Genomic DNA, 72089 nt, shown 5'->3' with positions numbered 1-72089 from the left:
CTGCCCTCTTGAGCATCCCTGATTATAATCGCTCAAATATTGGTGGCCGTGCCTTCAGCTGCCTGGGTCCTAAGCTCTGGAACTCCCTGCCTAAACCTCTCCGCCTCTCTCGCTCTCCTTCCTCCTTTAAGACGCACCTGAAAACCTACCTCTTTGACCAAGCTTTTGGCCATCTACCATAGTTTTTTCTTATGTGGCTCGGTGTCAAATATTTGTCTTATTGTCTTGGGAGGTTTTACTACGTTAAAGGCGCTATATAAATACAAGTTGGTGTTGTTGCATGGTGTGATTCTATAAAAGAAGACAGATAGAGTTAAGGAATCTCTAAGGTCCAAGCAATTAATTAATTACTTTTTCCTGAAAGATTACGACTATTTTCTTCTTGATTTCTTAGTAATCCAACCATCCAATGCACTTTTTTCCCCCTCGGCCAATTCCATTCAAATTTATTCTTTCTCTTGCCACAGTCGTTTTGAACTATTTTCTGGCATGCTTATGGATCTTCTCCCTTCCCAGTACCCGCACTACCATCAAGTGTCACTTAATGTCACTCAATAGACACTAAAGGACGCCCTCAGAGCCTCCTTGAAAATATGTAACATCCTCACCGACTCTTTGGGAATTCCTGGCTCAAGACTGCCCACAGTGGAGGAGAAGCATTCGGGAAGGCGCCGAACACTTTGAGTCGGGAGCACGCAGAAGTCAAGCATAAACAGCGGAAGGAGCGTACGGCAAACCAAGCACCCAACGCCCCCCCGTCCCTTCAACCACCACCTGCCCCACCTGTGACAAAGTCTGTAGATCCCACATTGGACTCTTCAGTCACCTTAGAATTCATGTTAGTGTGGAAGCAAGTCATCCTCGACTCTGAGGGACTGCCTTAGAAGAAGAAGAATGGGTGGGTGAGAACTGCCCAGATGGAGTCTGTAACCCAATGTTCCTCTTCTTTGTCCACGCCAATATGGTGGCGCACTTGCAGCCAGAAATTGATTCCTGAACTCCATGTTATGGGCTTAAAAAGCTGGCTAGCACCCGAAAAAAAATTCAGAATAAGGGTTCGCCATTTTAAAACAGAAATGAGGAGGAATTTCTTCTCCCGGAGGGTTGTAAATCTATGGAATTCTCTGCTTACCAGAGAGCTGTGGAGGCTGGGTCATTGAATATATTTAAGGTGGCGACAGACAGATTTTTGAACGAGAAGGGAGTAAAGGGTGACGGGGAGCGGGCAGGGAAGTGGAGCTGAGTCCGTGATCAGATCAGCCACGATCTTATTGAATGGCGGGGCAGGCTCGAGGGGCCAAATGGCTTGATCTTAAAACCGATGCAGCGCAGCTAAATTTATCGGCCATCAGGTCTTGCACATTTGAATTCTGTAACTTATCCCTGATCGGACTAGAATGGAGCTGTATTTTCCTCTGCCATTGGTTTAAGTGATAGAAAAGAAGGCAAAGGATATTGTGGAGAAATCTAGGTGACAAGGCCCATGCCCGTAGGACAAGGAATTGCCAGGGGGAATTGACCCCAAATCAACCAATTTCCTGGAAAGTCTTCACCCCTGCCTCAGCTTCTGAAATCCTCATCCATGCCTTTTTCACCATCTCAACTATTTCAATACATCAGCCAACTTGTGCAAAGCAATGTCCCACAAACAGCAAAGTAATAAATGACCAGTGTTTGAGTGATGTTGGTTGAGGGATAAATACTGGCCAGGACACCGGGGAGAACTCCCCTGCTCTTCATCAGACAGTGCCAACTGAAAGGACAGATGAGATCTTGGTTTTAAGCCTATGAGACACATAGAAAATAGATGCAGGAGTAGGCCATTCGGCCCTTTGAGCCTGCACCACCATTCAATAAGATCATGGCTGATCATTCAACCTCAGTATCCCTTTCCTGCTTTCTCTCCATATCCCTTGATCCCTTCAGACATAAGTGCCATATCTAACTCCCTCTTGAATATATTCAATGAACTGGCATCAGAAATTCTCTGCGGCAGGGAATTCCACAGGTTAACAACTCTCTGAGTGAAGAAGTTTCTCCTCATCACGGTCCTAAATGGCTTACCCCTTATCCTTAGACCGTGTCCCCTGGTTCTGGACTTCCCCAACATCGAGAACATTCTTCCTGCATCTAACCTGTCCAGTCCTGTCAGAATTTTATATGTTTCTATGAGATCCTCTCTCATCCTTCTAAACTCCAGTGAATAAAGGTCCAGTCGATCCAGTCTCTCCTCATACATCAGTCCAGCCATCCCGGGAATCAGACTGGTGAACCTTCGCTGCACTCCGTCAATAGCAAGAACGGCCTTCCTCAGATTAGAAGACCAAAATTGAACACAATATTCCAGGTGAGGCCTCACTAAGGCCCTGTACAACTGTACTAAGACCTCCCTGCTCCTATACTCAAATCCCCTAGCTATGAAGGCCAACATACCATTTGCCTTCTTCACCGCCTGCTGTACCTGCATGCCAACTTTCAATGACTGATGTACCATGACACCCAGGTCTCGTTGCACCTCCCCTTTTCCTAATCTGCCACCATTCAGATAATATTCTGCCTTAGTGTTTTTGCCCTCCAAGTGGATCAACTCACATTTACCCACATTATACTGCATCTGCCATGCATTTGCCCACTCACCTAACCTGTCCAAATCATTCTGCAGCCTCTCAGCATCCACCTCGCAGCTCACACTGCCACCCAGCTTAGTGTCATCTACAAACTTGGAGATATTACACTCAATTCCTTCATACAAATCATTAATATATATTGTAAAGAGCTGGGGTCCCAGCACTGAGCCCTGCGGCACCCCATTAGTCACTGCCTGCCATTCTGAAAAGCACCCGTTTATCCCGACTCTCTGCTTCCTGTCTGCCAACCAGTTCTTTATCCACGTCAGTACATTACCCCCAATACCATGTGTTTAATTTTGCACACCAATCTCTTGTGTGGAATCTTGTCAAAAGCCTTTTGAAAGTCCAAGTACACCACATCCACTGGTTCTCCCTTGTCCACTCGACTAGTTACATCCTCAAAAAATTCCAGAAGATTTGTTAAGCATGATTTCCCTTTCATAAATCCACGCTGACTTGGACCGATCCTGTCACTGTTTTCCAAATGTGCTGTTATTTCATCTTTAAAAATTGATTTCAACATTTTCCCCACTACTGATGTCAGGCTAACCAGTCTATAATTACCCGTTTGCTCTCTCCTTCCTTTCTTAAAAACTGGTATTACATTAGCTACCCTCCAGTCCATAGGAACTGATCCAGAGTCGATAGACTGTTGGAAAATGATCAACAATGCATCCACTATTTCTAGGGCCACTTCCCTAAGTACTCTGGGATGCAGACTATCAGGCCCCGGGGATTTATCGGCCTTCAATCTCATTAATTTCCCGAACACAATTTCCCGCCTAATAAGGATATCCTTCAGTTCCTCCTTCTCACTAGACCCTCGGTCCCCTACTACTTCCGGAAGCTTATTTGTGCCTGCCTTCGTGAAGACAGAACCAAAGTATTTGTTCAACTGGTCTGCCATTTCTTTGTTCCCCATTTTAAATTCACCTGAATCTGACTGCAAGGGACCTACATTTGTCTTCACTAATCTTTTTCTCTTCACATATCTATAGAAGCTTTTGCAGTCAGTTTTTATGTTCCCGGCAAGCTTCCTCTCATACTGTATTTCCCCCTCCTAATTAAACCCTTTGTCCTCCTCTGCTCAATTCTAAATTTCTCCCAGTCCTCAGGTTTGCTGCTTTTTCTGGCCAATTTATATGCCTCTTTCTTGGATTTAACACTATCTTTAATTTCCCTTATCAGCCACTATTGAGCCACGATTCCCCATTCTATTTTTATTCCAGATAGGAATGTACAATTGTTGAAGTTCATCCATGTGATCTATAAATGTTTGCCAGTGCCTATCCACCGCCAACCCTTTAAGTATCATTTGCCAGTCTATTCTAGCCAATTCACGTCTCATACCATCGAAGTTACCATTCCTTAAGTTCAGGACCCTAGTCTCTGAATTAACTGTGTCACTCTCCATCTTAATAAACAATTCTACCATGTTATGGTCACTCTTCCCCAAGGGGCCTTGCACAACAAACATAGAAACATAGAAACATAGAAAATAGGTGCAGGAGTAGGCCATTCGGCCCTTCGAGCCTGCACCGCCATTCAATGAGTTCATGGCTGAACATGCAACTTCAGTACCCCATTCCTGCTTTCTCGCCATACCCCTTGATGCCCCTAGTAGTAAGGACTACATCTAACTCCTTTTTGAATATATTTAGTGAATTGGCCTCAACAACTTTCTGTGGTAGAAAATTCCACAGGTTCACCACTCTCTGGGTGAAGACGTTTCTCCACATCTCGGTCCTAAATGGCTTACCCCTTATCCTTAGACTGTGACCCCTGGTTCTGGACTTCCCCAACATTGGGAACATTCTTCCTGCATCTAACCTGTCCAGTCCCGTCAGAATTTTAAACGTTTCTATGAGGTCCCCTCTCATTCTTCTGAACTCCAGTGAATACAAGCCCAGTTGATCCAGTCTTTCTTGATATGTCAGTCCCGCCATCCCGGGAATCAGTCAGGTGAACCTTCGCTGCACTCCCTCAATGGCAAGAATGTCCTTTCTCTGTACTGACAGGGGCATTGACAGTCATTTTCCATTTTCCAACATTCCATTGACTCTGGATCAGTTCCTATCGAGTGGAGGGTAGCCAATATTACCCCACTTTTTAAGAGAGAAAACAGGGAATTATAGACCGGTCAGCCTGACATCGGTAGTGGGTAAAATGATGGAATCAATTATTAAGGATGTCATAGCAGTGCATTTGGAAAGAGGTGACATGATAGGTCCAAGTCAGCATGGATTTGTGAAAGGGAAATCATGCTTGACAAATCTTCTGGAATTTTTTGAGGATGTTTCCAGTAGAGTGGACGAGGGAGAACCAGTTGATGTGGTATATTTGGACTTTCAGAAGGCTTTCGACAAGGTCCCACACAAGAGATTAATGTGCAAAGTTAAAGCACATGGGATTGGAGGTAGTGTGCTGACATGGATTGAGAACTGGTTGTCAGACATGAAGCAAAGAGTAGGAGTAAATGGGGACTTTTCAGAATGGCAGGCAGTGACTAGTGGGGTACCGCAAGATTCTGTGCTGGGGCCCCAGCTGTTTACACTGTACCTGAATGATTTAGACGAGGGGATTAAATGTAGTATCTCCAAATTTGCGGATGGCACTAAGTTGGGTGGCAGTGTGAGCTGCGAGGAGGATGCTATGAGGCTGCAGAGCGACTTGGATAAGTTAGGTGAGTGGGCAAATGCATGGCAGATGAAGTATAATGTGGATAAATGTGAGGTTATCCACTTTGGTGGTAAAAACAGAGAGACAGACTATTATCTGAATGGTGACAGATTAGGAAAAGGGGAGGTGCAACGAGACCTGGGTGTCATGGTACATCAGTCATTGAAGGTTGGCATGCAGGTACAGCCGGCGGTTAAGAAAGCAAATGGCATGTTGGCCTTCATAGCGAGGGGATTTGAGTACAGGGGCAGGGAGGTGTTGCTACAGTTGAACAGGGCCTTGGTGAGGCCACACCTGGAGTATTGTGTACAGTTTTGGTCTCCTAACCTGAGGAAGGACATTCTTGCTATTGAGGGAGTGCAGCGAAGGTTCACCAGACTGATTTCCGGGATGGCGGGACTGACCTATCAAGAAAGACTGGATCAACTGGGCTTGTATTCACTGGAGTTCAGAAGAATGAGTGGGGACCTCATAGAAACGTTTATAATTCTGATGGGTTTAGACAGGTTAGATGCAGGAAGAATGTTCACAATGTTGGGGAAGTCTAGAACCAGGAGTCACAGTCTAGGAATAAGGGGTAAGCCATTTAGGACCGAGATGAGGAGAAACTTCTTCACCCAGAGAGTGGTGAACCTGTGGAATTCTCTACCAAAGAAAGTTGTTGAGGCCAATTCACTAAATATATTCAAAAAGGAGTTAGATGAAGTCCTTACTACTAGGGGGATCAAGGGGTATGGCGAGAAAGCAGGAATGGGGTACTGAAGTTGCATGTTCAGCCATGAACTCATTGAATGGTGGTGCAGGTTCGAAGGGCCGAATGGCCTACTCCTGCACCTATTTTCTATGTTTCTATGTTTCTATGTACTCAAATCCCCTCGCTATAAAGGCCAACATGCCATTTGCTTTCTTCACCGCCTGCTGTACCTGCATGCCAACCTTCAATGACTGATGTACCACGACACCCAGGTCTCGTTGCACCTCCCCTTTTCCTAATCTATCACCATTCAGATAATAGTCTGTCTCTCTGTTTTTACCACCAAAGTGGATAACCTCACATTTATCCACATTATACTTCATCTGCCAGATATTTGCCCACTCACCTAACCTGTCCAAGTCACTCTGCAGCCTCATAGCATCCTCCTCGCAGCTCACGCTGCCACCCAACTTAGTGTCATCCACAAATTTGGAGATACAACATTTAATCCCCTCGTCTAAATCATTAATGTACAATGTAAACAGCTGAGGCCCCAGCACAGAACCTTGCGGTACCCCACTAGTCACTGCCTGCCATTCTGAAAAGTCCCCATTTACTCCAACTCTTTGCTTCCTGTCTGCCAATCAGTTCTCAATCCATGTCAGCACACTACCCCCAATCCCATGTGCTTTAACTTTGCACATTAATCTCTTGTGTGGGACCTTGTCGAAAGCCTTCTGAACGTCCAAATACACCACATCAACTGGTTCTCCCTTGTCCACTCTACGGGAAAAATTCTCAAAAAATTCCAGAAGATTTGTCAAGCATGATTTCCCTTTCACAAATCCATGCTGACTTGGACCTATCATGTCACCTCTTTCCAAATGCGCTGCTGTGACATGCTTAATAATTGATTCCATCATTTTACCCACTACTGATGTCAGGCTGACCGGTCTATAATTCCCTGTTTTCTCTCTCCCTCCTTTTTTAAAAAGTGGGGTAACATTGGCTACCCTCCACTCGATAGGAACTGATCCAGAGTCTATGGAATGTTGGAAAATGACTGTCAATGCATCCGCTATTTCCAAGGCCACCTCTTTAAGTACTCTGGGATGCAGTCCATCAGGCCCTGGGGATTTATCGGCCTTCAATCCCATCAATTTCCCCAACACAATTTCCTGACTAACAAGGATTTCCCTCAGTTCCTCCTTCTTACTCGACCCTCTGACCCCTTTTATATCTGGAAGGTTGTTTGTGTCCTCCTTAGTGAATACCGGACCAAAGTACTTGTTCAATTGGTCTGCCATTTCTTTGTTCCCCGTTATGACTTCCCCTGATTCTGACTGCAGGGGACCTACATTTGTCTTTACACACCTTTTTCTCTTTACATATCTATAGAAACTTTTGCAGTCTGTCTTAATGTTCCCTGCAAGCATCTTCTCGTACTCCATTTTCCCTGCCCTAATCAAACCCTTTGTCCTCCTCTGCTGAGTTCTAAATTTCTCCCAGTCCCCAGGTTCGCTGCTATTTCTGGCCAATTTGTATGCCACTTCCTTGGCTTTAATACTATCCCTGATTTCCCTTGATAGCCACGGTTGAGCCACCTTCCCTTTTTTATTTTTACACCAGATAGGAATGTAGAATTGTTGTAGTTCATCCATGCAGTCTCTAAATATCTGTCATTGCCCATCCACAGTCAACCCCTTAAGTATCATTCGCCAATCTATCCTAGCCAATTCATGCCTCATACCTTCAAAGTTACCCTTCTTTAAGTTCTGGACCATGGTCTCTGAATTAACTGTTTCATTCTTCATCCTAATGTAGAATTCCACCATATTATGGTCACTCTTCCCCAAGGGGCCTCGCACAACGAGATTGCTAATTAATCCTCTCTCATTACACAACACCCAGTCTAAGATGGCCTCCCCCCTAGTTGGTTCTTTGACATATTGGTCTAGAAAACCATCCCTTATGCACTCCAGGAAATCCTCCTCCACCGTATTGCTTCCAGTTTGGTTAGCCCAATCTATATGCATATTAAAGTTACCCATGATAACTGCTGCACCTTTATTGCATGTGCCTCTAATTTCCTGTTTGATGCCCTCCCCAACATCACTACTACTGTTTGGAGGTCTGTACACAACTCCCACTAACGTTTTTTGCCCTTTGGTGTTCTGCAGCTCTACCCATATAGATTCCACATCATCCAAGCTAATGTCCTTCCTAACTATTGCATTAATCTCCTCTTTAACCAGAAATGCTACCCCACCTCCTTTTCCTTTTATTCTATCCTTCCTGAATGTTGAATACCCACGGATGTTGAGTTCCCAGCCCTGATCATCCTGGAGCCACGTCTCTGTAATCCCAATCACATCATATCTGTTAACATCTATTTGCACATTTAATTCATCCACCTTATTACGGATACTCCTTGCATTAAGACACATAGCCTTCAGGCTTGTTTTTTTAACACCCTTTGTCCTTTTAGAATTATGATGTAGTGTGGCCCTTTTTGTTTCTTGCCTTTGTTTCATCGGCCTTCCACTATTGCTTTTTACCTTTTTACCATCTGTTTCTGACTCCATATTACTTCGCCCTATCTCGCTGCATGTGTTCCCATCACCCTGCCACATTAGTTTAAACACTCCCGAACTGCATTAGCAAATGTTACCCCTAGGACATCAGTTCCAGTCCTGCCCAAGTGCAGACCGTCCCTTTTGTACAGGTCCCACTTCCCCCAGAACTGGTTCCAATGTCCCAGAATTTGAATCCCTTCCTCTTGCACCACTGTTCAAGCCACGTATTTATTCTCTAACTATCCTGCTCCCTCTACTCTGATTAGCACGTGGCACTGGTAGCAAACCAGAGATTACAACCTTTGAGGTCCTACTTTTTAATTTAACTCCTAGCTCCCTAAATTCAGCTTGTAGGATCTCTTCCCGCTTCTTTCCTATATCGTTGGTACCTACATGTACCACGACAACTGGCTGTTCATCCTCCCTCTCCAGAATGCACTGCAGCCGCTCCGAGACATCCTTGACTCTTGCACCAGGGAGGCAACATACCATCCTGGAGTCTCGGTTGCTGCTGCAGAAACTCCTATCTATTCCCCTTACAATAGAGTCCCCTATCACGATCGCTCTCCCACTCTTTTTCCCACCCCTCTGTGCAGCAGAGCCAGCCACGGTGCCATGAACTTGGCTGCTGCTGCCCTCCCCTGATGAGTCATCCTCCTCAACAGTACCCAAAGCGGTGTATCTGTTTTGCAGGGGGATAACCGCAGGGGACCCCTGCACTACTTTCCTTGCACTGCTTTTCCTGCTGGTCTTCCATTCACTGTGACCCTTCACCTGCGGTAAGATGAACTCACTACACGTGCTACTCACGTCATTCTCAGCATCGTGGATGCTCCAGAGTAAATCCACCCTCAGCTCCAATTCCGCAACGTGGTCCGTCAGGAGCTGGAGGCGGATACACTTCCTGCACACATAGTCGTCAGGGACACCGGAAGTGTCCCTGAGTTCCCACATGGTACAGGAGGAGCATATCACGTGACCGAGCTCTCCTGTCATGACTTTACCCTTAGATTAACTTAAAATGGCAACAACAATGCTAAGGTTTACTCACTGTTACAGAAGAGAAAAAAGAAAAACTACTCACCAATCACCAGCCAATCACTTACCCCCTTGGCTGTGATGTCACCTTTCTGTTTCTTTCTACTTCTTTTTTGCCTTCTCCCTGTAGCTGCACAAGCTGGCCTCGCCACACACCACCTGACCTTTTATAGGCCTCACCAACGGACTCACGCTGCTCCCGGCTCAGCGACGCCTCGCCACACACCACCTGACCTTTTATAGGCCTCACCAACGGACTCACGCTGCTCCCAGCTCAGCGACGCCTCTCCACGCACCTCCCGACCTTTTATAGGCCTCACCAACGGACTCACGCTGCTCCCGGCTCAGCGACGCCTCTCCACACACCACCCGACCTTTTATAGGCCTCACCAACGGACTCACGCTGCTCCCGGCTCAGCGACGCCTCTCCACACACCACCTGACCTTTTATAGGCCTCACCAACGGACTCACGCTGCTCCCGGCTCAGCGACGCCTCTCCACACACCACCCGACCTTTTATAGGCCTCACCAACGGACTCACGCTGCTCCCAGCTCAGCGACGCCTTTCCACGCACCACCCGACCTTTTATAGGCCTCACCAACGGACTCACGCTGCTCCCGGCTCAGCGACACCTCTCCACGCACCACCCGACCTTTTATAGGCCTCACCAACGGACTCACGCTGCTCCCAGCTCAGCGACGCCTCTCCACGCACCACCCGACCTTTTATAGGCCTCACCAACGGACTCACGCTGCTCCCGGCTCAGCGACGCCTCTCCACGCACCACCCGACCTTTTATAGGCCTCACCAACGGACTCACGCTGCTCCCGGCTCAGCGACGCCTCTCCACGCACCACCCGACCTTTTATAGGCCTCACCAACGGACTCACGCTGCTCCCGGCTCAGCGACGCCTTTCCACGCACCTCCCGACCTTTTATAGGCCTCACCAATGGACTCACGCTGCTCCCGGCTCAGCGACGCCTCTCCACGCACCACCCAACCTTTTATAGGCCTCACCAACGGACTCACGCTGCTCCCGGCTCAGCGACGCCTCTCCACGCACCTCCCGACCTTTTATAGGCCTCACCAATGGACTCACGCTGCTCCCGGCTCAGCGACCATGGCTAGATCTACAGGCTGCGCCATTTCCACCCCCGTGGTGGGCATTGGCAGCCTACTGAGAGCATCAGTGCAGTTTTCTGTGCCTGGCCTGTGGCGGATGGCGTAGTTGTATGCAGACAACGTGAGCGCCCATCTCTGGATGCGGGCCGATGCGTTGGTATTTATCCCTTTGCTCTCGGAAAACAGGGATATAGGTGGCTTATGGTCAGTTTCCAATTCGAATTTTAGCCCAAACAGGTATTGTTGCATTTTCTTTACCCGTAGACACACGCTAACGCTTCTTTCTCAATCATGCTGTAGGCTCTCTCAGCCTTAGACAGACTCCTGGACGCATAAGCAACCATTTGCAGTTTCCCGAAATCATTTGCTTGTTGCAAAACACATCCAACGCCATATGACGACGCATCACATGCTAGTACCAAACGCTTACATGGATCATACAACACAAGCAATTTGTTTGAGCATAACAATTTTCTCGCTTTTACAAAGGCATTTTCTTGGCTTTTGCCCCAAACCCATTTGTTCCCTTTTCGTAGTAAGACATGCAGTGGTTCTAGCAGTGTGCTGAGACCTGGTAAGATGTTACCAAAGTAGTTCAAGAGTCCCAGGAACGACCGCAGCTCCGTCACGTTCTGTGGCCTCGGTGCGTTCTCGATTGCCTCTGTCTTCGCGTTGCTGGGCCTGATGCCATCCGCCGCAATCCTCCTTCCCAAGAACTCCACTTCAGGCGCTAGGAAAATGCACTTCGAGCATTTTAACCTGAGCCCCACGCGGTTGAGCTGACTAAGAACCCCCTCCAGGTTCAGCAGATGCTCGACTGTGTTCCGACCTGTGACCAAGATGTCGTCCTGGAAAACCATGGTGTGCGGGACCGACTTCAGTAAACTTTCTATGTTTTTCTGGGATATCGCCACCAGTGATCAGATTCCAAACGAGCATCTGTTATAAACAAAAAGGCCTTTATGCGTTTTGATGCAGTTGAGGGCCTTCGATGATTCCTCCTGTTCCTGCGTCATGTAGACTGAGGTCAGATCCAGCTTCGTAAACGTCTTTTCTCCCGCCAGCGTTGCAAAGAGGTCATCGGCTTTTGGCAGTGGGTATTGGTCCTGCAGGGAGAAATGATTGATAGTTACTTTATAATCGTCACAGATTCTGATGGTGCCGTCTCCCTTGAGGACTGGGACAATAGGACTGGCCCACTCACTGAACTCGATCGGTGAGATGATGCCCTCTCTTTGTAGCCTAGGTCGAGCTCGATTTCTACCCTTTCTCTCATCATGTACAGTGCTGCTCTCGCCTTGTGATGGATGGGTCGCGCCCCCGGAATTAGGTGGATCTGCACTTTTGCTCCTTGGAATTTCCCGATGCCTGGTTCGAACAGCGAAGGAAATTTGTTTAAGACCTGTGCACACGAAGTGTCGTCAGCGGGCGACAGCGCTCGGACGTCGTCCTAGTTCCAGCGTATCTTTCTCAGCCAGCTCCTGCCGAGCAGCGTGGGACCATCGCCCGGTACCACCCAGAGTGGTAGCTTGTGCACATCTCCATCGTAGGAGAACTTTACAGTAGCACTGCCGATTACAGGAATCAGTTCTTTCGTGTAAGTTCTTAGTTTCGTGCGAATTGGCCTTGAGGCCTTGTTGAACCACAAGCTTTCAAAAGTATTTTTGCCCATGATGGACTGGCTCGCGCCTGTGGTCCAGCTCCATTGACACCGGGAGTCCATTTAGTTCAACTTTCAGCATTATCGTGGGACATTCGTGGTGAATGTGTGCACCCCATGTACCTCTGCCTCCTCTATCAGAGGTTCTGTTTCGTCGTGTTCCTCCGTGGACCTGTCCTCCTCTGCAACGTGGTGGTTTGCAGGTTTAGCAGGCCTAGCAGCTTGCCTGCACACTCGTTGGAGGTGTCCCATTGTTCCACAGCCCTTGCAAGCGTACCCTTTGAATCGGCATGAATGGAAACGATGATCACCCCCGCAGCACCAACAAGGTGTTAATGGCCTTGCATTCATCACCCTTGATGGTGGACTCTGAGACATCTGCGGACGTGTAGCTGCAGGTATGTGTGACCTGCCCTGTACATTACGATTTGAAAACAACATCACTTTGTTCACAGTACTTGTAGCAGCACTTGTGTGCTGAGAGATTTGCTTCATATTGTCACTGGTGGCAATGAACGCCTGGGCTATCGCTATGGCCTTAGTCAAGGTTGGGGTCTCTACAGTCAAAAGTTTGCGAAGTTTGGTTTCGTGGCCAGTGCCAAGTGAGAAAAGTCTCTGAGCATGTGCTCCAAATGTCCTTCAAATTCACAATGTCCTGCAAGGCGTCTTAGCTCGGCGACATAACTCACCACTTCCTGGCCTTCAGATCTTTTGTAGGTGTAGAACTGGTACCTCGCCATCAGAACACTTTCCTTCGGGTTCAAATGCTCTCGGACCAGTGTGCATAAATCGTCGTACAACTTCTCTGTGGGTTTCACTGGAGTGAGCAGATTCTTCATGAGGCCATACGTTGGTGCCCCACAGACGGTGAGGAGGATCACTTTTCGTTTGGCAGCGTTCTCTTCCCCATCTAGCTCGTTGGCCACGAAGTATTGGTCAAGTCGCTCCACAAAAGTTTCCTAATCATCTCCCTCTGAGAATTTCTCCAGGATGCCCACTGTTCTCTGCATCTTTGGGTTCGCTATCTATATCACATCGCCAGTTGTCGTGTATGGAGAAAGAGTTAGACTGAACACTGTGAGCTCAAAGTAATGTGTGACCTTAGACTTAGAAGGGTGGAAGATGCCAGTGTGTGGATTTTTTTAACTAGAGGTCACGATCTTAGAATAAGGGTCCACCCATTTAAAACAGAGATGAGGAGAAATTTCTTCCCTCAGAGGGTTGTAAATCTGTGCAATTCGCTGCCTGAGAGCTGTGGAAGCTGGGACATTGAATAAATTTCAGACAGAAATAGACAGTTACTTGAACGATAAGGGAATAAGGGGTTATGGGGAGCGGGCGGGGACGTGGAGCTGAGTCCATGAACAGATCAGCCATGATCTTATTGAATGGCAGAGCAGGCCCGAGGGGCCGTATGGCCTACTCCTGTTCCTATTTCTTATGTTCTTATGTTCTTATATAAATGGGAGTTACTGTTGATGACATAGGTGTGTCCTCCACTACATCAATGACCTGCCCCGAAGACTATTGAGAACTGCTGAAGCTACGACTATAGCCACTTAAAAGTGCGACTGGACTCCAGTCCTTGACTATCAGTCAAAGCCTTGTGTAGATCAGTGGTGAGGCCAGATTTTGACGTTTGATTTAAATTAAAAAGGACATCCAGGTCTTGGAGTGGGTCCAGAGAATAAACAAGCAAGATGATTCATAAATTTAGGGTTCTAAATTATGAGGAGAGACCTCATTGAACTGAAGTTGTTTTATTTGGAAAAAAGAAGACTGAGATGGGAAGTGAGCCAGCCTTTAAAAAATGCAAGGTTAATGTGAATTCCATGAGATGTGTAACTTGGACCGTGAGCGCTGAACTTGAAGACATGAGCATAAATTAAACAAGCCCTCAAGGAAGATGTGAGATTAGAGCAGGATGCTATTTCCCAACAGAGCTGTGGATGTGTGGAATGGACCCCCAGATAAAGCTGTGCCGATGAATTCCTTCGAGAGATGATGGAGAAATATCTTGCTCGAGATCGTCGTTAGGTAAGGGAAGTACAAGCCTCCTCATCCCAGCATTCATCTCCACGCTCATTGAACCACTGACCTCTCAGGAATTCCCATCCAGCCCCTGCTCCCCCACCCGCCCCCCGCAAGTCCTTACCTTGGGCCTTGCTGACAGACTCTAAGACACCCTGATTGTAACCATTGCTTGCCCCGAATCCCTTGCTGTTTCGGTGGGTAATGTTAATGAGTCCCAGCCGTTCCAATCATCTGGGCCTCGCATTGCAACTCCTGGATGGGTCTGGCCTCTCTCTCTCTCTCGACTTCTTTCTCATCCAGGAGTTAACAGCCCCCCGCCTCTCGCCCCACCCCCCCCAACGCCTCGCATCCCCCTGAATATCTGTTGTGATTTATTTTTCAAATGTTTCCTATTTATCCTTCGGCCATCTATTTAAGCAAGTATAGAAATTCCAACATTGCGCTCTTGCAGATGCCAAAGATATTCCTGAGCACTCTGTACTTTAAGCCTGGTGCCAAGTGATTACAAGGTAGTTAAACGGAGACAGCTACCCTGTTCTTCAAGGGGACGAGAGGCTTGATGCTATCTGGGCTGGGATCCATGTCAGTCCCATGAACATAGTGGATGAAGAACAAAGTGTTGGAGAGACAGCACACCTGGAGCTAATCTCCTTCAGTGAAGTGTGACTAGAACCTTTCGTCTTATAAGAACATAAGAACATAAGAATTAGGAACAAGAGTAGGCCATCTAGCCCCTCGAGCCTGCTCCGCCATTCAACAAGATCATGACTGATCTGGCCGTCGACTCAGCTCCACTTACCCGCCCGCTCCCCATAACCCTTAATTCCCTTATTGGTTAAAAATCTATCTATCTGTGATTTGAATACATTCAATGAGCTAGCCTCAACTGCTTCCTTGGGCAGAGAATTCCACAGATTCGCAACCCTCTGGGAGAAGAAATTCCTTCTCAACTCGGTTTTAAATTGGCTCCCCCGTATTTTGAGGCTGTGCCCCCTAATTCTAATCTCCCCGACCAGTGGAAACAACCTCTCTGCCTCTATCTTGTCTATCCCTTTCATTATTTTAAATGTTTCTATAAGATCACCCCTCATCCATCTGAACTCCAATGAGTAAAGACCCAGTCTACTCAATCTATCATCATAAGGTAACCCCCTCATCTCCGGAATCAGCCTAGTGAATCGTCTCTGTACCCCCTCCAAAGCTAGTATATCCTTCCTTAAGTAAGGTGACCAAAACTGCACACAGTACTCCAGGTGCGGCCTCACCAATACCCTATACAGTTGCAGCAGGACCTCCCTGTTTTTGTACTCCATCCCTCTTGCAATGAAGGCCAGCATTCCATTCGCCTTCCTGATTACCTGCTGCACCTACAAACTAACTTTTTGGGATTCATGCACAAGGACCCCCAGGTCCCTCTGCACCGCAGCATGTTGTAATTTCTCCCCATTCAAATAATATTCCCTTTCACTGTTTTTTTTTCCAAGGTGGATGACCTCACATTTTCCGACATTGTATTCCATCTGCCAAACTTTAGCCCATTCGCTTAACCTATCTAAATCTCTTTGCAGCCTCTCTGTGTCCTCTACACAATCCGCTTTCCCACTAATCTTTGTGTCATCTGCAAATTTTGTTACATTACACTCCGTCCCCTCTTCCAGGTCATCTATGTATATTGTAAGCAGTTGTGGTCCCAGCACCGATCCCTGTGGCACACCACTAACCACCGATTTCCAACCTGAAAAGGACCCATTTATCCCGACTCTCTGCTTTCTGTTCGCCAGCCAATTCTCGATCCATGCTCATAGATTTCCTCTGACTCCGTGTACCTTTATCTTCTGCAGTAACCTTTTGTGTGGCACCTTATCGAATGCCTTTTGAAAATCTAAATACACCACATCCATCGGTACACCTCTATCCACCATGCTCATTATATCCTCAAAGAATTCCAGTAAATTAGTTAAACATGATTTCCCCTTCATGAATCCATGTTGCGTCTGCTTGATTGCACTATTCCGATCTAGATGTCCCGCTATTTCTTCCTTAATGATAGTTTCAAGCATTTTCCCCACTACAGATGTTAAACTAACCGGCCTATAGTTACCTGCCTTTTGTCTACCCCCTTTTTTAAACAGAGGCATTACATTAGATGCTTTCCAAATCCGCTGGTGCCTCCCCAGAGTCCAGATAATTTTGGTAGATTATAACGAATGCATCTGCTATAACTTCCGCCATCTCTTTTAATACCCTGGGATGCATTTCATCAGGACCAGGGGACTTGTCTACCTTGAGTCCCATTAGCCTGTCCAGCACTACCCGCCTAGTGATAGTGATTGTCTCAAGGTCCTCCCTTCCCACATTCCCGTGACCAGCAATTTTTGGCATGGTTTTTGTGTCTTCCACTGTGAAGACCGAAGCAAAATAATTGTTTAAGGTCTCAGCCATTTCCACATTTCCCATTATTAAATCCCTCATATTCTAAGGGACCAACATTTACTTTAGTCACTCTTTTCCGTTTTATATATCGGTAAAAGCTTTTACTATCTGTTTTTATGTTTTGCGCAAGTTTACATTCGTAATCTATCTTTCCTTTCTTTATTGCTTTCTTAGTCATTCTTTGCTGTCGTTTAAAATTTTACCAATCTTCTAGTTTCCCACTAACCTTGGCCACCTTATACGCATTGGTTTTTAATTTGATACTCTCTATTATTTCCTTGGTTATCCACGGCTGGTTATCCCTTCTCTTACCGCCCTTCTTTTTCACTGGAATATATTTTTGTTGAGCACTATGAAAGAGCTCCTTAAAAGTCCTCCACTGTTCCTCAATTGTACCACCGTTAAGTCTGTGTTTCCAGTCTACTTTAGCCAACTCTGCCCTCAGCCCACTGTAGTCCCTTTTGTTTAAGCATAGTACGCTCGTTTGAGACTCTACTTCCTCACCCTCAATCTGTATTACAAATTCAACCATACTGTGATCACTCATTCCGAGAGGATCTTTTATCAGGAGATCGTTTATTTTTCCTGTCTCATTACACAGGACCAGATCAAAGATAGCTTGCTCCCTTGTAGGTTCTGTAACATACTGTTCTTAGAAACAATCCTGAATGCATTCGATGAATTCCTCCTCAAGGCTACCCCATGCGATTTGATTTGACCAATCGATATGTTGGTTAAAATGCCCCATGACTACTGCCGTTCCTTTTTTACATGCCTCCATTAATCCCTTGATTATTGCCCATCCCACCGTGAAGTTATTATTTGGGGGCCTATACCCACCAGTGACTTTTTCCCCTTACTATCTCTAATCTCCACCCACAATGATTCAACATTTTGTTCATTAGAGCCAATATCATCTCTCACAACTGCCCTGATATCATCCTTTATTAACAGAGCTACCCCACCTCCTTTTCCTTCGTGTCTATCTTTCCGAATTGTCAGATACCCCTGTATGTTTAATTCTCCAGTCTTGGCCACCCTGCAACCACGTTTCTGTAATGGCCACCAAATCATACCCATTTGTAATGAATTGTGCCGTCAACTCATTTACTTTATTTCGAATGCTGCGTGCGTTTAGGTAGAGTGTTTTAATACTAGTTTTTAAACCATGATTTTTAGTTTTGACCCCTCCTACAGCCCTGTTATATTTATACATATTTGTCCCTTCCTATCACCTTGTGGTTTACACTTACCCCAGTGCTACTCTGCTCTGTTGCCTCCTGCCTTTTGCATTCTTTCTTGGGGTCCTGTACATCTGAGCTCTCACCCACTTTAACTAGCTCAGAGCCCTCTCCTGGGTTCTGAATACTCCTCGCATTGAGGCACCAAGCTTTCAGGTTTGCCTTTTTATTACACTTTGACCCTTTAGAATTTTGCTGTACAGTGGGCCTTTTTGTTTTTTGCCTTGGGTTTCTCTGCCCTCCACTTTTACTCATCTCCTTTCTGTCTTTTGCTTCTGTCTCTATTTTGTTTCCCTCTGTCTCCCTGCATTGATTCCCATCCCCCTGCCATATTAGTTTAACTCCTCCCCAACAGCACTAGCAAACGCTCCCCCCAAGACATTGGTTCCGGTCCTGCCCAGGTGCAGACCGTTCGGTTTGTACTGGTCCCACCTCCCCCAGAACCGGTTCCAATGTCCCAGGAATTTGAATCCCTCCCTGCTGCACCACTGCTCAAGCCACGTATTCATCTGAGCTATCCTGCGATTCCTACTCTGACTAGCACGTGGCACTGGTAGCAATCCAGAGATTACTACTTTTGAGGTCCTATGTTTTAATTTAACTCCCAGCTCCTTAAATTCGTCTCGTAGGACCTCGTCCCGTTTTTTACCTATCTCGTTGGTACCAATGTGCACCACGACAACTGCCTGTTCACCCTCCCTTTTCAGAATGTCCTGCACCCGCTCCGAGACATCCTTGACCCTTGCACCAGGGAGGCAACATACCATCCTGGAGTCTCGGTTACGGCCGCAGAAACTCCTATCTATTCCCCTTACAATTGAATCCCCTATCACTATCGCTCTCCCATTATTTTTCCTGCCCTCCTGTGCAGCAGAGCCAGCCCCGGTGCCATGAACTTGATGAGTCATCCCCCTCAACAGTACTCAAAGCGGTGTATCTGTTTTGCAGGGGGATGACCGCAGGGGACCCCTGCACTACCTTCCTTGCACTGCTCTTCCTGCTGGTCTTCCATTCCCTATCTGGCTGTGGACCCTTCACCTGCGGTAAGACCAACTCACTACACCTGCTACTCACGTCATTCTCAGCATCATGGATGCTCCAGAGTAAATCCACCCTCAGCTCCAATTCCGCAACGCGGTCTGTCAGGAGCTGGAGGCGGATACACTTCCCGCACACGTAGCCGTCAGGGACACCTGAGTTCCCACATGGTACAGGAGGAGCATATCACGTGACCAAGCTCTCCTGCCATGACTTAACCTTTAGATACACTTAAATTGGCAACAACAATGCTGAAGTTTACTCACTGTTATAGAAGAGAAAAAAGAAAAACTACTCACCAATCACCAGCCAAATACTTACCCCCTTGGCTGTGACCTCACCTTTCTATTTTTTTCTGGCAGATTGTGGCAGCCTAATAATTGCTTTTTATTTGCTTCTTTGTGCAGTCTATATTACGTGAATGTGGCGCTCCTTGAAATATTAACTGGTGAAAATATGTTCAGACACATTAAACTAAGAGGATACATATTTTTCTGGAACATGTCATTCCAACGAGTGCATTCTTGTAAATCTGAGACATTCGCGATTGTGTCATGAGCAGCAATTGATATAGTTGCCTTCAGTTATTGTCATCAGAAAGAGGGAAGAGAAGTATCTTGTTCATTACTGTCATGTATCTCACATTACTGTATATAACTGTATCTTACCATGCTATACATGACTGTAACTGGATATGACCTGTAACAATAAGCATACCTTACCACCAGGGGTGCACTTGCAGGATACACTCCATACCTGTCCCACTGAGGTATATAAAGGGAGGTCTCAGGCAAGTGCGGCACTGGAGAGCTGGAATTAAAGGTGCAGGTCCAGAGTGACCTTGACTTCAGCATGTGTCTTGTGTGAGTCAGTACATTAGAGTCAGGACTTAACAGTGGCGACGAGTTACGGGATCACAGAATCCACAGAATGGCTACCAACAGCTCAGATGAGAAATACAATGCTGGAAACAATTGGGATGACTTTATAGAAAGGCTCCAGCAAAGCTTTGTAACCAAAGACTGGCTGGGTGATGATAAGGCAGACAAGAGAAGAGCCCATCTCTTGACCAGCTGTGGCTCGAAAACATACGCTTTAATGAAAGACCTGCTGGCAACCGAGAAACCAGCAAGCAAGTCGTTTGAGGAGTTGAGCACACTGGTGAGAGACCACCTGAAGCCAGCGAGCAGCCTACACATGGCCAGACACAGGTTCTACAGAGGCTGTGTGGGCCAAAGCATACCCGACTTCGTGGCAGAACATCGGAGGCTGGCTAGTTCATGTGAGTTCCCCGATGAACCATTGCGAGAAGTACTGAGAGACTTTTTTATTGAAGGAATGGGCCACGCAGGCATATTCTGAAAGCTTATAGAGACTAAGAACTTGAATCTAGAGGCAGCAGCACTGGTCGCACAGACGTTCTTGGCAGGCGAAGAAAAAACGAGGCTGATCTATACTTCGGGTACGTCAACCAACGAGGCATCGGAACAAGGGGTTCACATTGTGAAACAATGCTACCCCCACACACAGACAAAGGCAGGAGAGCAGGACTTCAACAGCAGACAGTGGCATCAGAAGCCATCAAAATCAAGGGCCACATGAAAGGCCGATCACACCCCATTAACCCACAATGCGAGCAATCAACAACAGATTGAGAGAAGCTCAAGGGATATCAGCCAGACGCAGCTCATCCTTCGGAAACAATGGAAACAGTCTGTGTTGGAGATGTGGGGGAAGGCACTCAACCAGGGTGTGTCGATTTCAGCAATCCGTTTGCAGAAACTGCAACTTCACAGGGCATCTGGCTCGCATGTGCAGAAAAACAGCAGCTTGGCTGGTATATGAATCGGAAGGGTTGGAAAGCGAACCAGAAGATGGTTGGAACAGTGAATGGGACGCCGAGGTACAGTGGGTTAACACAATCAATGTCCACTGTTCTTACACCAAGACACCTCCCATTATGATGAGGGTTCTACTCAACGGGATACCCATCAACATGGAACTGGACACGGGGGCCAGTCAATCCCGCATGAGCGTTCAACAATTTGAAAAACTGTGGCCGCACAAAAGCAACAGACCAAAACTCACAAAGATCGAGACCAAACTAAGGACCTATACTAAAGAAATCGTCCCAGTCCTTGGCAGCGCCATGCTCTCAGTCACACACAAAGGGATGGTACACCGACTTTCCCTGTGGATTGTCCCCAGGGATCTCCCAGCCCTGTTGGGGAGAAGCTGGCGAGCAGAATTTAATTGGAAATGGGATGATGTTCACGCCATGTCGTCTGAGGAACGGACCTCCTGCTCAAAAGTTCTAAGCCGTTTTGAACATCTCTTTCAGCCAGGTGTGGGCACCTTCAAAGGGGCTAAAGTTAGAATCTACATCACACAGAATGCCAGACTGGTCCATCACAAGGCTAGAGCTGTGCCTTATGTGATGAGGGAAAAGATTGAAAATGAACTGGACCGGCTTCTGCGGGAAGACATAATTTCTCCCGTGGAATTCAGCGACTGGGCAAACCCCGTCGTCCCCGTCATGAAGCCTGATAGATCCGTGCGAATCTGTGGGGATTACAAGTCTACCATAAACAGAGTCTCCCTACAGGACCATACCCGCTGCCCAGAGCAGATGACCTATTTGCCACGTTGGCTGGAGGAAAACTTTTCTCGAAACTTGACCTCACATCTGCGTATATGACGCAAGAACCGACCGAAGAGTCTAAGCTACTCACCACCCTCAACACACATTGAGGCCTTTTTGTGCACAATTGATGCCCATTCGGCATCAGGTCGGCAGCTGCTATATTCCAGTGCAACATGGAGAGTCTGCTCAAGTCCATCCCGGGGACGGTTCTGTTTCAAGATGACATACTCATCACGGGCAGGGACACCGACTCTCATCTCCGCAATCTTGAGGAAGTACTAAATCGATTGGATCGGGTAGGCCTAAGAGTTAAGAAATCCAAGTGTCTGTTTCTCGCGCCTGAGGTTGAAATTTTGGGCAGAAGGATTGCCGCTGATGGAATCCGCCCAACCGAATCCAAAACCGAAGCGATTCGTCTGGCACCCAGGCCCCGGAATGTCTCGGAACTGCGCGCCTTTCTCGCGCTACTCAATTACTTTGCGAACTTTATGCAGAACTTGAGCACGCTGCTGGAGCCTCTCCACGTGCTACTCAGAAAGGGGTGCAATTGGTTTTGGGGGGACGCACAAGAACGCACCTTCAATAAGGCACGCAACCTTCTATGTTCCAAGAGTGTTTTAGCCTTTTTTGACCCAGATAAACAGTTAGTCCTTATGTGTGATGCATCAGCGTACGGGGTCGGGTACGTTTTACAGCACGTCAATGATGCGGGTAAATTGCAGCCCGTTGCTTATGCCTCCAGGTCACTTTCGCGGGCGGAGCGCGGGTACGGTATGGTTGAGAAGGAGGCGTTCACGTGCGTATACGGTGTCAAAAAGATGCACCAATACCTTTTCAGGGCCAAGTTTGCATTAGAAACCGAACACAAACCCCTCACGTCCCTACTATCCGAGTGCAAGGCAATCAACGGCATTGCCTCGGCGCAATTCAGCGTTGGGCAGTCATGCTGGCGGCTTACGACTACATGATAAGGCACAGACCAGGCACAGACAACTGTGCCAACGCGCTTAGCAGGTTACCCCTGGCGACCACAGAAGGGTCCGACGAACAAGACTGTGAGATGGTCATGGCAATCAATGCCTTTGAATCCACAGGTTCGCCCATGACAGCTCGCCAAATCAGAGCCTGGATGACCAGCGACCCCACATTATCTCGAGTTAAAAGATGCGTTTTAACCGGTGACTGGGCAGAGGATCGCGATGCCTGCCCCGAGGAGGTCAAACCCTTCCTTAGGTGCATGTATGAACTCTCACTACAGGCAGACTGCCTGATGTGGGGCAGCCGAGTAGTTATGCCCTTACGAGACAGGGAGGTGTTTGTCCGGGAGCTCCACCGCGAGCACCCGGGGATCGTTCTCATGAAGGCCATAGCCAGATCTCATGTCTGGTGGCCTGGTATTGACGCGGACTTGGAGCTCTGCGTCCGTCGGTGCACCATTTGTGCCCAACTCAGTAATGCCCCCAGGGAGGCCCCCCTAAGCCCCTGGCCCTGGCCCACCAAACCGTGGTCGCAGGTGCATGTAGACTATGCGGGCTCATTCATGGGCAAAATGTTCCTCATAGTCGTTAATGCATTTTCAAAATGGATCGAGTGCACCATTTTAAACTCGAGCACCACCTCCACCACTGCGGAGAGCCTTAGAACCATGTTTGCAACGCACGGCATTCCTGACATATTGGTCAGTGATAATGGTCCGTGCTTCACCAGCGCAGAATTTCACGATTTTATAGTTGACCACGGTATAAATCACGTTAAGACGGCACCTTTCAAGCCGGCCCCCAATGGCCAGGTGGAGCGAGCAGTGCAGGTCATTAAACAAGGCATGCTCAGAATCCAAGGTCCCACGCTGCAGAGCTGCCTGTCGCGACTGCTGCTGGCATATAGACCTCGTCCGCATTTGTTGACTGGGGTTCCCCCCACGCAACTATTGATGAAACGAACCTTAAAGACCAGGCTCTCGTTAATCCTCCTAGACATGCATGAAATTGGTGAGGCTGAGTGTCAAAAGCTAACTGAGTACCATGACCGAAATTCGAGGGGGAGGTGGAATGAGATAGGGGACAAAGTGTTTGTGCTAAACTGTGGCCGGGGTCCCAAATGGCTTGCAGGGACAGTAACAGACAAAGAGGGAAACAGGCTACTGGTTGTACAAATGGACAATGGCCAAACCTGCCGGATGCATGTCGACCAAGTAAAAAGTAGATTCACTGATGACACTGCAGAACCAGAGGCAGACTACAATGTGGAACTCACACCACACCTGGTGGACAGACAGGTGGAACAATTTGAGGAAAGGGCAGTCTCAACAGACAGCCCAGACGAGATACCAGCAATCACACCGAACGAAACAGACAGCCCAGGCGAGATACCAGCAATCACACTGAACGAAACAGACAGTCCAGGCGAGATACCAGCAATCACACTGAACGAAACAGACAGTCCAGGCGAGATACCAGTAATCACACTGAATGAAACAGACAGCCCAGGCGAGATACCAGCAATCACACTGAACGAAAAACAGGCACAAAGGCAAACAACTGAACCACAACAAAGACGCTCCACCCGAGAGCGCAGCCCACCTGAGAGATTGAATCTATAAAGGCAATAAGACCTTGGGGGAGGGTGATGTCATGTATCTCACATTACTGTTTATAACTGTATCTTACCATGCTATACATGACTGTAACTGGATATGACCTGTAACAATAAGCATACCTTACCACCAGGGGTGCACTTGCAGGAGACACTCCATACCTGTCCCACTGAGGTATATAAAGGGAGGTCTCAGGCAAGTGCAGCACTGGAGAGCTGGAATTAAAGGTGCAGGTCCTGAGTGACCTTGACTTCAGCATGTGTCTCGTGTGAGTCAGTACATTAGAGTCAAGACTTAACAATTACGACTTCAAAGAAAGCAGGAGGAACTTGCTAGCTAGCTAAATGGTTCCCTCTTCTCAGGTACTGTCCTCGCTTTTCAAACCCACTATCAGCAATCCCCTTGTCAAAAAACCCACACTCTGTCATTGCAAGCTGCCACCCCATTGCCAACATTCCCTATGTGATATCTTCTTCACAACACAAACACACACATACAAGATGGCTCTACCGGAACTTGTCAGGTGACCTTGTCACCTGATGCTTTGATTGTCTTTACATCAGCAATTGCATTACCACAATAGTCCAGTAGGTGGAGCTCTATATTACACCTTTCTTCTTCTTGAAGAAGAAGGGTGTAATATGTTGTCCCCTCCCTGTGACAAATCTGTATCCATCTTTCTCGCAACTCCAATCCGGTTTGAATCTCTCTAATCAGGTTTCTGTCCAAGCCATAAGACCAAAGTTACCAAAGTTACTAAAGACATCTTCTGTGACTATGTCAATGGTGCGTTTTCTATGCCCTTCTTGACCTCTCTGCACCCTTTGCCATGGTCGACCACACCATCTTCCTCCAAAGTTGCCCCTCCCTCGTTGTCCAGCTCACTGGGGCTGCTATCATTTCATTCCACTCTTAACTATCCAATTTTAGTGAGACCATCTCGTGCATCGGTTCTCTTCCCCAGCCCTGGCATCATTGCCGCCAGAAAGCCAAAGATCTATCCTTAGCCTCCTCCTCTTCTTGCTCATCTACATGCTGCCCCTTGGCGACATCATCGGGAGACATGGGAGTCAGTTTCCACATGTACGCTGACTACACCCAGCTCTACCTGACCACCACCTCTCTCGATCCCTGTACTACCTCTGTTCTGTTGGACTGTTTGACCGAAATCCAGTCGTGGACACACCACAATTTCCTCCAGTTAAACATTGGGAGGACCGAAGCCTTTGTCTTTAGTTTCTGCCACAAACTTTGTCCCCTGGCCACTGATTCCGGCCACAGTCTCAGGTTGGACTTGACTGTTTGCAACCTTGGACTCTTGGGACATTTTAATAGATTAAAGGCCCTATATAAATGCAGGTTGTTGCTGTTGCCTTGATATTGCACCTTTCACTTCCTCAGGATGTCCCAAAGCACTTTGCAGCCGATGGAGTACATTTGAGGTACTGTGGCCATGCAGGTAAACACAGCATTCAATTTGTATGCAGCAATGAGATAAATGACCAGTTAGTGGTGTTGAATATGGGATAAATGGTGACAAGGACACCGGAATAATTCCCCAGCTCTTCGAATAGTGCCATGGGATCTTTTAGGTCCACCTGAACAGTCAGAGAGGTCCTTGGTTTAACACCTCATCTGAACGATAGCACCTTCAACAGTACAGCACTGCCTTTGGACTGCACTGCTGATTGTATGACTTGCATTTATTCTGCACATGAGCACATCTCTCAAAGTGCTGCACGCACAAAGAGTCACTTCTGAAGTGCGATCACTGCTAGGCAAAAGTCACAGTTGCCAATTTGCATATAATAAGGTCTTACAAAGTACAATGAATAGAAGGACTACATACAGAAATTCCGATTCATCTTTGTCCTGAGCCAACTGTGGCTCAGTGGGCAGCACCTTCTCCTCTGAGTCAGAAAGTTGTGGGACTTGAGCACATAAATCTAGGCTGACACTCCAGCGCAGTGCTGAGGGAGCGCTGCACTGTCAGAGGTGCCGTCTTTTGGACGAGATGTTAAACCGAGATCCCATGATACTATTTCGAAGAAGAGCAGGGGAATTATCCCTGGAGCCCTGGCCAATATTTCATTATCATCACATTATTTCAGGCGGTCCCTCGTATTGAGGATGACTTGCTTCCACGCCAAAAAGGGATGAGTTGACAGGTGTTTCAATGAAGGGCCGCATATTTGAGATCCCGAACTACATATTGAAGGGTGGAAGATGTCTGTGCTTGGATTTTTTTAACATGTGGCGACCATTGCACACCAGCCACCACACGGGCTTGACAGAGCTAGGTCTTGGTCCAGTGGCAAGGATTAACCAAGATGACTGGAGACCAGCTCGGCTGCACGGACCTGGTACGCACACATATAGCAGTGTGGACTGGCCCGTGCTGCCCCTGGGCCCTCGCCTCTTCTGGGCCCCAGACTCACGCCTCTCTTGGGCCCCGGTCACTTCCTTCAACAAATTTTTATCTCCAATATTTATCTCTCAATCAACACAAAAAAAAAACAGATTATCTGGTCATTATCACATTGCTGTGTGGGAGCTTGCTGTGGGCAAATTGGCTGCTGCATTTCCTACATTACAACAGTGACTACACTTCAAAACTACTTCATTGGCTGTAAAGTGATTTGAGACGTCCAGTGGGCATGAAAGGCGCTATAGAAATTCAAGTCTTTCTTTCACCAACAGCATGGTCTCTTTAACATCCACCTGTGGGGCACCTCAGTTTAATCTTCCGACTAACAGATCTCCCCCTCTGACAATGCAACCATCACTCAGTAGTACACAGAAGTGTCAACCTGGATTATCTGCTGAAATCCTGGATTAGGGCTTGAATTCATAACCTTTACTCAAAGGTAAGAGAGCTATCAACTGAGCCAAGCTGACACTTTCTGGAGCAAAGGACCAGAATAAAGGAACCAACAGAGAACAAATTGGTCGCTGACTGAAGATTTATCCAGATTCCGTTGAGCGTCAATTCAATCATAACAAGGGAGCAGGGCAGCACATAGAGTCATACACCTGCTTTCCTAGACAATGAAAAGTGCCCACCTCAGTATGTATGGGTAGAGTCCAGGACTATAAAATACATGGGATAGGTACAGGGACTGTACCGGGATAGGTGTAGGGACTATAAAATACATGGGATAGGTACAGGGACTGCACCGGGGTAGGTGTAGGGACTATAAAATACATGGGATAGGTACAGGGACTGTACCGGAGTAGGTATAGGAACGATAGAATACATGGGATAGGTGCAGGGACTGTACCGGAGTAGGTATAGGGATTACAGAATACATGGCATAGATACAGGAACTGTACATGAGGAAGGTACGGGGGTAGGTAGAGGGACTGTAGACTGTATGGTGTCAGCTGTGGCTCAGTGGGTAGCACTTTTGCCTCTGGGTCAGAAGGTTGTGGGTTCAAGTCCCACTCCAAGGACTGGAGCACGAAAATCTAGGCTGACACTCAAGTGCAGTGCTGAGGGAGCGCTGCACTGTCAGAGGGTGCTGTCTTTCGGATGAGTCGTTAAACCAAGGCCTCGTCTGCTCTCTCAGGTGGACGTAAAAGATCCCATGACACTATTTTCGAAGAAGAGCAGGGGAGTTATCCCCGGTGTCCTGGCCAATATTTAGCCCTCAATCAACATAACAAAAACAGATTATCTGGGCCATTATCATGTTGCTGTTTGTGGGAGCTTGCTGTGCACAAATTGGCTGCTGCGTTTCCCACATTACAACAGTGACTACACTTCAAAAAAGTACTTCATTGGCTGTAAAGCGCTTTGGGACATCCGGTGGTCATGCAAGGCGCTATATAAATGCAAGTCTTTCTTTCTTTATGGGTTGTGAGCCGTCTGCAGCTCAGCAATCAGTCTGCACCACTATTGTCTCGATAAAGAAACCATTTCCGGATAAGGGGGTATTTGTAAGCAATACACAGAAGCAGACAATTCACTCTGGTATGGCTCAAAGTGTCACTGGGACAGGGTACTGACTTGAAATAACGGAGCGTCTGGGAAATGGTCCTGCTAACCAGGCCCAGCACTAATCCACGCTGACAGAACAGATCGCAATTGCAGATTCCTGTTTTGTTACTCATCTGTTGCTTAGATTTAACCTTCAGTCATAAATTCAATAAAACGACATGCTCCGAGGTGCTGACTTTCTGCAGAATTTCTGATAGTTGCTGACTTCAGTGCAACTTGACGATGTAAAGGCTGAGGAAAATTCTGCTGGGGTAAGCAGTCCATTCCTATTCCTTTGCGTCGGTAGAGAATTCTAAAGATTCACGACACTAACAAATACAGTAAAAGCACATTATTTTGGATGACATCATCACGCCCGTAGTCGGCAGGACCTTCTGACCATCATCTCTTCTTGCTCACCTCACGCCACAGGCCTGAATGGAGATCATGAGTGGGCAAGCTAGCGGTCACTGGGGAGCGTCTCTCAGGAAATGTTTAAAAAAAAAAATTATTCTCTCATGGAATGTGGGAGTCACTGGCAAGGCCGGCATTTATTGCCCATCTCTAATTGCCCTTGAGAAGGTGGTGGTGAGCCGCCTTCTTGAACCGCTGCAGTCCGTGTGGTGAAGGTACTCCCACAGTGCTGACTTTGTCGCAGCGGTTTGGTACAACCAAATACCTCGCCATTTCAGAGGCAGTTACAAGTCACATATGGGCCAGACCAGGTAAGGGCAACAGATTCTCTTCCCTAAAGGGCATTAGTGAACCAGTTGGGTTTTTAAACAACAATCTGGTAGTTTTACTAGCTTTTAATTCCTGATTTATTTATCTGAATTTAAATTCCCCAGCTGCCTGGGATTCGAAATCCTTATTTCGGGATCATCTAGGCCTTTAGATTACTAGCCCAGTAACATAACCACTATGTTACTTTATCCCTATGGACGGTCATAAAAGTAACTTTCCACTAATTGTCGTTTCTCATGGCGAAGTGCTTGTCCTCTGCTTGAGCGCTCCACGTGTTATTCAATTATTATTTATTAAAGAGTGTTCCAAGTGCCCTTTTGAAGGTAGGATGGCTAAAACTGCATGCCGTAGTACATCGGAGGCCTCACTGGTGATCTACACCTGGTACAAGCTGCTTCAACTTAGTCACATTCCATCCAACTGACCTGAGATAAGGAACTCGGCACTTGCAGCAACGTCGGGGCAAGCTCATAGCTTCTCACTTCATGGTTCAGTTGTGACCATTTATCAAAGTCTCAAGTATTTCAAAAGGGGTGGATAGGGAAAGGCAGAGTCGTACTGCTGAATAAAAGGGGATGGGAAAAGGAACAACAGAACAATGAGAATGGTGGGAGGAACAGCAAAGCGGATAGATGCAAAACCTGTACTCGGGAGCGTTACAGAGATTGTATAAAGGATAGAATGCGGGAAGTGCAGAGTGCCTGGATAAGTACAGAAACTGCACACGGAATAGGTACAGGGACTGCGGACTACCTGGGATAGGTACAGGGTCTATGGGCCCAAAATTGATGCACTCACCGCCCACTGCCGCCGACATTCTGCCTCGGGTTCCGCCCAGTGCCAGTTTCGACGTGGTCTGGATCGAGAGGGAGGGAGAGCCGCCCAGAACCACCCGCTGACGCCAGCGGACGGCCGAGTGGCGTAAGTGGACTACCGCCCGCCGAGATGCCAGATTGTTGGCAGGTGGGAGTTGGCGGGAGTCGGCGGCAGAATGGTGCTGGACCGCTGCGAGGAGGAGGAGGTGAGTATGGGGCTTACCCCAATGGGGTCCCCTGAAGGTGTTCCGATGTTTTCTTTTGTTGATACTTTCGCTTTTCAGCTCTCCGACCCTCTGTGGGCCCGACTCCATCCTCGGCGGCACTTGGGCGGCAAGTGCCTCTGCCGCCGAGATTGGGCGCGCCCACCGGCTGCTGCCCAGATTGGCGGCGTAAGTCACTCTTTTGCCGCTCGCCACCCTTTGAAGGACCTTGTTGATGAAAACCCCGCCTAAAGTACCGTCAGGGTACCTCGGCGGCCAGCGGCGGTCCTTTGGGCGGCACTTGGGCGGGCGGGGGCCTTCACCAAATTCGGGCCCTATGAATCCTTGGGGGGAGAAATTCGTATCGTTTGCGCCTCCTGTTAGCGCCCCCCCCTCCGGGGCACTAATCATTTCTCGCCCGGGGGCGGCGCCTCCGCCTCCCGCAAAATTTGCACGGGAGTTGGTGGAGGTGCGGACCGGCAGCGCCCCGCTCCCGCCGGTAGTGCCCCGGGCCGCTGCGCTCGCCAATGATGACGTCATTGCCGTACGCGGTGACCCGCTTTCGCCCCGGAGCCAGAATCGGGCAGCGCCCCGCGAGGCTGCCACAGGTGATGTTCACGCCAGAGTCACGGGTCACGAACTGGGCCGCACTCCGCTTGCAGGGCGAGAAAATGAAGGGGAGGCACGTGCCGCCATTTTTTTTTTTAAATGGCCGACTTACCTGTCGGGCCTTTGGCAGCCGATTTCGCGGGACTACCCGTGCCACGATGGTGCAGCCCGGAACTCCGCTTCCGTGCCGTGCTGCGGTCCACAGCACCCCGCATCCCCGACGGGGAAGAGGAGGCCCCTCGTCCCTCAGCAGAGTTCGTAGCGTGCCCTCCTCTTTAACTGAAGGGGAGGGCCCGGTGTTCTTGCCAGTACTACACGGCGCTCCGCGTAGCCCCGGAAAATTTAAGGCCTACCGCCCCCGGTCCCACCCCCGAGAGGAGGTGGAGCACCCGGTAACCCCAATTTCATGGCCGGGCTGGGAATTCTGCGCCGGACACAGGGGGGTAGAGATTGCGCCCCCCCGCCCCCCCGCTCACCCCGTTTCGATGGTTTTTACCGCAGCTGCGGTTGAGGTCGCCTCTTGAGCGACATTCGGCTCTTTGTTGTTTTGTTTTACTTGGATCCGGAAGTCGCTCTTAATGGGGGCGGTGGCAACACCTGAGGAGCGGAAGTTGGGAGCGGTGCGGAGTGACCACCGTGCTGACATACGCTGTTGATGTGTGTTGAAAGAAATATAAACTTGTGCCCCTGGACTATGCAGTAGCCAGTGGCTAGCATATCAGGCAATGCCTGCTCCCGTTTGATAAGAAAACAGTGTATAAATGTAAGCTTTTTCCATTGATCGAGAAGGGACCATGCTTGGTTTGCGCGCACTATTTGGGATTGTCATCATCACAGGCTTTCCCTCGAAATCGAGGAAGACTTGCTTCCACTCTAAAAGTGAGTTCTCAGGTGGCTGAACAGTCCAATACGGGAACCACAGTCCCTGTCGCAGGTGGGACAGACAATCATTGAAGGAAAGGCTGGGTGGGGAGTCTGGTTTGCCGCACGCTCCTTCCGCTGCCTGCACTTGCTTTCTGCATGCTCGCGGCGACGAGACTCGAGGTGCTCAGCGCCCTCCCGGATGCTCTTCCTCCACTTAGGGCCTTTGGCCAGGGACTCCCAGGTGTCGGTGGGGATGTTGCATTTTATCAAGGAGGCTTTGAGGGTGTCCTTGAAACGTTTCCTCTGCCCACCTGGGGCTCGCTTGCCATGTAGGAGTTCCGAGTAGAGCGCTTGCTTTGGGAGTCTCGTGTCGGGCATGCGAACAATGTGGCCCGCCCAACGGAGCTGATCAAGTGTGGTCAGTGCTTCGATGCTGCGGATGTTGGCCTGATCGAGGACACTAACGTTGGTGCATCTGTCCTCCCGGGAGATTTGCAGGATCGAGAGGAGATATCGTTGGTGGTATTTCTCCAGCTATTTGAGGTGTCTGCTGTATATGGTCCACGTCTCTGAGCCATGCAGGAGGGCGGTTATCACTGCAGTACTCTCTTCCTCAGGCAGCCAAAGGCTGCGCTGGTGCACTGGAGGCGGTGTTGAACCTCGTTGTCGATGTCTGCCCTTGCTGATAATAGACTCCCGAGATATGGAAAGTGGTCCACATTGTCCAGGGTCACGCCATGGATCTTGATGACTGGGGGGCAGTGCTGTGTGTCGGGGTCGGGTTGGTGGAGGACCTTTGTCTTACAGATGTTTAGTGTAAGGCCCATGCTTCCGTATGCCAAGATGTTGACGAAGGCTTGGAGTTCAGGTTCTGAATGTGCGCAGACGTAAGCCTCGTCCGCGTACTGTAGCTCGACGACAGAGGATGGGACGGTCCTGGATCTAGCCTGGAGACGACGAAGGTTGAACAGGTTCCCACTGGTTCTGCAGTTTAGTTCCACTCCTGCGGGGAGCTTGTTGAGTGTGAGGTGGAGCATTGCAGCGAGGAAGATCGAGAAGTGGGTTGGTGCGATGACTCAGTCCTGCTTGACCCCGGTCCAGATGTGGACTGGGTCTGTGGTGGATCCGTTGGCCAGGATCACGGCTTGCATGTCGTCGTGGAGCAGGCGGAGGATGGCGACAAACTTTTGGGGACAGCCGAAATGGAGGACGACGCTCCATAGTCCCTCGCGGTTAACAGTGTCAAAGGCCTTTGTAAATCAAAGAAGGCCACGTACAAGGGTTGGTGCTGTTCCCTGCATTTCTCTTGCAGTTGTTGCGCTGTAAAGATCATGTCCGTTGTACATGCATACTTGGCTTGCAAATTGCTTTATATGCTGAAGTTAAAGAACGAAATGATTCTAACTGTAAGACTAAACTAGTTGCTACTCAAGTGAACAGCAGAACACTGTTTGAATACAACACCGAGTCAAACACAACGGGGCGCTGTTTCCAATGACCGATCTGCGCCGGGCGGAGGGAGAGTATTACCAGTGGGAGACCTGATCAATTGGAGCGGGCTTCGTTTAAATAAAACTGGTCAGCTGCCAGATAATTAAATCTTGAGACTCCTTTTAAGCCCAGAAAAGAAAATATTATTGGCGTCAGCAGAGGAACATTTAATGGGGAAGTCAAACCGCCGATAGACATTCCTTTGTCTGCTAGTGTAGTGCAGGATTAACCCATTTTGTTTTGATTGATAATGCCATATAAAGACATTGAACATTCGTTCACCAATATTGGCAACAGTAATTTCCAAGATATGGTACACAATAAAATATATTGCCAAATGACCATTTATACCTACCGATATTTGCATCAGCCGTGGCTCAGTGGGTAGCAGCCTTGCCTCTGAATTGAAAAGGTTCAAGTCCTAGTCCAGAGAACTGAGCACATAAATCTAGGCCGACATAACAGTGCAGTGCTGAGGGAGTGCTGCACTGTCGGAGGTGCCGTCTTTCCGATGAGGCGTTATACCGAGGCCCCGCCTTCCCTCTCATGTGAACTTAAAAGATTCCATGAATACAAGAGCAAGGAGGTTATACTTGAACTGTGTAAAACACTGGTTAGGCCGCAGCTGGAGTTCTGGTCACCACATTACAGGAAAGATGTGATTGCACTGGAAAGGGTGCAGAGGAGATTTACAAGAATGTTTCCTAGACTGGACCTGGACTGGAGAATTTTGGCTATGAGGAAAGATTGGAGATGCTGGGTCTGTTTTCTTTGGAACAGAGGAGGCTTAGGGGAGAGCTGATTGAGGTGTATAAAATTATGAGGGGCCTGGATAGAGTGGATAGGAAGGACCTGTTTCCCTTGGCAGAGGGGTCAACAACCAAGGGGCATAGATTTAAAGTAATTGGGCTGAAGGTTTAGAGGAAATATGAGGGGAAATTTCTTCACCAGACGGTGGTGAGGGTCTGGAACTCATTGCCTGAAAGGGTGGTAGAGGCAGAAACCATCACCGCATTTGAAATATACTTGGATATGCACCTGAAGTGCCGTAACCTACAGGGCTACGGATCAAGAAAGTGGGATTAGGCTGGAGAGCTCTTGGTCAGTTGGTGTGGACACGATGGGCAGAAATGGCCTCCTTCCGTGCTGTAAATTTCTATGATTCCATGATTCTATTTCGAAGAAGAACAGGGGAGTTCTCCCCAGTGTCTTAGCCAATATTTATCCCTCAACTGACATCATTAATATAGGGTGCGGTAGCATAGTGGTTAGGTTACTGGCCTAGTAATCCAGAGGCCTGGACTAATCATTCAGAGACATGTGTTCAAATCCCACCCAACAGCTGGGGAATTTAAATTCTGTTAGTTTAATAATATAAAGCTCATATCAGTAATGGTGACCTACTGGATTGTCGTAAAAACCCAAATGGTTCACTAATGTCCTTTAGGGAAGGAAATCTGCCGCCCTTACCAAGTCTGGGCCTATATGTGACTCCAGACCCACAGCAATGTGGTTGACTCTTAACTGCCCTCCGAAATGGCCTAGCAAGCCACTCAGTTATATCACCTTCTCAAGGAGCAATTAGGGATGGGCAATAAATGCCAGCCTTGCCAACGACGCCCACATCCCAGGAGTGAATAAAACAAAAATTAAAAACAGATTATCTGGTCGTTACCGCGTTGCTGCTTGTGAGAGCTTGCTGTGCACAAATTGGATGCTGCATTTCCTACGTTACAACAGTACTTAAAAAAAACTACTTCATTGGCCGTAAATCGCTTTGGGACATTGTTGAAATCACTATATAAATACGTTATGGGGAAAGGTTAAAATACCAGATGCTGCAAGTTGACAAATGGGAATTAGGAGTTTTAAAAAAAAAAGGAAAAGTCACCTTTCTCAGCAAAGGAGAATAGAATTCCGATATAAGTTGCAAGGGGAGATCTTTGAAGCAGATGGTGTCAATACGTTCTGGACAAAGTGAAGGGATGTGACGATGGACCGATTGACCTTACAAAGAGGAGTTTGCTTTTTGGACCTACTATTTCTAAAAACGCCCTATGTTCTTACTGCCTGAAGTTTGGGATTTGGTGCAGTAAACTCCCTTTGTTTAACTCTTGCGTGTGCCTCCACCAGGCGAGGGAACGAAAGATGGCAGGCAATTGTATGATGAAGATGAATAGGGAGCTGGCCACTTCTGCGTTGCGAAAGGAAAGCATGCTCACAGGATATTCTGTCACTGCTGAAGAATTGCTCTTAAGGAGTCCCAGGTGAGATTAGCTATGCTTGCGTTGGTTTATTACCCTGGCGTGATCACAATAGCGAGGGGACACCTGTGGTTTCGTCTTTTCTACTATGTTTAGGTCACTCAACAGTTAGGTCGTAAAATTAATCTGAAACAAATTGCCGAGCCTTTTCTTCAGTAACAAGGGAGGGAGAGAGCAGGGGGGGAAAAAAAAATCTCCATCGTTGAGCAGTAAGGCGCCAAGATACCGTCAGGGTCTGTAATGGAAAACAGATAACAGTAAAACAAAAATCTCCCCAAGAAGTAATGTTACATGGCGCAAAATAATAATATATTGTCACCCCTGCAGAGCTGTGAGGAAAACAGCAAGCTGAGGCAACGATAGAAAACTTGGCAGGACGTATCAAATAATAGGCACAGATTCATTCCCAGAACTTTTTATACTTGTATATTCAGCATAATCTGCACCTCCCACCCCCTCGACCCTACTCAGCACTTGATCAAAGACACATTTCACTCACGGGCACTCACGCGGAAAGTACAATTTTTTACGACTTGGACACGAGATTGGCTCTCAACTCCTTGGGCGCGTGGGGAAAGCTGGATTCTGTGCCGCTATGGGATCCAAGAAGGGAGGAAACTGCCTGACTCCATCGTTGCCGACTGGCATTAACTGCCGTGACTTCCCCCGTGTTGAAAAAGGTTCCAGATAAGGCGATGTTGTTCCCCCCCCCTCCCTGTTATGTCTTTAGATGCTCTGATAATGACTCCACGAGGCAATGTGTTATACTTGAACTGTAGTGACCTTCGTCCTTTATTGGTAACTCCAGAGTAAGGATCACACCTGGCGGCCTGCCTTTTATACTGGGCCAGGCACACCTGTACAGGTAACCTACAAGTCTCCCACTGCATTGGCCTCTGGTGGTACATTCATATGCGATGGTACCAGCAGTAAACATGTTGGATACATGACACTCCCCATCTCCGCAAGTTTGTCCGGCCCGACAACCCTCCGAGATCTCTGCGCTCCTCTCATTCCGACTTCTTGCGCATCTCCGATTCTGATCACTCCGGCATTGGCGGCTTTGCCTTAATCTACTGAAGCTCCTCAGCCCCCGAATTCCCTGCCTTAACCTCTCCGCCTCGCTACCTCTCTCTCCTCCTTTAAAGGCACTCCTTACCAACGTCTTTGGTCAAACTTTTTGGTCATCTGTCCTAATATCGTCTTATGGCTCAGTGTCAAATTTTGTTCGGCATTGCGCCTTGGGACGTTTTACGACATTAAAGGCGCTATATAAATGCAAGTTGTTGTCACTGTACTGTAATGGAAGCCAGCATTGCATCTCCGCTGGTTACGTGAAGGCGAGCGAGGAAGCTAGTCCGTTGGTGACCTGTTGGTAAACAGTCCAGGCTACACCTGAAGTCTCGGCACAATCGAGTAACTCGGACTAGCAGAATTGAAGTGAAGATTTTTAGAAACCCACCATAGTGCAATAAGTGTTGCAGTCTGGGAAATGTGTTCAGAAACGGACAAGTAGCAATATAGAGTTGCAGGATGGGTAACAGGGGAAAAACATGTCAAGTCGTTTTTGCCGAGCAACATTAAATATGTCACCTGCAAGAGGAGGTTGACTTGCAGTTCGGCTCGGTGTGGAATAACAGGGAACATGGCTTGTGCTTCATAGCTAAAATGTAAAAGTCCCCAATGTAAAGGAATTGATGACGGATTGCGTTTTTTTGCTTTAAATACTGAGAGCTGCTCGCCAAAAGCTGAGGCGGCATTAACGGGTTGCGTGAACGCTATCCAAACTGCCATTCTCCCTTGGCCAAGCTACAGGTATTCGAAAATAAACATATGTTGATACTTTATCAGACATCTGTGTCGAGCCTTTATTTAGGTTCCACAAGAGCCACGCTTGCTTTATATGGTGGTAATCATTCTGGAATTCACATCCCCAAAATAACCTGGTAATATTTCACGCACCTCAGTGCCTGGGAGACCAACTCGCACAGCTCAGTAAGTTTGGGAGCCATGATTTGTTGCGTGTGAGCCCTAACACAGTGTGGCACCTCTTGGGGTGATTGAATGTGAGCAGTGCTTTGGCCTCTGAGTCGATCTCACATCCCAGAGTCTGTGAGGCCTTGCTTCATAAATCACTTAAATGTGTGAAGCTTTGCTTCTCTCAACACTTTTTAAAACGATTCGCTGGTGGTGATGGTGCCGTTGCAAACATTAGGCGGGAGAAATTCAGCTGGAGGGGAGGAGGTGGGGGCCGTAGGGTGGTGGTCAGGCAATAGCGCCACAGCGGAGGGGGGGCGAATCCAGTGCCGCACGTCCCATTCGCAAGCCCCCGGTAGCACCGGCGGTAACAGTTAACGTCTCGGCACCTTTCGCCGCGCAGACCATGACGTCAGCACGTGTGCAACGCTCGGCGGGCGCTCGCTGGGCAAACTTCAGCAGCGCCTCCCGTCTTACTGCCTCGCGCCGACAGCGCCAGGGAACGGAGGTGTGAAGCAATCGGCGGCCGGTGGGGGAGCTACTTAAAGGGACATGCCTCTATTCCAAAGGTCATTTCTGCATGCCAGAGAGCACAGGATGTGCCTGCAGCCACATCAATGCCGCTTAATCCCCGGAGTGTTGCGGACCGTCAAAGGCCTTTGCATTTCATGCCCCATCATATCGCCATTCTGCACGCCCCGGGTCACTAGGGGCGGGTGTTCAGACTCCAGTGACCCTTCCCTTTAATGGCTGGAAGGCACCTTCGCCAATGCTCACTCCCGATTACACGACACCTCATATTCGTTACCGCTTGGAGCTTAACGCCACTCACCTACGCCATTAGCGCCTGATTTAGCGATGCCCTGCATTCTTTCAGCGCAAATTTGTGGGCGTCGAGATGGCGCTAAACTTACAACTTCTCAAAGGTTAACTCTCCGGGCCGGCAATCTCTAGCCCGAGGAACAGGAAGAGACCATTCAGCCCCTCGAGCCTGTTCTGCCATGCATTTAGATCATGGCTGATCTGCACCTCAACTCCATTTAGCTTTTGCTCTGCAACCCTTAATACCTTTACAGAGCAAAAAAATCTAGTGATCTCAGTCTTGAAAGCTCCAATTAACCCCCAGCCTCCATCGCCCTTTGGGAGAGAGAGTTCCTTTGTGTGAAGAAGTGCTTCCTGACATCACCCCTGAATGACCCAGCTCTAAATTGATTCCCCCACCGGAGGAAATAGTTTTTCTATATAAACCCTATCGAATCTTTTTAACATGTTAAACATCTCAATCAAATCACCCCTCAGTCTAAACTCAAGGGAAGTCAAGCCAAGTTTATGCAAACTTTTCACATAAATTAAAATCCTCCAAGCCCTGAAAGCAGTGAAAATATAAAACATATATATATTGAAAACCTTGCTACGTATTTTATTATGTATATAATAGCAGAAAGAGCAAGCTAACACAAACAGCAATGAGAAAAATGAGCAGATAATCTATTTTAAAGATGCTGGTTGAGGGATAAATTTGGCCAGGACATTGGGAAGAATTCCCCTGCTCATTTTTGTAATAGTGCCATGGATCATTTATGTCCACCTTTACAGATACTCCCCATTCACAATTTACAACACTCCCCATCCACAATTTACAACACTCCCCCCGTTCATGCCATACATCTCTAACCATTATCTACAGCACTGCCCTTTGAATCATCTATATTTAACGCTCCCCATTCATGATGTACGACACTCTCATTCATGATACTGCAGCACACCCATTCATGTTGTATTCTCTATTCATGCTATACACCATGCTCTATATATGATATACACCACTTTCCATTCGTAATTTAAAGACCTCCCCTTTGAGAAATATCACATTTGATGTAATAGAAACATAGAAACATAGAAAATAGGTGCAGGAGCAGGCCATTTGGCCCTTTGAGCCTGCACCACCATTCAATATGATCATGGCTGATCATGCAACTTCAGTATCCCACTCCTGCCTTCTCTCCATATCCCCTGAGTCCTTTAGCCGTAAGGGCCACATCTAACTACCTTTTGAATACATCCAACAAACTGGACTGAACAACTTTCTGTGGTAGAGATTTACACAGGTTCACAATTTTCTGGGTGAAGCAGTTTCTCCTCATCTCGGTCCTAAATGGCTTACCCCTTATCCTTAGACTGTGATCCCTGGTTCTGAACTTCCTCAACAGCGGGAACATTCTTTCTGCAGCTAACCTGTCCAATCCCGTCAGAATTTTATATGCTTCTATGAGATCCCCTTTCATTCTTCTAAATTCCAGTGAATATAAGCCTAGTCGATCCAGTCTTCCTTCATATGTCAGTCCTGCCATCCCGGGAATCAGTCTGGTGAACCTTCACTGAACTCCCTCAATAGCAAGAATGTCCTTCCTTAGATTAGGAGACCAAAACTGCACACAATACTCAATGTGTGGTCTCACCAAGGTCCTGTACAACTGCAGCAAGACCTCCCTGCTATTATACTCAAATCCTCTCGCTATGAAGGCCAACATGCCATTTGCTTTCTTAACTGCCTGCTGTAACTGCAGGCCTACTTTCAATGACTAATGTACCATGACACCCAAGTCTCATTGCACCTCCCCTTTTACTAATCTGTCACCATTCAGATAATAATCTGCCTCCCTGTTTTTGCCACCAAAGTGGAATAACTCACATTTAGAAACATAGAAACATAGAAAATAGGTGCAGGAGTAGGCCATTCGGCCCTTCGAGCCTGATCACTCCCTCAGTACCCCTTTCCTGCTTTCTCTCCATACCCCTTGTTCCCCTGAGCCATAAGGGCCATAGCTAACTCCCTCTTAAATATATCCAATGAACTGGCATCAACAACTCTCTGCGGCAGGCAATTCCACAGGTTAACAACTCTCTAAGTGAAGAAGTTTCTCCTCATCTCAGTCCTAAATGGCCTACCGCTTATCCTAAGACTATGTCCTCTGGTTCTGGACTTCCCCAACATCGGGAACAATCTTCTCGCATCTAACCTGTCCAGTCCCGTCAGAATTTATACGTTTCTATGAGATCCCCTCTCATCCCTCTCAACTCCAGTGAATAAAGGCCCAGTTGATCCAGTCTCTCCTCATATGACAGTCCAGCCATCCCTGGAATCAGTCTGGTGAACCTTCGCTGCACTCCCTCAATAGCAAGAACGTCCTTCCTCAGATTAGGAGACCAAAACTGAACACAATATTCCAGGTGAGGCCTCACCAAGGCCCTGTACAACTGCAGTAAAACCTCGCTGCTCCTATACTCAAATCCACTTGCTATGAAGGCCAACATACCATTTGCCTTCTTCACCGCCTGCTGTACCTGCATGCCAACTTTCAATGACTGATGAACCATGACACCCAGGTCTCGTTGCACCTCCCCTTTTCCTAATCTGCCACCATTCAGATAATATTCTGCCTTCGTGTTTTTGCCCCCAAAATGGATACCCTCACATTTATCCACATTATACTGCATCTGCCATGCATTTTCCCACTCACCTAACCTGTCCAAGTCATCCTGCAGTCTCTTAGCATCCTCCTCATAGCTCACACCGCCACCCAGTTTAGTGTCATCTGCAAGCTTTGAGATATTACACTCAATTCCTTCATCTAAGTCATTAATGTATATTGTAAAGAGCTGGGGTCCTAGCACTGAGCCCTGCGGCACTCCACTAGTCACTGCCTGCCATTCTGAAAATAATCCGTTTATCCCGACTCTCTGCTTCCTGTCTGCCAACCAGTTCTCTATCCACGTCAGTACATTACCCCCAATACCATGCGCTTTGATTTTGCTCACCAATTTCTTGTGCGGGACCTTGTCAAAAGCCTTTTGAATGTCCAAATACACCACATCCACTGGTTCTCCCTTGTCCACTCTACTAGTTTCAACCTCAAAAAATTCAAGAAGATTCGTCAAGCCTGATTTCCCTTTCATAAACCATGCTGATTTGGACCGATCCTGTCACTGCTTTCCAAATGTGCTGCTATTTCATCCTTAATGATTGATTCCAACATTTTCCCCACTGCTGATGTCAGGCTAACCAGTCTATAATTACCTGTTTTCGCTCTCCCTCCTTTTTTAAAAAGTGGTGTTACATTAGCTACCCTCCAGTCCATAGGAACTGATCCAGATTCGATAGACTTTTGGAAAATGATCACCAATGCATCCACTATTTCTAGGGCCACTTCCTTAAGTACTCTGGGATGCAGACTATCAGGCCCCAGGGATTTATCGGCCTTCAATCCCATCAATTTCCCTAACACAATTTCCCACTGAGTAAGGATATCCTTCAGTTCCTTCTTGTCACTAGACCCACTATCCCCTAGTACATTCGGAAGGTTATTTGTGTCTTCCCTCGTGAAGACAGAACCGAAGTATTTGTTCAATTGCTCTACCATTTGTTTGTGCCCCATTATAAATTCATCTGAATCTGACTGCAAGGGACCTACATTTGTCTTCACTAATCTTTTACTTTTCACATATTTATAGAAGCTTTTGCAGTCAGTTTTTATGTTCCCTGCAAGCTCCCTCTCGTACTCTATTTTCCCCCTCTTAATTAAACCCTTAGTCCTCCTCTGTTGAATTCTAAATTTCTCCCAGTCCTCAGGTTTGTTGCTTTTTCTGGCCAATTTATATGCCTCTTCCTTGGTTTTAACACTATCCTTAATTTCCCTTGTTAGCCATGATTGAGCCACTTTCCCCGTTTTATTTTTACTCCAGACAGGGATGTACAATTGGTGAAGTTCATCCATGTGATCTTTAAATGTTTGCCATTGTTTATCCACCGTCAACCTTTTAAGTATCCTTTGCCAGTCTCTTCTAGCCAATTCACGCCTCATACCATTGAAGTTACCTTTCCTTAAGTTCAGGACCCTAGTTTCCGAATTAACTGTGTCACTCTCCACCTTAATAAAGAATTCTACCATATTATGGTCACTCTTCCCCAAGAGGCCTCGCACAACAAGATTGCTAATTAGTCCCTTCTCATTACACATCACCTAGTCTAGGATGGCCAGCTCTCTAGTTGGTTCCTCACCATATTGGTCTAGAAAACCATCCCTAATACACTCCAGGAAATCCTTTTCCACCGCATTGCTACCAGTTTGGTTAGCTCAATCAATATGTAGATTAAAGTCGCCCATGATAACTGCTGTAGCTTTATTGCACACATCCCTTATTTCGTGTTTAATACTGTCCCCACCCTCACTACTACTGTTTGGTGGTCCGTACACAACTCCCACGAGCATTTTCTGCCCTTTGATATTCCGCAGCTCCACCCATACCGATTCCACATCATCCAGGCTAATGTCCCTCCTTACTATTGCATTAATTTTCTCTTTAACCAGCAACGCCACCCCACCTCCGTTTCCTCTCTGCCTATCCTTCCTAAATGTTGAATACCCCTGGATGTTGAGTTCCCAGCCTTCGTCACCCTGGTGTCATGTCTCCGTGATGCCAATTAGATCATATCCGTTAACTGCTGTCTGCGCAGTTAATTCGTCCACCTTATTACGAATACTCCTTGCATTGAGGCACAGAGCCTTCAGGTTTGTCTTTTTAACACACTTTGCCCCTTTAGAATTTTGCTGTAATGTGGCCCTTTTTGTTTTTTGCCTTGGATTTCTCTGCCCTCCACTTTTACTATTCTCCTTTCTATCTTTTGCTTCTGCCTCCATTTTATTTCCCTCTGTCTCCCTGCATAGGTTCCCTGCATTATACTGCATCTGCCATGCATTTGCCCATTCACCTAACCTGTCCAAGTCACTCTGCAGCCTCTTAGCATCCTCCTCACAGCTCACACTGCCACCCAGCTTAGTGTCACCTGCAAACTTGGAGATATTACATTCAATTCCTTCGTCTAAACCATTAATATATATTGTAAATAGCTGGGGTCCCAGCACTGAACATAGAAACATAGAAAATAGGTGCAGGAGTAGGCCATTCGGCCCTTCGAGCCTGCACCGTCATTCAATAAGATCATGGCTGATCATTCCTTCAGTACCCCTTTCCTGCTTTCTCTCCATACCTTGCGATACGCAACTAGTCACTGCCTGCCTTTCTGAAAAGGACCCGTTTATTCCCACTCTTTGCTTCCTGTCTGCCAACCATTTCTCTATCCACAAAAAGGGCCACATTACCCCCAGTACCATGTGCTTTAATTTTGCACACCAATCTCTTGTGTGAAACCTTGTCAAAAGCCTTTTGAAAGTCTAAATACACCACATCCACTGGTTCTCCGTTATCCACTCTTTAGAGTTACATCCTAAAAAATTCTAGAAGAATTGTCAAGCATAATTTCCCTTTCATAAATCCATGCTGACTTGGACCGATCCTGTCACTGCTTTCCAAATGTGCTGCTATTAAATATTTAATCATTGATTCCAGCATTTTCCCCAATATGAGCTTTCGCAGCATGTTGACTCAATATGGAACTTCTGGAGCAGGGGGGATTGTTGGTTATTCTCAGAATTGACCGCACTTCTCACTCGAAATGCTGACATGTTGAGAAAAATGCAACTTTCTTTTCACCCCTTTTTTCTTCCCCACTCAATGGTCACAATCACCCAGGCTGCTATTGGTCTGATGTGGTGAATACTGGCACACTGTTAGGACATGACAGCCAGACCACATACCGTCTACACCTGGTGTCAGCACTGACATATTCCGGCCGGGATCACTAGGTAGAATGAGTGGAGGCAGACGTTCCAGCTGATGTTTTTTCCGGACCGTACCCTGTGGCCAACCATAGCAGTCCTGGAGCAGAGAGTTCAGCACAATCCTGGGGATTGAATCCAGTACTTTCGTAGTCTCCATCGCTCAAAGACAGGGCATTTACATCAGAACATAAGAACATATGAAATAGGAGCAGGAGTAGGTCATACGGCCCCTCGAGCCTGCTCCGCCATTTAATGCGATCATGGCTGAAATGATCATGGACTCAGGTCCACTTCCCTTGCCGATCCCCTTATTCCTTTATCGGTTTACCTTTCAGCATTTGGAGCAGCTACCCAATTACCTTTTCACCGTGTCACCAAATCATGGAAACCAGTTGCTTTGCTCAAATTTGCAGCCAAGCTGCGCACAGCAAGCTCCCACAAACAGTAACGTGATAATTACCAGATAATCTGGGTTTTTTTTTTGGCAGGATGATTATTGAGGGATACATATTGACTGGGACACCGGGGATAACTAACCTTCTCTTCTTTGCAATCGTGTCACTGGACCGTTTATGTCCACCTGCGAGAGCAGCCGGGGCCTAGGATTAACGTCTCATCCGAAAGACGGCACCTCCGTCAGTGTGGCACTCCCTCAGCACTGCCCTGGAGTGTCAGCCTAGATTTTTGTGCTCAAGTCTCTGGAGTGGGCCTTGAACCCACAACCTTCTGACTCAGAGGCGAGAGTGCTGCCCACTGAGCCTTTAATATCAGATGATTAAAGGATATAATAGGGTCGAAAGAGAGAAAGTATTTCCTCTGGAGGGGGAGTCCACAACAATGGGGAATAACATTAAAATTAGAGCCAGGCCATTCAGGGCTGATGTCAGGAAGCATTTGTTCACACAAAACGCGGTGGAAATCTGGAACTCGCCCCCAAAAAGCTGTGGATGCTGGGGGTCAGTTAACATTTTCAAAACTGAGATTGATAAGATTTTTATTAGGCAAGAATAATAAGGATTACAGAACCAAGGCGGATGGGTGGAGTTAAGATGCAGATCAGCCATGATCTCATTGAATGGCGGAACAGGCTCGAGAGGTTGTTCCTGTTCCTATGTTATAGCTAGGCCATTGTGAATCACCCAAATAATGCCTATATGCTGTGTGTGTGTGTGTGTGTGTGTGTGTGTGTGTGTGTATGTGTTGATTCCCATAGGAGCCACACTCACACACATGTTGCTTATCCAAGCTAGTTCTCTTTTAATAATCGGTTTCCTGAAGAGTAAAGCAATATTTGTTTGTTTTTTTGGAACTGGATTTTCCCTCCACCTACAAAAATGAGCATCTTTGGTACATCTCCTGAGCGGGAATTATATATCCAGCCACATATTCTGCTTAGAATCAGAGGGGCCGAAATTCATCACTCGCCGCCCGCTGTCGCCCGTCGAAGCCGACATTCCTCGGGAAGATCCGCCCAGTGCCACTTTGGACGTGGCCTGGAGCCGGCGGGAGAGGAGAGCGGCCGGGAGCCACCCGCTGACGTCAGCGGACGGCCGAGTGAGGCGAGGAGCTCCCAACGAGTCGGCGGGAGTCAGCGGCAATAACCGGGGGGGGGGGTGTGGACCGCTACGAAGAGTAAGTATGAAGAACTTGCCAAAAAAGGTAAGTGAAGACTTAAAAAAAAAAACATTTCAATGGCGACTTACCTGGATGGGGTCCCCTGAAGGTCTTGCGATAGTCTTTTGATTTTTTTACTGCTGCTTTTTATTTCCAGGTCTTCGACCCTCCGTGGGGCCCGACTCCATCCTCGGCGTCACTTGGGCGGCAAGCGCCTCTGCCGCCGAGACTGAGAGCTCCCGCCCGCTACCGCCCAGATTGGCGGCGTACGTCGCCCGTTTGCCGTCCGCCGACCTTCGAGGGATCTTGACGATGAATATCCCGCCCAAAGTACCGTCCGGTAGCTCGGCGGCCATTGGCGGCACTTGGGCGGGCGGAGGCCTTGCTGAAAATCGGCCCCCATAGAATGGTTACAGCACAGAAAGGCATTCGGCCCATCGAGCCCGTGCCGACTCTCAGCTAGTCCCACTTCCCCGCCCTTTCCCCGGAGCCCTGCACATACTTATCCAACTCCCCCCTTTGAAAGATAAGCTTGAGTCGGCCTCCGCCACCCTTTCAGGCAGCGCATTCCAGATCCCAACCACTCGCTGCGTAAAAACGTGTTTTATTACATCGCCTTTGGTTCTTTTGCCAATCACCTTAAACCTGTGTCCTCTGGTTCTCGACCTGACTGCCAATGGGAACAGTTTCTCTGGTGTCTACTCGGTTCGAATCCCTCATGATTTTGAACACCTCTATCAAATCTCTCAACCTTCACTGCTCTAAGGAGAACGACCCCAGCTTCTCCAGTCTATCCATGTAACTGAAGTCCCTCATCCTTGCAATCGTTCTCGTAAATCTTTTCTGAACACTCTCTTCACATCCTTCCGAAAGTGTGGTGTCCAGAATTGGAGGCAATACTCCAGCTGGGAGTCGAACCAGCGTTTTATACAGTTTCATCATCATTTCAACACTTTGGTTCCTGCTGTTAATTAGAAGTGCGCAATCATTTTTTGATATTGCTTGTGTCAGGGTCCAAGGTTTAACATGCACTCCACATGCTCCATGTGTATCTGCGGAACCTTTGGGGAGTTTTGATTCTCCAAGATGTTTCACAGCTGTGCAAGCAGTTTCTATCAATTTATCTCAGGGACCAGGATGCACGATGAAAGAGAGATTCTGCCTGTGCGAACCTGGGGGGGATAATCATTAACGCAGCACTCTGCCTCTCCGCCCATGTCTGACCTCAAATAACTGAGAATCAAAGGTGTTTTATTTAACGGAACACGCAATAAACCCAGAGAGGATGGGGTTTTAAAACACGGTACGCCCTGAAATTCCGTGGTTTTTACGGGGCTGCGGTTCTGGGGTCGTGGCGCAGAATTTGGGCCATAAGTTTGACACGCTAGAGTCACACCCCAAATTCCTGTAGAGTTGGCTGCTGGCAGAATTCCCCAGTTGGCCATAGAACCATTGATAGAACCACAGAATCCATGGGCGAGACTTTCAGCTTCATTGGCGGCGATTTTCTCGGCGGTACAGCTGGTTTTCCGCCCGGCGAACGTTTCCTCGTAAGTTTTTCAATGTTATCGGCCACATCTGAACACGCCCGCCGGGACCAAACTGCCCACGGGCAACGCCGAGAGCAACCGCCAGGGCGTAAGTTTGGCCTCAACCGCCGACGTCCCAGATCGCCGAGAGACCCGCCTTGCAAAAGCTGTCTTTTGGCCCTTGATGGACTGGCTCGTGCCCGTGGTCCAGCTCCATTGACACCGGGAGTCCATTTAGTTCAACATTCAGCATTATCGGGGGACAATTTGTGGTGAATATGTGCCCCCCATGTACCTCTGCCTCCTCGATTTGAGGCTCTGGTTCGTTGTGATCCTCCATGGATCTGCCCTGCTCTGCAACATGGAGGTTTGCAGGTTTAACAGGCTTTGCAGCTTGCCTGCACACTCGTTGGAGGTGTCCCATTGTTCCACAGCCCTTGCAAATGTACTCTTTGTATCGGCATGAATGGAAACGATGATCACCCCCGCAGCGCCAACAAGGTGTTAATGGCCTTGCATTCATCACCCTTGATGGTGAACTCTAAGACATCTGCGGACGTGTAGCTGCAGGTATGTGTGACCTGCCCTGTACGTTACAATTCAAAAACAACATCACTTTGTTCACCGTACTTGTAGCAGCACTTGTGTGCTGAGAGATTTGCTTCGTATTGTCACTGGTGGCAATGAACGCCTGGGCTATCGCTATGGCCTTAGTCAAGGTTGGGGTCTCTACAGTCAAAAGTTTGCAAAGTATGGTTTCGTGGCCAATGCCAAGTACGAAAAAGTCTCTGAGCATGTGCTCCAAATGTCCTTCAAATTCGCAATGTCCTGCAAGGCGTCTTAGCTCGGCGACATAACTCACCACTTCCTGGCCTTCAGACCTTTTGTAGGTGTCGAACCGGTACCTCGCCATCAGAATGCTTTCCTTTGGGTTCAAATGCTCTCGGACCAGTGTGCACAAATCGTGGTATGATTTCACCCTGGGTTTCGCTGGAGTGAGCAGATTCTTCATGAGGCCATATGGTGCCCCACATACACTCTACGTTTACCAGCACTCTCTTCCCCATCTAGCTCGTTGGCCACAAAGTATTGGTCGAGTCGCTCCACAAAAGTTTCCTCAGCATCTCCCTCCGAGAATTTCACTAGGACGCTCACTGTTCTCTGCATCTTTGGGTTCGCTATCTGTATCTCATCGCCAGTTGTTGTGTATGGGGAAGGAGTCTGACTGAACGCTGTGAGCTCAAAGTAAAGTGTGACCTTGGACTTTTGTTACAGGTCTCCAGAGCGCCTCTCCAACCTGTGAGGTCTCCTTAAGTACCTGTGCTCCCAAGGGATTATGGGATAGCTTGGGAACTCCAGGGAATGAGCTCTCTGGTGGCTGTACAGAGTAAATACAAATATACATATAAAACAGGAATGCTTTGTACATTTTTATTTTTTCTTAATTAGAGTTTTTTTTAAAGTTTTCCCCTCCCTAGGCCCAACTGCAGCCTCGGACTAAATTTTTACGGTAACGACCGCCCATGTTGCTAACTTTCCACTTACTCGCGAAGAAAACTGCCGGCAATGAGTGTACAACGCCCATTTTCTCACCGGACGATTAGTTTTACTTACTTTAACATTAAAAATGGAAATTCTCACCAGCTTTTCTCACCAAACGTTAGCGGTTCATCTCAGTGGGCAATTGGGCGTTGAGGGCCTTTAGGGAAAGTCTAGCCTATAGAAATTTACAGCACGGAAGGAGGCCATTTCGGCCCATCGTGTCCGTGCCGGCCGACCAAGAGCTATCCAGCCTAATCCCACTTTCCAGTCCATAGTAGGTTACAGCACTTTAAGTGCACATCCAAGTACTTTTTAAATGCGGTGAGTGTTTCTGCCCCTACCACCCTTTCAGGCAGTGAGTTCCAGACCCCCACCACCCTCTGGGTGAAGAAATTTCCCCTCAAATCCCCATTAAACCTCCTACCAATTACTTTAAATCTATGCCCCCTGGTTGTTGATCCCTCTGCTAAGGGGAATAGGTCCTTCCTATCCACTCTATCTAGACCCCTCATAATTTTATACACCTCAACAAGGTCTACCCTCAGCCTCCTCTGTTCCAAAGAAAACAACCCCAGCCTATCCAATCTATCCTCATAGCTAAAATTCTCCAGTCCAGGCAATATCCTTGTAAATCTCCTCTGTAGCCTCTCCAGTACAGTCACATCTTTCCTGTAATGTGGTGACCAGAACTGCACGCAGTACTCTAGTTCTGGCCGAATGGTATGTGTGTATAAAAGAGGGGCTAACGAGGGCAGAAGTTCTGTCCCACAAATTCCACCATTTGCTGCAGAATCTCACCTGTAGATAAAAGGGATTGTTACCCGCATGACCTGTCAAACCAGGAGGTGGTTGAGGTGGTTGGGCTCCTTGGCTCTGATTGAGCCCCCCCAATTTTTGCCTGAAACTCCAGCTTTCACTGAAGAGATTGGAAAATTCTGTTCTCCGCTATCCCATGAAGGAAGTATTCGGAAAGCTGCCTTTTAGGCAGTTCCAAGTTAGGAAATCTTTTGCTGCCCACTCTTCTGTCATGGAGCTCTTGCCAGGAAGTTCACCTTGGACCTTCCCCCTATCTGTCCTTATAATGGAGGTAGAACAGGAGAAGGAACAACAACAACTTATATTTATATAGCGCCTTTAATGTAGCTTTATCAAACAAAACTTGACACCGAGCCACATAAGGAGATCTTCAGACAGGTGACCTAAAGCTTGGTCAAAGAGATCGGCTTTAAGGAGCACCTTAAAGAAGAAGATGGAGGTGGATAGACGGAGAAGCTTAGGAAGGGAACTCTGGAGATTAGGGCCCTGGCAGCTGAAGGCACGCCACCAATGGTGGAGCGATTAAAATCAGAGATGTCAGATTTGGAAGAGATTATCTTGGGGAGGTAGTGGGGCTGGAGGAGATTTCAGAGATAGGGAGGGACGAAGTCATGAAAAGGAGGCTGAGAATGTTATAATCGAGGCGTTGCTTAACGGTGAGCCTATGTAGCTCAGCGAGCACAGGGGTGATGGGTGAACGGGACTTGGTGCGAGTTAGGACACGCGGCAACAGAGTTTTGGATGACTTCAAGCTTACGGAGGGTAGAACGTGCGAGGCTGGCCAGGAGTGCGTTGAATTAGTCAAGTCTAGAGGTAACAAGAGGGAATGGCAGTTACACAGTGCAAGGTTACACCCAAGGCAAAGAGGGTTCACGAGTAAGTACCCTGCCACCAAGTCTATAGAACATGCCACTTGCTCAATGATGGCTCAGGTGAGGTTTGCTTAAGGAGGCACTGTGAAGTATCGATGGTTACTTAGGAGGCATAGAAGGAGTACTGCTTCCCATTGCAAACTGCCCTCCTAACGTCTTCGCAAACAAACTGGTGTCGAAATCCGGTATCGCCCCGTTTGGGGGCGGTGACCGAGGCGAGACCTCCTGCGCCCCGGCCGCGAAATTGGGTTCCCGCCCCCGACAGGAAGTTGAGCGCTTTGTCAGGCGCTCCCCTTCCTGTCGGGGCGGGGCCAGGGCTGTAAGCGCGCGGCTCTTCCAACGCTGCTCGGCCGCTCCGCGGGGCGCTGGCGCTGGCGTGAGCACAGGGCCCTCCCCTTGAAGAGGAGGGCACGGTGCGAGCTCTGCTGTGGGGCGAGAGGCATCCTCTCGGCCACCGGTGATGCGGGATCTGCTTCTGTGCCGTGGTCGCAGCCCGGCACAGAAACAGAGTGCTGGGCTGCACCATCGCGGCGCGCACCCCACAAAATAGGCCACAGACGGCCGGGTACTACCAGAGGACTGAAGACCCCAGTGGTGTTAGGCCATCCTGTGGTATCACCGAGCCTCTTACGTCCGATGTGGCTCTTGTCTCAGGGCTAATGAATCCAGGTCGAATGGGCTTTACAGCCAATGAAGTACTTTTGGAGTGTGGTCACTGCTGTAATGTAGGAAATGCAGCAGCTAATTTGCACACAGCAAGCTCCCACAAACAGCAATGAGTAAATGCCCAGATAATCTGTTTTAGTGATGTTGGTTGAGGGATAAATATTGTCCAGGACACTGGCGAGGACCTTGCATTTCTACACTGCAACAGTAACTGCACTTCGAGAGGCTCGAAGCGCTGAATAGTCTACTCCTGTTCCTGTGTTCCCACTGTCTTACTCACTACTTGCTTTTACTCCACTTAAGGACACAAGAATTAGGAGCAGGAGTAGGCCATTCGGCCCCTCGAGCCTGCTCCGCCATTCAATAAGATCATGGCTGATCTCCGACCTCAACTCCACTTCCCACATGATCCCCTTATCCCTCGATTCCTCTGGAGTCCAAAAATCTATGGATCTCTGTCTGGAATATATTCAATGACTGAGCATCCACAGCCCTCTGGGGAAGAGAATTCCAAAGATTCACCACCCTCTGAGTGAAGAAATTCCTCCTCATCTCAGTCTAAAAAGACCGACTCCTTGTCCTGAGACTGTGACCCTCTAGACTCTACAGCCAGGGAAAACCAACCTTTCAGCATCTACCTCGTCAGTCCCCCTCAGAATCTTATGTTTCAATGAGATCTCCTCTCATTCTTTGTGCCAGTCCATACTTTATTAACAGCCGTTCCGTGAAAACTTTAATAATGAAACTCACTTCCTGTACAAGACAGCGAGTGTTGCAATCCCACCTGGGTTTCCCTGAGTCACCACCTGCCCTCCCCGCCCCTCATTGAAACACTTACAGGCCTTACAGGCCTTGACAGGGAGGGTGTTTCCCTGGGCTGGGGAGTCTAGAACCAGGGGTCACAGTCTCAGAATAAGAGGTCGGCCATTTAGGTCTGAGATGAGGAGATATTTCTTTGCTCAATGGGTTGTGAAACTTTGGAATTCTCTACCCCAATGTGCTGTGGAGGCTCAGGTATTGAATATATTCAAGGCAGAGATCAATAGATTTTTGGATATTAAGGGAATCAAGGGATATGGGGATAGCGCGGGAAGATGGAATTGAGGTAGAAGATCAGCCATGATCTCAATGAATGACGGAGCAGGCTTGATGGGCCGAATGGCCTACTCCTGCCCATATTTCTTTGTTCCCTCTAACTCACTTCTCCCCTTCTCCCCCAGTGGAATTCCAGTGTCAGTGGAATCCCTCACGATCTTCTAGCTGGTAACCTGCCCGAAGGAACCAATGGAAATTCACTACAAATAAAGTTCACCTAGCAATGCAAGCCCGAAACTTGCACTTTAGGCCTTCATGATGACTGAAGCTCAAAGAAGTTGAACTCCTGAGCTCCTCACAAGAGATTTTTTTTAAAAAGTCCTTTTGAACAGAGTATTTTTTTAAAAATTCGTACATGGGATGTGGGCATCGCTGGCAAGGCCAGCATTTATTGCCCATCCCAAATTGCCCTTGAGAAGGTGGTGGTTACCTGCCTTCTTGAACCCCTGCAGTCCATGTGGTGAAGGTACTCCCACCGTACTAGCGGTTTGATACAACTGAGTGGCTCTCATTTCAGAGACCAGTTAAGAGTCAACTTCATTGCCATATAGGCCAGACTGAGCCCCAGGTAGACAGAGGAAATGCTTCAAGGACACCCTCAAAGCCTCTATGATAAAATGCAACATCCTCACCGACACCTGGGAGTCCCTGGCCAAAGACCGTCCTAAGTGGAGGAAGAGCATCCGGGAGGGCGTTGAGCACCTCAAGTCTCATCGCCGAAAGCATACAGAAAACAAGCGCAGGCAGCGAAAGGAGCGTGCGACAAACCAGACTCCCCACCCACCCTTTCCTTCAACCATTGTCTATCCCACCTGTGACAGAGACTGTAATTCCCGTATTGGACTGTTCAGTCACCTAAGAACTCACTTTTAGAGTAGAAGCAAGTCTTTCTCGATTTCGAGGGACTGCCTATGATGATATATAGGCCAGACCGGGTAAGGACGGCAGATTTCCTTCCCTAAAGGACATTAGTGAACCAGATGAGTTTTTAATGACAGTCCAGTAGTTTCAAGGTCACCATTACTGATACTAGCTTTTTATTCCAGATTTATTTAACTAACTGAATTTAAGCTCCCCAGCTGCCGTGGTGGGATTTGAACCCACTTCTCCGGATCATTATTTGTCCACACATTATCACTGTGCTAGCTGTTATGTATGCAACCTTTTGCAACCTGTATCATCCCACCACCAGAGGGCATACCTGTTGGAGTCCCAAGGGATCCCAGCATCCCTTGGGAGCACTGTATATAAGCAGGCCTCCCACGCTGTACCAGCACTCTGGAGTTTGAATAAAGGAGCTAAGGTCACACTTACTAACATCTACAGTACTAAGTTACATTGCTTTATTATGAACATAACAACTGGCGACGAGATAACAAACAATCACGCAAAAATGCAGAGAACTGTTGGTATCCTGGAGAAATTCTCAGAAGGGGACGATTGGGAGGCCTTCGTGGAGTGACTCGACCAATACTTCGTGGCCAATGAGCTGGAAGGGGATGAGAACACTGCCAAACGAAGGGCGATCCTCCTCACCGTCTGTGGGGCAACAACCTATGGCCTCATGAATAATCTTCGAACTCCAGCGAAACCAACAACCAAATCGCATGAAGAACGGTGTACGCTGGTCAGGGAGCACCTAAATCTGAAGGAGAGCGTTCTGATGGCAAGGTATCGATTTTACACATGTCAACGGTCTGAAGGCCAGGAAGTGGCGAGCTACATCGCCGAATTAAGGCGCCTTGCAGGACATTGTGAATTCAATGGATTCCTTGAGCAAATGCTAAGAGACTTCTTTGTGCTTGGCATTTGCCATGAGGTTATCCTTCGCAAACTATTGACTATTGAAATACCGAACCTGAGCAAAGCCATAACGATAGCCCAGGCATTTATGTCCACCAGCGATAACACCAAACAAATTTCGCAGCATAAAGAGGTTTTGGCAAGTACTGCACACAAAGTAACGTCGGTTTCAGGCAGGAGTGCATATGGCAGAGCTTACACGCCTGCAACTGCATGACCTCAGATGACCCAGAGTCCACCATCAAATATTAATGCGAGACAGTTAACACCTTGTTGGCGCTGCGGAGGTGATCATCAAGCCCATCAATGCCGCTTCAAACACTATGCATGCAAAAGCTATGGAACAATGGGACACCTCCAGCGAATGTGCAGATGAGCTGCAAACCCTGCAAACCACCACGTTTCAGAGGAGGATCGATCCATAGCTCAAGTGTAGGGTCTCCTTGCTTCCAGCCCCAACTCTACTGACATGGCTGGCGTCATAAGGAATGGGTGGCGACCGCATTCCTTAGAAGCCCTACTGATTTCCCAAATAAGTTTGGGACCCAGTCTATCTAGATCCAGACTATTTTCTGAATGGTTTTGCCTAACTCCTATCAGAGTTACCGCAGATATTCAATGGGGTTACCAAACAAATTTGGCCCCCGTTTGCAAAAGAATCAGAAATGTGTTTGTGATTAAGAATCAGGAGAAAAAAGGCGAATACATAAGTTTTCCACAAATAATTTAATTAAAAAAAACGCCCTTGTAGGTTGCAAGTACATTGGGTGGGAAATTCCTTGGAGCTGCTCCTGCCCTGCCAACATTAATTCATCGACAGCGCCGAAGAATTTCCCGACCTCTGATTTTCCCTGCAATCTATCCTCAATCCAGTCATCTAAAGTTTGTTTCAATTTGCATTATTACTCCTTAGCTAATATCAGTGAACAACAGAAAACTGATAAGGATTGTTAAGTGAGGTTTACCTCGGATATCATAGGAACAGGAGTAGGCCATTTAGCCCCTTGACCCTGTTCTGCCATTCAATTAAATCAAGCCTGATCTAAGTCCATATACCTGCATATACCTCCATATCCCTTAATACGTTTGGTTAACAAAAATCTAACAAATTAACAATAGATCTAACATCAATTGTCGTTTGCGGAAGACTGTTCCAAACTTCTACCACCCCTTGTGTATAGAAGTGTTTCTTAATTTCATTCCTGAAAGGTTTGGCTCTAATTTTTAGACTATAGTCCCTAGTGCTAAACTCCACAACCAGCAGAAATAGTTTCTATCTAACCTATCTGTTCGCCTTAATATCTTGAAAATTTCGATCAAATTACCCCTTAGCCTTCTAAACCAGCAATAGAGAGATGGCAGAAATATTAAATAATTACCTTGCTTCAGTATTTATCAGGGAGACAGAACAGGTGGACATGACATCGAATGATGAGATTAGAAATGAGATAACTGCATTGAAAATAAAAAGAGGAGAAATATTAAATAAACGAATCAAACTCAAACAGAATAAAATCCCTGGTCCTGACGGATTATATCTGCACATTTTAAAAGAATCTAGGGAAGAAATAGCAGAGACAGTACTACACATTTATAATAATTCATTAGAACAAGATGTAGAGCCAGAGAACTTGGCGGATAGCTAACGTGTTACCTATATTTAAGAAGGGAGATAGAACATGTCCAGGGAACTAGAGATCAGTCAGCTTAGCATCAGTGGTCGGAAAAATAATGGAATCCCTACCAGAGGAGAAAATAAAAGAACATCTAGAAGCCAAAAGTGCAATAATGCATAGTCAGTATGGATTTCAAAAGGGAGTCTTTCTGGTCCAATCCCATTGAATTCTTTGAAGAAGTAACAGAGGGATTAGACAATGGAAATGCAGTAGTTGTAATTTATCTAAATTTTCAAAAGGCCTTCAATAAGGTACCACATAATAGACTAATGAATAAGATCAGAGCATGTGGATGTCAGGGGAAAAGTAGCAGAATGCATAACTAGCTGGCTTCAAGACAGAACATAAGAACATAAGAACTAAGAGAAGGAGGAAGCCATTCAGCCTCTAGAGCCTGTTCCTCTATTCAATAAGATCATGGCTGATCTTCTACCTCAACTCCACTTTCCTGCACTATCCCCATATCCCTTAATTCCCTTAATATCGAAAAATCTATCGATCTCTGTCTTGAATATACTCAATGACTGAGCCTCCACAGCCCTCTGGGGTAGAGAATTCCAAAGATTCATCGCCCTCTGAGTGAAGAAATTTATCCTCATCTCAGTCCTAAATGGCCGACCTCTTATTCTGAAACTGTGACCCCTGGTTCTAGATTCCCAGCCAGAGGAAACATCCTCCTTGCATCTACCCTGTCAAGCCCTGTAAGAATGTTGTATGTTTCAATGAGATCACCTCTCATTCTTCTAAACTCTAGAGAATGTAAGCCTAGTCAATTCACTAAATATATTCAAAAAGGAGTTAGACAATTCACTAAATATATTCAAAAAGGAGTTAGATGTAGTCGTTACTACTAGGAGGATTAAGGGGTATGGCGAGAAAGCAGGAATGGGGTACTGAATGTTCAGCCATGAACTCATTGAATGGTGGTGCAGGCTCGAAGGGCTGAATGGCCTACTCCTGCACCTATTTTCTATGTTTCTATGGCGGATCAGGCTGAACTAGAGACTCAAACCGAGGAGGCAGAAGTGTATGGGGTACACACCTTCACCATGAAATGTCCACTGATCATGTTAAAAGTTGAACTGAACGGAATTCCAGTATCCATGGAACTGGACATGGGTGCGAGTCAGTCCATCATGAGAAAAAAGGCCATCGAGAGGCTGTGGTGCAGCAAGGCACACAGGCCCAAGCTTAGCCCCATTCATACCAAGCTAAGAACTTACACTAAAGAGCTGATCCCTGTAATTGGCAGCGCAGCAATAAAAGTCTCCTATGCTGGAGCAGTGCACGAACTCCTACTATGGATTGTACCAGGAGATGGCCCCATACTGTTCGGCAGAAGCTGGCAGGAAAAAATCTGCTGGAACTGGGACGACATCCGAGCGCTCTCGTCCGTCGATGACGCCCAGGTTCCGAGTAAGTTCCCGTCGTCATTTGAGTCAGGCATCGGAAGTTTCTCGGGGGCAAAGGTGCAGATCCACCTGGTTCCCGGTACACGACCCATCCACCACAAGGCATGGAAGTGCCATATATGATGTGAGAGAAAGTGGAAATTGAGCTGGACAGGCTGCAGCAAGAAGGCATCATCGCGCCGGTGGTGTTCAACGAGTGGGCCAGTCTGATTGTTCGGGTTCTCAAAGGCGATGGCATGGTCAGAATTTGTGGGGACTATAAAGTAACGATTAACCGTTTTTCGTTACAGGACCAGTACCCGCTACCCAAGGCAGGTGACCTATTTGTGATCCTGGCTGGAGGGAAGACGTTCACCAAGTTGGACCTGACCTCGGCCTACATGACGCAGGAGCTGGCGGAATCTTCGAAAGGCCTCACCTGCATCAACACGCACAAAGGTCTGTTCATCTACAATAGATGCCCGTTTGGGATTCGATCAGCCGCGGCAATCTTTCAAAGGAACATGGAGAGCCTGGTAAAGTCGGTTCCGTGCACCGTGGTTTTCCTGGACGACATATTGATCACAGGTCGGGACACCATCGAGCACTTGAAGAACCTGGAAGAGGTTCTAAGTCAGCTAGGTCACGTGGGGCTCAGGTTGAAATGCTCAAAGTTAATTTTCCTGGTGCCGGTGGTCGAGTTCTTAGGGGGAAGAGTCGCGGCAGACGGCACCAGACCCACCGACGCCAAGACGGAGGCCATCAAGAACGCGCCGAGACCACAGAACATGACGGAGCTGCGGTCGGTCCTGGGACTCCTCAATTATTTTGGTAATTTCCTACCCGGGTTAAGCACCTTGCTAGAACCCCGACATGTGTTGCTACACAAGGGAGATGACTGGGTATGGGGGAAGTCACAAGAGGCTGCATTTGAGAAAGCTAGAAATCTGTTATGTTCCAACAAACTGCTTGTTCTGTATAACCCATAGCTTGTGATACGTCGTCGTACGGGGTCGGGTGTGTGTTACAACAAGCTAACGGATCGGGAACATTGCAACCGATCGCCTATGCGTCCAAGAGTTTGTCCAAGACTGAAAGGGCCTAAAGCATGATTGAAAAAACTCTGGCATGCATTTACGGGGTGAAAAAAATGCACCAGTATCTGTTTGGTCTCAAGTTTGAGTTAGAAACCGACCATAAGCTGCTCATATCACTATTCTCAGAGAGCAAAGGGATTAATACCAATGCCTCTGCCCGCATCCGGGGTGGAAATGGCACAGCCTGCAGACTTGCTCTTGGTGATGGATGCATTTGAAAACAAAAAGTCACCCGTTACGGCCCGCCAGATCAGGACCTGGACCAGCCAGGATCCTTTACTGTCCCTTGTAAAAAACTGTGTCCTCCATGGGAAATGGTCCAGCGTCCCAGCGGAGAGGCATGAAGAGATCAAGTCATTCCAGCGGTGCAAAGACTAAATGTCCATACAGGCGGACTGTCTTTTGTAGGGCAATCGCATGGTTTTGCCTAAGAAAGGCATGGAAATGTTCATACGCAACCTACACAGTACCCACCCAGGCATATTAATGATGAAAGTTATAGCCAGATCCCATGTGAGGTGGCCCGGCATCAACTCACAAAGGCATGGTGCGCCAATGCAACACTTGCTTTCAACTGAGCATCGCTACGTTTGTAGTCATGGCCCTCCAAACCGTGGTCTAGGATCCACGTTGACTTTGCGGGCCCGCTTCTAGGCAAAATATTTTTAGTTGTTGTGGATGCGTTTTCAAAATGGATTGAGTGTGTAATAATGTCCGTAAGCACGTACACTGCCACCACTGAAAGCCTACAAGCCATGTTCGCCACGCACTGCCCGCCTGATGTCCTTGTCAGCGACAAATGGCCGTGCTTCACCAGTGTTGAATTCAAGGAATTCATGACTCGCAATGGGATCAAGCACGTCACATCTGCCCTGTTCAAGCCTGCATCCAATGGCCAGGTGGAACGGGCAGTCCAAACCATCAAGCAAAGCTTGAAAAGTGTGTTGGAAGGTTCCCTGCAGACCCACCTGTCCTGAGTCCTGCTTAGCTACTGCACCAGACCCCACTCGCTCACCAGGGTTCCCCCAGCCGAGCTGCTCATGAAAAGGGAGCTCAAAACAAGGCTCTCTCTTGTCCATCCTGATCTTCATGATCATGTCGAGGACAGGCGGCATCAACAAAGCACGTACCATAATGGCGCAACTTATCACACGATATTGAAGTCAATGACCCTGTATTTATACTCAATGGAGTCTTAAGGGATTCCAGCATCCCTTGGGAGCACTGTATATAAGCCGACTTCCCATGCTGTACCAGCACTCTGGAGTTTGAATAAAGGAGCTAAGTTCACACTTACTCATGTCTATATAACTTAGTCACATTGCTTTATTATGAACATAACACTGCTATTTTACTGATGCATCTTCATTCTACACAAAACAAAAAAATGAAATTACATTTTGAAAAGGATGTGTGTAAGAATAAAAACAGTGCTTGCATTCATCAGGGGAAACAGCAGGGCTGCCATTCTTTTGGATGTGGATCAGTTCTTTCGGTGACTGGTTTATGGGTCAGACACTTCATTGTCTCAAAGGATAAGTGTGGGACGTGCAGAAAACAATACGGTGAAGGTGTCACTTGATACAACGAGTTCATCCTCAGTCCCGAAACTGCAGCCAAATACAGGGGAATTTCAATCAATTTAAGTTGCAGACCCACAGGATAGATCACGTGGAGATATTACGTTATATAACCAAAAGCTTCCATCTCCGACTGCGCAGATCCATCAACTTCTCTCCAACATCCGCACATATTTTTAAGTGCGTGCGAAGTCAGAATGAATTTAGCAGAAAAACAGATAAGACAGCCTGCCAAAAGGCAATTAAAATCTTCGGATGGCGCAGAAATACTTGAAGCTATGTCAGTCAACAGTCATTAGTGACAGAGCTGGACGGGTATCTGGGTTAGATAAAGTGAATCCAGAACAAGGCTTTGAAATATGAGGTGGCAAAGATCAGGAATGTGAGCTGATGTAAAGTTAATCTAAGTCAGATATCAGAAGGACGGATGTTCTGCACATGCAGGACGATTAATGTTGGTGTCAGCCCTGGCTCAGTGGCTAGCAGACCTATATCTGAGTCAGAAGGTTGTGGGTTCACAGATCCAGTTCAGAGACTTGAGCATAAAATCTCACCCGAAACTCCTGTGTAGTACTGAGGCAGTTCCCGGTGACATAACCAACATTCATCCTTCATTCTTCCGTCTTTTGGATGAGACATTAACCCGAGGCCCCGTCTGCCCTCTCAGGTGGATGTAAAAGGTCCCATGGCACTACTGTGAAGAAGAGCAGGGGAGAAAAACTGAGAAAAAACAAGAAAATCTGAGAATTGAGAAAATATTGGTGTCCTGGCCAATATTTATCCCTCAATCAACATCACGAAAACAGATTAACTGGTAATTATCACATTGCTGTCTGTGGGAGCTTGCTGGGCACATTACAACAGTGACTACACTTCAAATGTACTTCATTGGTTTTAAAGCACTTTGAAATGTCCGATGGTCGTGAAAGGCGCTATATAAATCCAAGTCTTTCTTTCTTTCTTTCAATCAACATCACTAAAACGGATGAGCTGGTCTTCATGACATTGCTGTTTGTAAGAGCTTGCTTTGCGTAAATCTATTTTAGTGATGTTGGTTGAGGGCTAAATGTTAGCCAGGACATTGGGGAGAACTCCCTGGCTTTTTCTCGAATAGTGCCATGGGATCTTTTACCTCCACCTGAGGGAGCAGATGGGACCTTGGTTTAATGTCTCATCTGAAAGACGGCACCTCGGACAGTGAAGCACTCCCTCAGTACGGTCCTGGAGTGGGACGAACCCACAACCTGCCAGAGGCAGAGATTCTTTGACAGGATAACAGATTTGTGCAATAAAGGTACAGCAATTATCATGGGCGACTTTAATCTACACATTGATTGGGTTAACCTAACTGGTAGCAATGCGGTGGAGGAGGATTTTCTGGAGTATGTTAGGGATGGTTTTCTAGACCAATATGTCGAGGAACCAACCAGGGAGCTGGCCATCCTAGACTGGGTGATGTGTAATGAGAAGGGACTAATTAGCAACCTTGTTGTGCGAGGCCCCTTGGGGAAAAGTGACCATAATATGGTGGAATTCCTTATTAAGATGGAGAGTGACAAAGTTAATTCGAAAACTAGGGTCCTGAACTTAGGAAAGGTAACTTTGACGGTATGAGGCGTGAATTGGCTAGATTAGACTGGCAAACAATACTCAAAGGATTGACAGTGGATAAGCAATGGCAAGCATTTAAAGATCACATGGATGAACTTCAGCAAATGTACATCCCTGTCTGGAGTAAAAATAAAACTGGGAAGGTGGCTCAACCATGGCTAACAAAGGAAATTAAGGATAAGTGTTAAAGCCAAGAAAGAGGCATATAAATTGGCTAGAAAAAGCAACAAACCTGAGGACTGGGAGAAATTTAGAATTCACAGAGAAGGACTAAGGGTTTAATTAAGAGGGGAAAATAGAGTATGAGAGGAAGCTTACAGGGAATATAAAAACTGACTGCAAAAGCTTCTATAAATATGTGAAAATAAAAAGATTAGTAAAGACAAACATAGGTCCCTTGCAGTCGGATTCAGGTGAAATTATAATGGGGGACAAAGAAATGGCAGACCAATTGAACCAATAGTTTGGTTCTATCTTCACGAAGGAAGATACAAATAACCTTCTGAAGGTAATAGGGGACAGTGAGTCTAGTGAGGAGGAACTGAAGGATATCCTTATTAGGCGGGAAATTGTGTTAGGGAAATTGATGGGATTGAAGGCCGATAAATCCCCGGGGCCTGACAGTCTGCATCCCAGAGTGCTCAAGGAAGTGGCCCTAGAAATAGTGGATGCATTGGTGATCATTTTCTAACAGTCAATCGACTCTGGATCAGTTCCCATGGCTAATGTAATACCACTTTTAAAAAAAGGAGGGAGAGAGAAAACGGTTAATTATAGATCGGTTAGCTTGACATCAGTAATGGGGAAAATGTTGGAATCAATCATGAAGGACGAAATAGCAGCGCATTTGGAAAGCGGTGACAGGATCGGATCAAGTCAGCATGGATTTATGAACGGGAAATCATGCTTGACGAATCTTCTGGAATTTTGAGGATGTAACGAGCAGAGTGGACAAGGGAGAACCAGTGGATGTGGTGTATTTGGACTTTCAAAAGGCTTTTGACAAGGTCCCGCACAAGAGACTGTTGTGCAAAATCAAAGCTCATGGTATTGGGGGTAATATACTGATGTGGATAGGGAACTGGTTGGCAGACAGGAAGCAGAGAGTCGGGATAAACGGGTCCTTTTCAGAATGGCAGGCAGTGACTAGTGGAGTGCCGCAGGGCTCAGTGCTGGGACCTCAGCTCTTTACAATATACATTAACGATTTGGATGAAGGAATAGAGTGTAATATCTCCAAGGTTGCAGATGACACTAAACTGGGTGGCGGTGTGAGCTGCGAGGAGGACGCTAAGAGGCTGCAGGGTGACTTGGACAGGTTAAGTGAGTGGGCAAATGCATGGTAGATTGAGTATAATGTGGATAAATGTGAGGTTATCCATTTTGGGGGCAAAAGCACGAAAGCAGAATATTATCTGAATGGCGGCAGATTAGGAAAAGGGGAGGTGCAACGAGACCTGGGTGTCATGGTTCAACAGTCACTGAAAGTGGGCACGCAGGTACAACAGGCGGTAAAGAAGGCAAATGGTATGTTGGCCTTCATAGCTAGGGGATTTGAATATTGAAGCAGGGAGGTCTTACTGCAGTTGTACAGGGCCTTAGTGAGGCCTCACCTGGAATATTGTGTTCAGTTTTGGTCTCCTAGTCTGAGGAAGGACGTTTGTGCTATTGAGGGAGTGCAGCGAAGGTTCACCAGACTGATTCCAGGGATGGCTGGGCTGTCATATGAGGAGAGACTGGATCAACTGGGTCTTTATTCACTGGAGTTTAGAAGGATGAGAGGGGATCTCATAGAAACGCATAAGATTATGACGGGACTGGACAGGTTAGATGCGGGAAGAATGTTCCTGATGTTGTGGAAGTCCAGAACCAGCGGACATTGTCTTAGGATCAGGGGTAAGCCATTTAGGAATGAGATGAGGAGAAACTTCTTCACTCAGAGATTTGTTAACCCGTGGAATTCCCTGCAGCAGAGAGTTGTTGATGCCAGTTCACTGGATATATTCAAGAGGGAGTTAGGTATGGCTCTTACGGTTCAGGTGATCAAGGGATATGGAGAGAAAGCAGGAAAGGGGTACTGAAGGAATGATCAGCCATGATCTTATTGAATGGCAGTGCAGGCACGAAGGGCCGAATGGCCTACTCCTGCATCTATTTTTCTATGTTTCTATCAGAACTATGGGAGACCTGACTGAAATGGCTAAAATTGATAATTTACACTATTACTCGTGGATTTCTGATCATCTTCCCCGGAAGTTACAGTAGGAGATCGGGAGCATCCTGCAGGGGTTTACATAGAAAATAGGAGCAGTGGTAGGCCATTCGGCCCTTCAAGTCTGCACCACCATTCAATATGATCATGGCTGATCCTCTATCTCAACATCATATTCCCGCTTTTTCCCATAGGTCTGCTCTGTTTTGCGCTGACTACTGTTTAATGACTTGCTCCACATCAAATAAATTGTCTGTCAGTTTAGAGCCGGTGTCTAAGTTTGGTAGCGAGTATATTCTATCCACTTACCAAAGATGAGTGGGAAGAACATGTCAACATAGGAACATAGGAACAGGAGTTGGCCATTCGGCCCCTCGAGCCTGTTCCGCCATTCAATAAGATCATGGCTGATCTTCTACCTCAACTCCACTTTCCTGCACTATTCCCATATCCCTCGATTCCCTTAACATCAAAAATCTATCGATCTCTGTCTTGAACAAAATGGTATCAATCTTCGATTTAAAATTAACAATTGATCTAGCATCAATTGCTGTTTGCGGAAGAGAGTTCCAAACTTTTACCACCCTTTGTGTGCAGAAGTGTTTCCTAATTTCACTCCTGAAAGGTCTGGCTCTAATTTTTAGACACTGCCCCCTAATAGGTGGGCCTTGCTATTGTTTAGCTATATGTTAGAAACATAGAAACATAGAAATTTACAGCGCAAAAGGATGCCATTTCAGCCCATTGTGTCCGTGCCGGTCGGTGAACAGCTCTGAAGGTTATATATAAATCTATGAACAATGAACAATGGCTGAAAGGGAGGTAAAGACACACTCTGGTGCAGAGGGAATGTAAGTTCCATTTATAAGGCTTGCTCAGTGATGTTGAGCACGAGCAGAATATCTAAACATAAGGCCCAAAAAAGTAACACCTACCCAAACATTGCACGACGCATTCTATGTTCTCCGCCACTTCCAGGGCAAATCCCGAGAGTGACAGCAGAAGGGGAAGGAGTAGTTCATCTTCTGCCCGTGTTATCTGCAGAATAATCCAACCCGATTTGAAGAGTTAGCACCAATATTGGCACAGGCAGGAAGGGTTGCTTCTGTGTTGCATGTTCCACGGATCTCTCATCCTGTGACATGAGCGTTCCTGTGGCTGCAGTTACTGAATAAGTTAGCTGGCAGCCACAAACATCCTCGGCTGCCAGCTAACTAATATCTCGTGTGCGTGTGCACGTGTGTGTGAGATTAACAACCCGTGCTAATGCCAAGCTGTTCTGGTACTTGCAGCCAGTGAATCAGTAAATAGCTCTGCTACGGGATTAGATTTCACCAGCAATAATGGAAACACCATGTGGGAAACAAAGATCTATGGAAAATTTGTCCTTCCTCTGCTCTCCCCCCCCCCTACCCCCCGCCACAACACCCCCCCTTCTCCCCCTCAGGTATCTCTCCTTTCCGGGGGTCTAGTGTCGGCCGTGACTCAGTGGGGAACTCTCCTGCCTCTGAGGCAGGAGGTTGTGGCTTCACGTCCCACTGCAGAGACTTGTGCCTGGACTGGGACGAGACGTTGAACCGAGGCCCCGTCTGCTCCCTGAGGTGGATGTAAAAGACTCCTTGGCACTATTTCGAAGAAGAGCACGGGTGGACTCCCTGGTGCCCTGGTCAATATTTATCCCTCAACCAACATCACAAAAAAGCGATTGTCTCGTCAACATCACATGGCTGTCTGTGGGATCTTGCTGTGTGAAAATTGGCTGCCTACAGTACCTCACAGGGGTTCAGTGGGAGTTTAATATTCTCTGTTGGCCCTGGGTTCTTTGACTGGAGACTCCTGTCGCGGAAGGTATTTTCTTCCCTAAAGGGTTTCCGTTGGTATCCACTTTACCGCAGTACACGTGGGCTCAATCCGCCATGAGAACTGTAGCTCCCGGTAATCACTCCGGCTCCAGGATCGCTTGTGTCTATTGCGGAACATTCCAAATGGATGTCCCAGCTTTCCTGTCAAGTTCCTCTCTCCAAGTCACCTGTTCCATGGCTGATGGGCCGCATTTATCCCTCAGCCAATAGCACCAAAGGCAGATTGAATCGGAGGTTCTGTTTTTCAGGTGAGACGTTAAACCGAGGCCCCATCTGCCCTCTCAGGTGGATGTAAAAGATCCCAAGGCACTATTTTAAAGAAGAGCATGGGAGTTCCCCCCCGTTGTCCTGGCCAATATTTACCTTCGAACAAGCGCTAAAAAGAAACAGATTATCCGGTTCACATCACATTGCTGTTTGTGGGTGTTTGCTGTGCGCAAATTAACTGCCGCGTTTCCTACAGCAGAACAGTTACTACACTTCAAAAGTACTTCACTGGCTGTAAAGCACTTTGCAACATCCTGAATTCATCAAAGGCGCTGAAGAAATACAAGTTTTTCTTTCTTTCGGTGAACTCAAAGTTGACAGCTGAAATATTTCTTGTGAAGGCCTCTTGGGAGTGGATATAGGCCCAGCCGCCAAGGATGCCCCAACGCCCCCTATCCCAAATGGCAGTGGCATTTGAATAGTGGGTCTTGGTGCCCACACCATTGTGTTGGCACTGCTCGGGTGCCCGCCTCAGTTTAACAGGTAGGGGGGCAGCCGGGGAAAGCAATTTGCCACTGTGTAAGTGAGGCAGCTGTGGCACGGAGCTTAAAGGCCCTGAACATCAGCTCAAATCCTCTGGGATTGACCGCCCTCGGGAATGCCGGGATGGGAAGTTACCCGTGCTCCCACTCCCAACAGCATGAGGTGCTGGTCTGCCAGAGCGCCTGTTCCTTCTGCCGGTGCACATCCGGTTGGGGGCCACGCAGGTGGAACTGGAAGCAGTTCTTTTAGGTGGCATCAATCTGCCAATCCCGTTCCTCGCTGCGATCTTCCACTTCCAACCGAAGAGGCCGGAAATGCCATGTAACCAGCTCGCTACCCAAATTCCTCCCCCCTTTCCCTCAGAAATTTCGGAGCTCGTTTCGTCCTCATCAACACCACTGCCCCCCCTCCCCCCTCCACCCCACCCCCATCCAGTGAACTACCCACGTTAAGACAACAGGACAAAACAGTACATCCTGAAGAGACTGGCAATGCTGCATGCAGAAGAGTAAGAACCAAGGCTGGGTCCTTGGTTTTTGTTGAGTTAACTGATCTCCGCCCATTGTAGAGGGCACCACAATGTACCATGGTGAGTGTCCCATGGGCTATGAACAAGGGAAATTAGTCAGGGTTCCTGCTTGTTGGGGTAAAAGGAAGACTTCTCTTCCTCGAGGTGGACTCCCTGATATAAGGAATCGACACCCACCCGTAATGTATAGCGACCACGGAATCACTCAGATGAAAACTTCGGTTCAACCGGTTTTTATTCGAGCATGCTCGGGAAGGGTTCTGGTGAACACTTCCTAAAACAAAGGATTTCAATGACAGTTGTACATTTTTCGAGGTGTGCGACCCTCCTACAAAACTACCGATTGGTCTACTGCTCAGACTGGCTCTGAATGGTTCTCCCCCACCTGTCTATCTCCCATCACATGTCACCCCTCTGGAATGTGTTATTCAGTGGTGTCAACTTTGCCTTAGTTCCTCATGACGTGTGAATTGACCTTGCTTCCCAGGGTTTGCTATCTTTCTAGACTGTTGACTCTCCACTGCCCTTGGTGGATGTGTTGTTCAGTACTGAGAGTATCTTCTATCAGTCTGTGCTAAGGGTCAATGCATTGTTGGCTACTTATGATTCTTCAGAACCTCCTAATACTGAGAAGCCCTACAGTTCAGTTCGGGTATCGGTTTTCCTCCCCTTACACTGCTCTTGACCATGAGCCAATGACTGCTCTAGACAAAGTGCATGTCTCAGTCACCGCTCTGGCCACATAGACCATTGACGTTGGACTTGGCTCTTTCTCCTGCTGTCGGGGGAGGGTTGGTGCAGCGCTTCTGCCTCTCGCCCGGACAGCCCTCCAGAGTCTTGAGCCAGGGCTCAGTAGCTATGTGGGATGGGGCTATCGGTGAAATCCCGCTTTGAGGAGAAGCCTGACAATTCCGATCCAGGAGTGTGCTGTGGTGCTGCTGAGCTCGAACATGGGAACAGGAGGAGGCCATTCAGCCCCTCGAGCCTGTTCCGCTAATTCAATCAGATTATGGCTGACATGCACCTCAACTTCATTTACCCTTAATAATCTTACCTAACAAAATCGAGCACGCTCAGTCGTGAAAGCTCCAATTGACCCTCAGCATCCATAGCCGTTTGGGATGATTTCCACTAACCATAATGTGAAGAAGTGCTTCCTGATTTTAACTCTGAATGGCCTGGCTCTAATTTTAATGTTATACCCCCTTGTTCTAGACTCCCTCACCAGAGGAAATAGTTTCTCTATCTACCCTATCAAATCCTTATATCATGTTAAACTTCTCAATTAGATCACCCCTTAATCTTCTATACTGAAGGGAATTCTCTGTGTAAACTTTATCAACAACGATAACTTGTATTTCTACATCACCTTTAAGGTAGTAAAACATCCCAAGGCGCTTCAATGGAGCCTTATAAAACAGGATTTGACACCGAGCCATGTAAGAAGATATTAGGACAGGCTTGGTCATAGAGGTAGATTTTAAGGAGCGTCTTGAAAGAGGAGAGAGAGAGAGAGAGACCGAGAGGTTTAGGGAGGGAGTTCCAGAGTTTTGGCAGCTGAAGGCATTTTATCAGATAATTGTCAAGTATCACCGCTCTCGGGCTCGGGCTGGTAAGGCTAATTGTAACACTCTTACCTGTGCCAGGTAGGTGACCCACCACTGCCAGGATCCCGTCCGGTTGCCTGTTACTGACCCAAATGTTCCCTTGTTGCCCTTCACAGGAATATACAACAGTCTCTGCCTGGAACCTCCGGTCCACTGTGACCATCAGTGAGTGGGGAATCCTCTCTCACTGTGGAGCATGTCTCTATACCATGTAGACAGGAAGGTATGCGTTTCTGTACACATTGTGCACTAATTGTTTCATTGAAGGCCACGTTGCGTACGCCAAAGATATGTCTAGCAATTTAAAGGTTGTACGTACATTAGCCAATCGGTTTCCCCCACAATCCTGGCCAAGGGCCCACTGGGATTGAAGCACAACTCTGTAAACACTTGATAAGCAATGACATGTTGGCAGTGGCTGGGGAATCAATTGTAAGGACTCATTGCATTGCCAATTTATAACGTGGATCCACGGGATAGGAAATCACAAGACTTTGAGCATCTGTCCCCGAGAAGCAGTGTATCCTAGGCTGTAGAATGGATGAGACAACACATCAACTGATTCTCTGTACAAACTTCAAATTTCTATTTACACCCCTGCTGTGGACAACCGGTTATTCCTTAACAACTGATTTCTCGCACAGTTAGGTCAATGGATACTATTCACAAGACCAACATTTTTCAACAACTGCCATTACTAAATTCCTGCCCGTCAGGTCAGTGGCGATGTTGAGGCCCAATGAATTCACTCCACTGTTGCCGGTTCTGAACTAGCCTGGCCGCTTTAGTCCCTTCCTGTGACAAGTCACTCTTGACGTTGTCTACCCGCACTTCCTTAGTCACTCAGGGTTTCTTGTTCCAGGTCCCTCTGGGCCCAGGGCCATCAATGGAATTCCAGCTGTTTACAGTCTGGAAACGTTCCCAAACCATCTCAGTTGTCTTTCTTGGACCTTCTGCCTCTCATCCAAACCATGCTGTTATCGTATCAGTCTTGGTTCGTTGCATCCTGGATACTCCCAATGAGGAAAGGATGAACAGGCTGGGTTTCTTTTTTGTTGAAAAGAGAAGGCTGTGGGTTGACTTAATAGAAGTCTATAAAATTATGAAAGGTTTTCCTAGAGTAGACACAGAGAGACTGTTCCCTATTGTGGGGAAGAACAAAAGTAGGGGCATTCAATAAAAGATAGTCACCAAGAAATAAAATGGGGAATTCACAGAAAACTCCTTTACCCAGAGAGCAGTGAGAATGTGGAACTTGCTACCACAGGGGAGTGGTTAAAATGAATAGATGCATTTAAGGGGAGGCTAGATAAGCATATGAGGGAGAATGAAATAGAGGGTTATGATGATAGGTTTAGATGAGGAAAGATGGGAGGAGGCTCGAGCGGAGTATAAACACCGGCATGGACTGGTTGGGCCGAATGGCCTGTTTCTGTGCTGTATATCCTGTGTAATCCTATGTAACATGTCTCTCAAACAAATGATCCCTGCATGTGAACTATTCTCATATTCCAACACTGCGATCATATATGTAACAATATGGAGATAACCATCTCTTTATGAACTCTTGCCTTTGTTTTTACCAAAATATTTTCAGCCTTCCATATCCTGCTCAATCTTTCAGAAGAAAGTCCAATCCTACTTTTGATGTCTACTTCACCACTGCCATTCTCTGACACTAACCCACCAAGACATGCATAGACGTACACAACATTTTACAGCACAGAAACTGGCTCTTATGCTCCACACGAACCTCCTCCCACCTAACTGTGTCTCACCCCATTAACATATCCATCTATTCCTTTTCTTCCTCATGTGTTTACCTACCTTCCTCTTAAATGCATCCATGTTATTCACCTCAAATACTCCTCGTGGTAGTGAGTTCCACATTCTCATCACTCTAAGTGAAGATATGCAAATCTCTTTGTTTAAGGTGGCTGAATAAGTCAAATTCTGTTTTTATTACATGGAGTTCCCAGATCTTTGCTGGTGTTTTGAGGATTTAATTTTGTGATCGCAACTTATTTTTCCGTGGAAGCTGCAAACCAAGTGACCTTGGTTATGTGAGCAGAATCCAAAATGCTGCAGATGTTCTGCACCATTTGTACCTTGTTAAAAAAACATGATGAATAATTCTGACATTTTTGGGGTAGTTTTTTTATGCTCTTGATTTTGGTAGTACTTTTTTTTGGAATATTTTTGATTTAATATTGAGCGCTGATGACAGTTATTAGTGACCTTGTCAGGATGGGTTACTGAGCTCAATGGGTTACAATAAAGCTGAAGTAACATTGCTGCGTACTTGGTCAGTTAATCTAGAGGGAATATTTCAGTGATTGACAGTACTGTTTTTCGGGTGAAACGTTAAACCTCTGCTCTCTCAGATGGATGTAAAAGATCCCACGGCACTATTTCGAAGAAGAACAGAGGGGGGGGTGGTTATCCATGGTGTCCTGGGGCCACTATTTATTCCTCAACCAACATCACTGGAACACATTATCTGGTCATTTATCACATTGCTGTTTGTGTGAGCTTGCTGTGCGCAAATTGGCTGCCACATTTCCTACATGACAACAGCAACTACACTTTAAAAGTTCTTCATTGGCTGTAAAGCGCTTTGAGACGTCCTGAGGATGTGAAAGGCGCTACATAAATGCAAGTTCCTTCTTTATTCTTTTCTTTATGCCGAGGTCCGAATCATCTGAATATACTGAGAACAAAAGGTAGCCCCAGCACTGAATCCTGGGGTACACCAGAACCAACCCTCCTCCAATCCTAGCAAGACCCATTTACTCGATCTCCTGTCTGTCAACTTTCTTACCAAGCTCTTGCATTTGATACTCTCACAATCAAATGAGATTACAAAAGAAAAGCCCAATCGGAGATTAATCGATTTTTGTTAACCAATGGCATTAAGGGATATGGGACAAAGGTATATGGAGATAGTTCACAGATCAGCCACGGGCTTGTTGATCGTGTCAGCCATGGCTCACTTGGTATCATGCTTGGCTCTTGAAACACAGAGGGTTATGGGTTCAAATCCCACTCCAGGGACTTCAATACTAAAATCTAGGCTGACACTCTGAGGGAATGCTGCACTGTCAGAGGTGCTGTCTTTTGGATGAGATGCTAAATCAATGCTCCATATATCGCTCAGGTGGACATAAAAGATCCCATGGCACTATTTCGAAGAAGAGCAGGGGAGTTATTCCCGGTTCTGAAGGGTCACAGAGCCGAAACGTTAACTCTGTTTCTCTTCACAGATGCTGCCTGACCTGCTGAGATTTCCAGCATTTTCTGCTTTTATTTCAGATTCCAGAATACACAATATTTTGCTTCTGAGTTATTCCCAGTGTCCTGGCCACTATTGATCCCTCAATCAACATAACAATATGTTTTTAGTGATGTTGGTTGAGAGATAAATATTGGCCAGGAACTGGGGATAACTCCCCTTGCACTGAACATAAGAACATAAGAAATAGGAGCAGGAGTAGGCCATTTGGCCCCTAGAGGCTGCTCCGCCATTCAATAAGATCATGGCTGATCTGATCATGGACTCAGCTCCACTTCCCTGCCTGCTCCCCATAACCCATTAATCCCCTATCGCTCAAAAATCTGTCTATCACTGCCTTAAATATATTCAATGACCCAGCCTCCACAGCTCTCTGGGGCAGCGAATTCCATAGATTTACAATCATCTGAGATTGGAAAACAGCAAATGTAAAGCCCCTATTTAAAAAAGGCGGCAGACAAAAAGCTGGAGACCATTAGCCTAGCATCTGTTGTTGGGAAAATGCTGGAGTCCATTATTAAGGAAGCAGTAGCG

At 47.3% G+C, this 72089-nt stretch overlaps 1 long non-coding RNA gene across 1 annotated transcript; it reads right to left on the bottom strand.

Moving 5' to 3' along the window:
* Positions 1-35268: 35268 nt before the first annotated feature.
* Positions 35269-64661, bottom strand: LOC139272570 (uncharacterized). The gene is made up of 4 exons (XR_011594893.1): positions 64451-64661; positions 60247-60386; positions 55328-55400; positions 35269-35589 (listed from the first exon to the last, which is right to left on the bottom strand). It is a non-coding gene; the product is annotated as an uncharacterized lncRNA (long non-coding RNA).
* Positions 64662-72089: the final 7428 nt, after the last annotated feature.

This window comes from Pristiophorus japonicus, chromosome 9 (genome assembly GCF_044704955.1).
Source record: "Pristiophorus japonicus isolate sPriJap1 chromosome 9, sPriJap1.hap1, whole genome shotgun sequence".
Classification (NCBI taxonomy): Eukaryota; Metazoa; Chordata; class Chondrichthyes; family Pristiophoridae; genus Pristiophorus; species Pristiophorus japonicus.
The sequence above is the reverse complement of the archived record's forward strand: the minus strand, read 5'-3'. Positions and strand labels throughout refer to the sequence as shown.